This window comes from Rutidosis leptorrhynchoides, chromosome 8, assembly GCF_046630445.1.
Source record: "Rutidosis leptorrhynchoides isolate AG116_Rl617_1_P2 chromosome 8, CSIRO_AGI_Rlap_v1, whole genome shotgun sequence".
NCBI classification, from domain to species: Eukaryota; Viridiplantae; Streptophyta; class Magnoliopsida; order Asterales; family Asteraceae; genus Rutidosis; species Rutidosis leptorrhynchoides.
The window spans coordinates 266,672,844-266,744,932 of NC_092340.1; the positions used below are offsets into that span (position 1 = coordinate 266,672,844).

At 34.0% G+C, this 72,089-nt stretch overlaps 1 protein-coding gene and 1 non-coding gene across 2 annotated transcripts; one reads left to right on the forward strand and one right to left on the reverse strand.

Annotated features, from left to right (window-relative positions):
- The first annotated feature begins 13,486 nt into the window (after positions 1-13,486).
- Positions 13,487-14,255, forward strand: LOC139864199 (uncharacterized). Its single transcript, XM_071852783.1, has 4 exons — positions 13,487-13,630; positions 13,716-13,805; positions 13,901-14,007; positions 14,123-14,255. Exons 1-4 carry the CDS (start codon positions 13,487-13,489, stop codon positions 14,253-14,255), a joined length of 474 nt encoding a protein of 157 aa, XP_071708884.1.
- A 15,156-nt stretch (positions 14,256-29,411) lies between these two features.
- Positions 29,412-29,518, reverse strand: LOC139865326 (small nucleolar RNA R71). The gene has a single exon (XR_011764853.1). It is a non-coding gene; the product is annotated as a small nucleolar RNA R71 (small nucleolar RNA).
- Between the last annotated feature and the right edge of the window lie 42,571 nt (positions 29,519-72,089).

Genomic DNA, 72,089 nt, shown 5'->3' on the forward strand with positions numbered 1-72,089 from the left:
GCTAATATGAAGAAAAAGCTTTTATAAATGAGTTCATATTATGCTACTAAATACTATTAACTACTCTTAATATTCTGTATGATTAACTTGTTCCATTTAACTATTTTGAAGGAAATGGCACCGACTACTCGACACACCGTGAATATGAATGCAGAGGAATTCCGTACTTTTCTAGCTTCAAACATAGCCGCAGTACAGGCTGCGCTACATACCAACAATAACCTTGGATCTAGCAGTACAGGAAATCGTGTAGGATGCACCTACAAAGAATTCACTGCCTGCAAACCTTTGGAATTTGATGGAACCGAAGGACCGATCGGATTGAAACGGTGGACCGAGAAGGTTGAATCGGTGTTTGCCATAAGTAAGTGTACTGAAGAGGACAAAGTGAAGTACGCTACGCATACCTTCACAGGTTCTGCGTTAACATGGTGGAATACCTATCTAGAGCAAGTGGGACAAGATGATGCGTATGCACTACCGTGGTCAGCATTCAAGCACTTGATGAACGAGAAGTACCGTCCCAGAACCGAGGTCAATAAGCTCAAGACAGAACTTAGAGGGTTACGAACCCAAGGATTTGATATTACCACGTACGAAAGACGATTCACAGAATTGTGCCTATTGTGTCCGGGAGCATTCGAAGATGAGGAAGAGAAGATCGACGCGTTTGTGAAGGGATTACCGGAAAGAATCCAAGAAGATATAAGTTCACACGAGCCCGCCTCCATACAACAGGCATGTAGAATGGCTCACAAACTAGTGAACCAGATTGAAGAAAGAATTAAAGAACAGACTGCTGAAGAGGCCAATGTGAAGCAAGTCAAAAGAAAGTGGGAGGAAAACGGTGATAAGAATCACCAATACAACAACAACAGCAATTACAACAATAATCGCAACAATTATCCCAACAATCGCAACATCAATCGCAACTACAACAAACGGCCCAACAACAACAACAACAACAACAACAGCAACTACAACAATCATCCCAACAACAATAATAACCGCAACAACAACAACAATCAGAAGCAGCTATGCCAAAGGTGTGAAAAGAATCACTCGGGGTTCTGCACCAAATTTTGCAACAAGTGTAAAAGAAATGGTCATAGCGCGGCGAAGTGTGAGGTCTACGGACCAGGGGTTAATAGAACGAAAGGAACAAATGGTGTCGGAACGAGTAATGGCGGAGCAAGTAGTGTCGGAGCAAGTTATGCCAATGTAGTTTGTTATAAATGTGGAAAACCGGGCCACATTATTAGAAATTGCCCGAACCAGGAGAACACGAATGGACAAGGCCGCGGAAGAGTTTTCAATATTAATGCGGCAGAGGCACAGGAAGACCCGGAGCTTGTTACGGGTACGTTTCTTATTGACAATAAATCTGCTTACGTTTTATTTGATTCGGGTGCGGATAGAAGCTATATGAGTAGAGATTTTTGTGCTAAATTAAGTTGTCCATTGACGCCTTTGGATAGTAAATTTTTACTCGAATTAGCAAATGGTAAATTAATTTCAGCAGATAATATATGTCGGAATCGAGAAATTAAACTGGTTAGCGAAACATTTAAGATTGATTTGATACCAGTAGAGTTAGGGAGTTTTGATGTGATAATCGGTATGGACTGGTTGAAAGAAGTGAAAGCGGAGATCGTTTGTTACAAAAATGCAATTCGCATTATACGAGAAAAAGGAAAACCCTTAATGGTGTACGGAGAAAAGGGCAACACGAAGCTACATCTTATTAGTAATTTGAAGGCACAAAAACTAATAAGAAAAGGTTGCTATACTGTTCTAGCACACGTCGAGAAAGTACAAACTGAAGAAAAGAGCATCAATGATGTTCCCGTCGCAAAAGAATTTCCCGATGTATTTCCGAAAGAATTACCGGGATTACCCCCACATCGATCCGTTGAATTTCAAATAGATCTTGTACCAGGAGCTGCACCAATAGCTCGTGCTCCTTACAGACTCGCACCCAGCGAGATGAAAGAACTGCAAAGCCAATTACAAGAACTTTTAGAGCGTGGTTTCATTCGACCAAGCACATCACCATGGGGAGCTCCTGTTTTGTTTGTCAAGAAGAAAGATGGTACATTCAGGTTGTGTATCGACTACCGAGAGTTGAACAAACTTACCATCAAGAACCGCTACCCACTACCGAGTATCGATGACTTATTTGATCAACTACAAGGCTCGTCTGTTTATTCAAAGATTGACTTACGTTCCGGGTATCATCAAATGCGGGTGAAAGAAGATGATATTCCAAAGACTGCTTTCAGAACACGTTACGGTCATTACGAGTTTATGGTCATGCCGTTTGGTTTAACTAATGCACCTGCTGTGTTCATGGACCTTATGAACCGAGTGTGTGGACCATACCTTGACAAGTTTGTCATTGTTTTCATTGATGACATACTTATTTACTCAAAGAATGACCAAGAACACGGTGAACATTTGAGAAAGGTGTTAGAAGTATTGAGGAAGGAAGAATTGTACGCTAAGTTTTCAAAGTGTGCATTTTGGTTGGAAGAAGTTCAATTCCTCGGTCACATAGTGAACAAAGAAGGTATTAAGGTGGATCCGGCAAAGATAGAAACTGTTGAAAAGTGGGAAACCCCGAAAACTCCGAAACACATACGCCAGTTTTTAGGACTAGCTGGTTACTACAGAAGGTTCATCCAAGACTTTTCCAGAATAGCAAAACCCTTGACTGCATTAACGCATAAAGGGAAGAAATTTGAATGGAATGATGAACAAGAGAAAGCGTTTCAGTTATTGAAGAAAAAGCTAACTACGGCACCTATATTGTCATTGCCTGAAGGGAATGATGATTTTGTGATTTATTGTGATGCATCAAAGCAAGGTCTCGGTTGTGTATTAATGCAACGAACGAAGGTGATTGCTTATGCGTCTAGACAATTGATGATTCACGAACAAAATTATACGACGCATGATTTGGAATTAGGCGCGGTTGTTTTTGCATTAAAGACTTGGAGGCACTACTTATATGGGGTCAAAAGTATTATATATACCGACCACAAAAGTCTTCAACACATATTTAATCAGAAACAACTGAATATGAGGCAGCGTAGGTGGATTGAATTATTGAATGATTACGACTTTGAGATTCGTTACCACCCGGGGAAGGCAAATGTGGTAGCCGATGCCTTGAGCAGGAAGGACAGAGAACCCATTCGAGTAAAATCTATGAATATAATGATTCATAATAACATTACTACTCAAATAAAGGAGGCGCAACAAGGAGTTTTAAAAGAGGGAAATTTAAAGGATGAAATACCCAAAGGATCGGAGAAGCATCTTAATATTCGGGAAGACGGAACCCGGTATAGGGCTGAAAGGATTTGGGTACCAAAATTTGGAGATATGAGAGAAATGGTACTTAGAGAAGCTCATAAAACCAGATACTCAATACATCCTGGAACGGGGAAGATGTACAAGGATCTCAAGAAACATTTTTGGTGGCCGGGTATGAAAGCCGATGTTGCTAAATACGTAGGAGAATGTTTGACGTGTTCTAAGGTCAAAGCTGAGCATCAGAAACCATCAGGTCTACTTCAACAACCCGAAATCCCGGAATGGAAATGGGAAAACATTACCATGGATTTCATCACTAAATTGCCAAGGACTGCAAGTGGTTTTGATACTATTTGGGTAATAGTTGATCGTCTCACCAAATCAGCACACTTCCTACCAATAAGAGAAGATGACAAGATGGAGAAGTTAGCACGACTGTATTTGAAGGAAGTCGTCTCCAGACATGGAATACCAATCTCTATTATCTCTGATAGGGATGGCAGATTTATTTCAAGATTCTGGCAGACATTACAGCAAGCATTAGGAACTCGTCTAGACATGAGTACTGCCTATCATCCACAAACTGATGGGCAGAGTGAAAGGACGATACAAACGCTTGAAGACATGCTACGAGCATGTGTTATTGATTTCGGAAACAGGTGGGATCGACATCTACCGTTAGCAGAATTTTCCTACAACAACAGCTACCATTCAAGCATTGAGATGGCGCCGTTTGAAGCACTTTATGGTAGAAAGTGCAGGTCTCCGATTTGTTGGAGTGAAGTGGGGGATAGACAGATTACGGGTCCGGAGATTATACAAGAAACTACCGAGAAGATCATCCAAATTCAACAACGGTTGAAAACCGCCCAAAGTCGACAAAAGAGCTACGCTGACATTAAAAGAAAAGATATAGAATTTGAAATTGGAGAGATGGTCATGCTTAAAGTTGCACCTTGGAAAGGCGTTGTTCGATTTGGTAAACGAGGGAAATTAAATCCAAGGTATATTGGACCATTCAAGATTATTGATCGTGTCGGAACAGTAGCTTACCGACTAGAATTACCTCAACAACTCGCGGCTGTACATAACACTTTCCACGTCTCGAATTTGAAGAAATGTTTTGCTAAAGAAGATCTCACTATTCCGTTAGATGAAATCCAAATCAACGAAAAACTTCAATTCATCGAAGAACCCGTCGAAATAATGGATCGTGAGGTTAAAAGACTTAAGCAAAACAAGATACCAATTGTTAAGGTTCGATGGAATGCTCGTAGAGGACCCGAGTTCACCTGGGAGCGTGAAGATCAGATGAAGAAGAAATACCCGCATCTATTTCCAGAAGATTCGTCAACACCTTCAACAGCTTAAAATTTCGGGACGAAATTTATTTAACGGGTAGGTACTGTAGTGACCCGAACTTTTCCATGTTTATATATATTAACTGAGATTGATATTTATATGATTAAATGTTTCCAACATGTTAAGCAATCAAACTTGTTAAGACTTGATTAATTGAAATATGTTTCATATAGACAATTGACCACCCAAGTTGACCGGTGATTCACGAACGTTAAAACTTGTAAAAACTATATGATGACATATATGGATATATATATAGTTAACATGATACTATGATAAGTAAACATATCATTAAGTATATTAACAATGAACTACATATGTAAAAACAAGACTACTAACTTAATGATTTTTAAACGAGACATATATGTAACGATTATCGTTGTAAAGACATTTAATGTATATATATCATATTAAGAGATATTCATACATGATAATATCATGATAATATAATAATTTAAAATCTCATTTGATATTATAAACATTGGGTTAACAACATTTAACAAGATCGTTAACCTAAAGGTTTCAAAACAACACTTACATGTAACGACTAACGATGACTTAACGACTCAGTTAAAATGTATATACATGTAGTGTTTTAATATGTATTTATACACTTTTGAAAGACTTCAATACACTTATCAAAATACTTCTACTTAACAAAAATGCTTACAATTACATCCTCGTTCAGTTTCATCAACAATTCTACTCGTATGCACCCGTATTCGTACTCGTACAATACACAGCTTTTAGATGTATGTACTATTGGTATATACACTCCAATGATCAGCTCTTAGCAGCCCATGTGAGTCACCTAACACATGTGGGAACCATCATTTGGCAACTAGCATGAAATATCTCATAAAATTACAAAAATATGAGTAATCATTCATGACTTATTTACATGAAAACAAAATTACATATCCTTTATATCTAATCCATACACCAACGACCAAAAACACCTAAAAACACTTTCATTCTTCAATTTTCTTCATCTAATTGATCTCTCTCAAGTTCTATCTTCAAGTTCTAAGTGTTCTTCATAAATTCCAAAAGTTCTAGTTTCATAAAATCAAGAATACTTTCAAGTTTGCTAGCTCACTTCCAATCTTGTAAGGTGATCATCCAACCTCAAGAAATCTTTGTTTCTTACAGTAGGTTATCATTCTAATACAAGGTAATAATCATATTCAAACTTTGGTTCAATTTCTATAACTATAACAATCTTATTTCAAGTGATGATCTTACTTGAACTTGTTTTCGTGTCATGATTCTGCTTCAAGAACTTCGAGCCATCCAAGGATCCATTGAAGCTAGATCCATTTTTCTCTTTTCCAGTAGGTTTATCCAAGGAAATTAAGGTAGTAATGATGTTCATAACATCATTCGATTCATACATATAAAGCTATCTTATTCGAAGGTTTAAACTTGTAATCACTAGAACATAGTTTAGTTAATTCTAAACTTGTTCGCAAACAAAAGTTAATCCTTCTAACTTGACTTTTAAAATCAACTAAACACATGTTCTATATCTATATGATATGCTAACTTAATGATTTAAAACCTGGAAACACGAAAAATACCGTAAAACCGGATTTACGCCGTCGTAGTAACACCGCGGGCTGTTTTGGGTTAGTTAATTAAAAACTATGATAAAATTTGATTTAAAAGTTGTTATTCTGAGAAAATGATTTTTATTATGAACATGAAACTATATCCAAAAATTATGGTTAAACTCAAAGTGGAAGTATGTTTTCTAAAATGGTCATCTAGACGTCGTTCTTTCGACTGAAATGACTACCTTTACAAAAACGACTTGTAACTTATTTTTCCGACTATAAACCTATACTTTTTCTGTTTAGATTCATAAAATAGAGTTCAATATGAAACCATAGCAATTTGATTCACTCAAAACGGATTTAAAATGAAGAAGTTATGGGTAAAACAAGATTGGATAATTTTTCTCATTTTAGCTACGTGAAAATTGGTAACAAATCTATTCCAACCATAACTTAATCAACTTGTATTGTATATTATGTAATCTTGAGATACCATAGACACGTATACAATGTTTCGACCTATCATGTCGACACATCTATATATATTTCGGAACAACCATAGACACTCTATATGTGAATGTTGGAGTTAGCTATACAGGGTTGAGGTTGATTCCAAAATATATATAGTTTGAGTTGTGATCAATACTGATATACGTATACACTGGGTCGTGGATTGATTCAAGATAATATTTATCGATTTATTTCTGTACATCTAACTGTGGACAACTAGTTATAGGTTACTAACGAGGACAGCTGACTTAATAAACTTAAAACATCAAAATATATTAAAAGTGTTGTAAATATATTTTGAACATACTTTAATATATATGTATATATTGTTATAGGTTCGTGAATCAACAGTGGCCAAGTCTTACTTCCCGACGAAGTAAAAATCTGTGAAAGTGAGTTATAGTCCCACTTTTAAAATCTAATATTTTTGGGATGAGAATACATGCAGGTTTTATAAATGATTTACAAAATAGACACAAGTACGTGAAACTACATTCTATGGTTGAATTATCGAAAACGAATATGCCCCTTTTTATTAAGTCTGGTAATCTAAGAATTAGGGAACAGACACCCTAATTGACGCGAATCCTAAAGATAGATCTATTGGGCCTAACAAACCCCATCCAAAGTACCGGATGCTTTAGTACTTCGAAATTTATATCATATCCGAAGGGTGTCCCGGAATGATGGGGATATTCTTATATATGCATCTTGTTATTGTCGGTTACCAGGTGTTCACCATATGAATGATTTTTATCTCTATGTATGGGATGTGTATTGAAATATGAAATCTTGTGGTCTATTATTATGATTTGATATATATAGGTTAAACCTATAACTCACCAACATTTTTGTTGACGTTTTAAGCATGTTTATTCTCAGGTGATTATTAAGAGCTTTCGCTGTCGTATACTTAAATAAGGACGAGATTTGGAGTCCATGCTTGTATGATATTGTGTAAAAACTGCATTCAAGAAACTTATTTTGTTGTAACATATTTGTATTGTAAACCATTATGTAATGGTCGTGTGTAAACAGGATATTTTAGATTATCATTATTTGATAATCTACGTAAAGCTTTTTAAACCTTTATTGATGAAATAAAGGTTATGGTTTGTTTTAAAATGAATGCAGTCTTTGAAAAACGTCTCATATAGAGGTCAAAACCTCGCAACGAAATCAATTAATATGGAACGTTTTTAATCAATAAGAACGGGACATTTCAAAAGTGGTCAACTAAAGTCAAATATCTCAGTAGGTCATGCAATTATGGTTAACATGTCAAACCTAAGTCAAGTAACACGTTACAGTTCATAGTTTAGCAATTTGCACATTTCCAGTTTATCGCATGCCTTTAAAAATACGTACATCGTAGAAAGATACAACTATAACTCATAGCACATAATTCATAAAATCATGGAAAACTCCAAATCACAACTAGAATCAAAATATATTCAAAAAATTCTAACCCAACCCTCATACGATGTCTAAAAGTTGGATATCAGAAGAGGTCTAGTTATGGTTTATTAAATCAGTTTCTGCCCGCGCGTCAATTTTAGATCATTTCTCAAAAAATATATAAAATAGATTTTGACGAATGGCCAATTGGAGTTATCTCAAAACATCCCAAAGTTTTATTTATAAAATAATCAAAGACATCTCTTTAGCCAATTTTTACAGTTTAATCAATCATTATAGACCTTCCAGTTTTATTCAACAAACAGGCATGTCATTTGACTAAGCCTTTATCTCTTGGCAATACACGTTTTCAGAAGTTAGCATAGAAATGAAATACATCAAGTAACATATAAGCTAACATATTCCAGAAGATGAAAGCCTCACTCAATTTATAGTTCACTCTAGACATTTTCTTTCACATTCGAAAACAGTTGCAGCTCTCTTTAAAACACGAATCTTCGTTTTGACGCACCGAGAGCATCACAAAAGCTTTTTGACCCAAATATTAAGTCTAAAATGCATGATTTTTCACAAGGATTACAGTAGTACACTTTTCATTAGCCAAATCATAAAGTACACAACTCAGAAAATTCGGATTACATGTGAAACCCTAAAGAAACTTTGATTAATCATATCTTGAGCATACGATAATGAAATCATGTGAAATCAAAGTCCAAATTTATTAATTTTTCAAGATCTATCCATTTAGATATAATACAAAATCAGTATTTGATCAGATCCATAGCAAACAAATTCGTGATTCATAGCAACGACAACAATCGAGCAATTTAACGACTAACGACAACTCTAATCGCATGTAATTGAGCACTAGACATCAATACACTATGTAATTGACATAAAAACTGATCTAATAAAATTAAGGTTAGTGTTTATACCTTAAAACACAAATCAATTGGTACTAGCGTGTAGAGGACGATTAAAGGAAGCACTTTCGTGTTGAAGGTTCAAGCAAACAAGCAATTTTTGAAGGTGATTGATGGAGATGAAGATGGCAACATGTTTTAGGGGTTTGGAGTTGCTTCTTGGTTGTGGTTTTGGGGAGAGGGAATAATAGAAGCCTTTTGCTTGATTAAATTAGGTTTAGGGATAAGTTAGGGCCTAATTTACATGGACTCAAATAACAACTAGCCCAAAATAAATCAAAGAAGGTCCTTCCCTTGTAAATTTTGACCAAGGGCTATAAAAGGGAGTTATTGGGCTCACCAATGTTGCTAGATAAATTTCGTAAGTGTACCGACTAAGTGTCGTTAGCCGAAAACGCAAACCGGATCGATAAACGTTAATTTATCGCGTTCTTAATCTATATAAATTCTAATAAATTGGAAGTATGTTTAAAACATAATAATTATATATAATAATCATTAAAATCAAATTATATTATCCTTTGGCTTGCTAGTTTGCTAAGTGTGGTCCGTTTCTAGTTGCCGTTAACCGTACCGGGTTCCCGGAACGTTAACTGATCGTTAAAACGCATCCCACCAAGTTTAATTTATTAAATATATAATAAATTAAACATGTTTTCTTAAAGTTAATAATTATTTTATCGTTTAACTGAGTTCTGTAAACTGAAAAGCTTTCTAGGCGATTATCTTAATCGTGTCGTTTTCTAGGTATTTCGTTATTCGAAACAAGTTCATCAATTAATATAACCATATTAATTCAAGTAATCCACTAGGATAAAGTATGCATTTAATTCTGTTAAATACAAAAAGTCTAAGTAAACACCGTTAAATACTTAACGGACAAGTAACGATAGTAAACGGAAAAAGTCGGGTTGTTACACTTATCGCTACTAAGCACTACTCGTTACTTCTAGAATCTCTACGATTTACTATTACTTACTATGCAACACTACACATTGCTAGTATATTTTTTAGTAGTTAATTTCATTGACATTAACTGGGTGTGTATTATGTTTTGAAGATCATGCCTCCCAAGGAGTCTACAGCCGCCCAAATCTAAAGACATGTAAGTGAAGGAATTATGGCAGAAAGGGCTGAGATGGAATGAAACTTCAACAACAATCGCAACAACAACAATCAGCATAACAACAATAACTGCGACAATGACAATACTGGCAACAACAACAACAACCGAGGTGGATGCTCCTATAAAGTATTCATGAGTTGCAATCCACGAAATTTTAGTGGAACTGAAGGTGCAGTTGGACTCACAAGGTGGTTTGAGAAACTTAAGGCAGTGTTTCACATCTCTGGATGCAGGGATACTGATAGGGTTAAATTTGCTACATGCATGCTATCTGATTGCGCACTTACATGGTGGAACTCATATGCTAAATCCGCGAGTCTTGATCAGGCTTTTGAATCAACTTGGGAGAATCTAAAGCCAAGGATGATTGAGGAGTATTATCCTCACAATGAGATCAAGATTTTAGAAAAAGAATTCCGTGAATTGAAGCTAGTTGGTACTGACTTGACCAACTACAACAAGAAATTTTTAGAGCTAGCGTTAATGTGTTCCGGTATGGTGACACTCGAGAATCTGAAGGTTGAACAATGAGCTAGCGTTAATGTGTTCCGGTATGGTGACACTCGAGAATCTGAAGGTTGAACAATGTATGGATGGTTTGGCTGGGCTAATTCAGCGAGGTCTAACTACTTTAAAGCCCAAGACTGTTCAGAAGGCTATTGATATGGCTAATTTTCTAACTGATTAAGTTGCTAGTGGGAGTAAGTCTGTTGTGACTACTGAGACTAAAACTGGTGATAGTAAGAGAAAGTAGAACAACGGTCACAACAAGAGTTCTAATCAACAATCCTATAAGAAGCAAGATACTTCCAAGAGCAATATTGGAGTCACTACTGCTGCTAGGTTAGGGTATAAGGGAAAACAACCGTTATGTCAGAGGTGTAACCGACGTCACTCAGGTACCTGTACTGCAGTTATCTGTGACAATTTCAAGAAGATTGGCCACCTGGCCAAGGATTGAAGGAGTAATACCAAGAATGGTTATGGCTGTGGGCAGCCGGGTCATTTTAAGAAGGATTGCCCAAAGAACAACAACAATGCTGAACCTGCGAGGGGCAGGGCTTTCAACATAAAATTTATTGAAGCTTGTGATGATCCGAAGCTAGTCACGTGTACGTTCTTACTCAATGATCATAATGTTTATGTACTGTTTGACACTGGTGCTGATAGAAGCTTTATATCTAGAGATTTCTTTCACAATCTTAATAACCCTATATCTTCCTTAGACATTGTGTACTCCATAGAACTAGGGAATGGTAACTTGATGAGGGCTGATAAGATTTATCGTGGTTGAAATTTGGTGGGTAACACTTTTGCTATAGATGTGATACCTATTAAACTAGGAAGTTTTGACCTTGTGGTTGGAATGGACTGGTTATCCGATAACAAAGCTGAGGTTGTTTGCAACCAGAAGGCTATACGATTCCTCTTGCCGAAGGCAAATCTATGATATTGTACGGAGAGAAGAACAGTACACCGTTGAGTTTCATTAACTACTTGAAGGTCCAGAAGTACATAAGAGGAGGTTGTCTTGCAATTCTGGCACATGTGAGCAAAGTTAAATAAGAAATTAAGAGACTCGAAGATGTCTTGATTGTTAGAGATTTTCTCGATGTCTTTCCGGAAGAGTTATCTGGTCTTCCACCTTACCGTGAAGTCGAATTTCAGATTGATTTGGTGCCAGGAGCTGCACTAGTTGCACACGTACCTTACAGACTCGCATCTCTAGAACTACAAGAGTTGTCCAGTCAATTACAGGAACTTTAGGACAAGGGTTTTATCCGACCAAGTTCTTCACCTTGGGGAGCTCTGGTCTTGTGTGTGAAAAAGAAGGATGGATCTATGAGACTTTGCATCGACTACAGAGAGTTGAACAAGTTATCTATAAAGAATAGATATCCACTTCCAAGGATCGATGATTTGTTTGATCAGTTACAAGGATTCAGCTGTTACTCAAAGATTGACCTGAGATCAGGTTATCAGCAGTTGAGAGTAGTGTTGTAAAAAACGGAAAAAACAGGGGTGTAGACGGGGGTGTAGACGGATTTTGGAGTGCCCCGTCCCGTTTATACATAAAATGTTTGAAAAAATGGAAATCGGCCAAAAAACGGTCAAAATACGGTCAAACACGGTCCGAGACGGGAAAAAACGGGTTTTTCTAATTTTTTTCAAGTTTTTTTTTTTTTTTTTTTTTTAATATTAAACGTTTTGCTATTACTTAGGGTTTCTTTTTTTATGTTTGAAATGTTGAAGTATTTAAACATGTGTGAAATGCTTATGTTTGGAATAATGTAATGTACAATATATATATAATATATAACATTTTTATTTAAAAGTCAACGTTAGTCAACATCCGTCTAGACCTCCGTCTCGACCCCATATCGACAGTCTCGACCCTTTTAGGACCCGACCATCTCGACCCCGTCTCGCGTCTTTTGCAACCTTGGTTGAGAGTGAAGGATGTTGATATACTCAAAACGGTGTTTGGAACACGCTATGGGCATTATGAGGTTACTGTGATGCCATTTGGTTTGACGAACGCACTGGTAGTGTTCATGGATCTCGTGAACCATGTGTGTAATCCATACCTTGATAAATTTGTTATTATATTGATTGATGATATTTTGGTGTATTCGAGGAACAACATATGTGTTTGGTTTTGAAAATGCTCAAAGATGATTAGTTGTACGCGAAGTTTTCTAAGTGTGACTTTTGGTTATAGGAAGTCCAATTTTTGGGGCATATTGTAGGTATCAATGGTATTCAAGTTGATCTTACAATGATAGAGACAGTCAAAAACTGGGAAACCTCTAAGTCGCCAACACATATCTGGAAATTTCTTGGTCTAGCCGGTTACTACAGACGATTTATTGAAGGTTTTTCTACTATTGCTCGACCGTTAACAACGTTGACTCACAAGGGTAAGAAATATGAATGGACCAAGCAACATGAGTTTGTGTTTTAGATGTTGAAGCAGATGCTGACTACTGCTCCAACTCTATCTTTACCTGAGGGAAACGAAGATTTCGTGATATATTGTGATGCTTCACGACAAGGGTTTGGTTGCGTGCTAATGAAACGAAACAAAGTAATTGCTTACGGCTCTAGACAATTAAAGATTCACGAGCAATACTATACGACACATGATCTAGAACTTGGTGTTTTGGTTTTTGCACTAAAAAATGTAGAGACACTACTTTTATGGTACTAAGTGTATAATCTACACCGACCATAAGAGTTTACAACATAGTTTTGATCAGAAACAACTCAACATGAGGCAGAGATGTTGGGTTGAGCTATTGAATGACTACGATTATGAAATTCTCTACTATCCTGGTAAGGCGAATATTTTAGATGGTGCTTTAAGTAGGAAAGAGAGAGTTAAGTCTCTCACGGTTAGAGCACTGAATATGACTGTATGTACGAATCGTACTTCTCAGATACGTGATGCACAACTTGAAGCCATGAACGCCCGAGAACATTGTCACTGAGTCTATCAAGGGATTAGATAAACAACTCATCACAAGAGATGATGGAACTCTGTACTTTGTTAATAGAATATGGGTACCTAAATTTGGTAGATTAGGGGAGGTTGTGCTAGATGAGGCGCACAAATCAAGATATTCGATTCACACTGGTTCTGACAAGATGTACCAAGATCTTAAGGCATTGTATCTAATCTGAAGGTTGACATTGCTACTTATGTTGGTAAGTGCCTGACATGTGCTAAAGTCAAGGTTGAACATCAAAGACTGTCAGGGCTACTGACACAATCTAAAATTCCTCAATGGAAGTGGGAATGCTTTGCCATGGATTTCATCACTAATCTACCAAAAACTGTGGGAGGTTATGACACCATCTGAGTTGTTGTAGATTGCTCACTAAATCTACTCATTTTCTTCTGTCAGAGAAAAGGACAAGATGGAGAAGCTTGCACAAATTTATCTGAAGGAAGTGATTTCTCGACACAGTGTTCCTGTATCCATTATTTCTGACAGTGATAGCCGGTTTACTTCTCGATCTTGGCAGACATTGCAATAGGCAATGGGAACTCATCTCGACATGAGTACAACATATCATCCACAAACATATGGTCAGAGTGAACGGACCATCCAGAGTTTAGAAGACATGTTGAGAGCATGTGTGATTGACTTTGGAAATGGATGTGATAAACATCTACCATTGGTAGAGTTCTCGTATAACAACAGCTATCATACGAGTATAAAAGCTGCACCTTTTGAAGCATTATATTGAAGGAAGTGTAGATCTCCCGTATGCTGGAGTGAACTGGGGGATAGTCAATTGACAGGTCCGGAAATTATTCAAGAAACCACAGAGAAAATTGTTCATATTCAAGAGAGGTTAATAATAGCTCAAAGTCGTCAAAAGAGCTATGCCGACATCAGAAGATGACCTCTAGAGTTTCATATTGGCGACAGAGTCATGCTAAAGGTATCACCCAGGAAGGGTGTGGTACGTTTCGAAAAGCGAGGTAAACTGAGTCCAAGATATGTTGAACCATTTATGAAAACTAAAAAGGTTGAACCCATAGCTTATCGACTAAAGCTACTACAAGAGCTCAGTGAAATTCACGATACGTTTCATGTGTCAAACCTGAAGAAATGTCTAGCAGACGAGAACTTGATATTTCCTTTGCAGGAGATTGGTATCGATAGTAAACTTCATTTTATGGAAAAACATGTTGAGATCATAGACCGTGAGGTCAAGCGTTTAAAGCAGAGCAACATACCTATCGTGAGAGTTTGGTGGAATGCCCATAAAGGACCAGAGTTCACGTGGGAACGTGAAGACCAGATGAGACAGAAGTATCCGCAACTGTTTCTCGACTAAACGACTTCAGCGGACGTGCACTAAAATTTCGGGATGAAATTTTTCATTAACGGGTAGGTAATGTAACAACCCTACTTTTTCGTTACTTCTAATTAACTTTCTGTTAGTTAATCTTAACGGTGTTTACTTGAGTTTTATGTGTTAAACATAATAAATTCATACTTAATACTTCGAGGGTTACTATAATTAATACGATTAAATATTAATTAATTAACTTATTTCAGATATTGAAATACGAATAAAATGATACAGTTTTGATCATCGCAAAAGATGTTTTTCAAATTAACGAAACACTAGGAGTAAATATTAATAATTATTTAATAATTATTAACTTAGTAAAATGTAATTAGGATTGAATAAGATAAACTATGCATGCACAATTTTAATCATAACCTAATCACAAGAAAAGAGGTAGTTGACTTCTTCTGCCCCTCCTCTTAGTTCGTCGATCACCTCCTCCACCCTAACACCATCAATTTCTAAAAATTACCTCAAGCTTCTTTGATCAAAGTTGTTTCTTGCATCTTACTCTACGCGTTGGTATAAGCAATTTGAATATTTGAGATATAAAACACGAAACACTAATTTTTAAAGTTCATATTTTTGATAATTACATAGATTATTAGTGTCTATTGCTCAAGTCTATGTGTTTATGCTTATTTGTATTCGTTAGATTGCTCGATTGCTATGTTTATAGTTAATCCTGAATTTAAATCTTGACCTAACAAAAACTTGGAGTTAGAATTTTTTAAGTATTATTACATATTTGAAAATCATTCGAAAAACTATTAATTTTAGGCTCAAGAATCATGAATTTTTGTTATGGTATGCTTACGTTTTGACTAGTTGAATATTCGACATGTTTATTGCATAAATCTGAAATCTGGGCGAATTTTGTTATGATATGGAACATGTATGCATTACCATTAGATAGGTATTGAAAAATTTCACAATTTAGACTAAGATATCACTTGGATTGAATTCTTAAAACTCGTTTTATGTTCAATTGATTATTTGTGACAACGGTTGTCGTTTGTGACTTTAAACGGACTTGTATGATTAAATGCTTTATTTTTTTGGAATATATGCTTATGGAATCTGAAAAATGTATGATTAGTACTTAACTTTTCATGTAGATATTGCATGCTAATTGTTCTTAGATGTTGAGATATATGCATCCGAAAATGACCACCTAAATATGGCCGAATCTGTCTCATGTGCACATAGAATGGCCTACATGAAATAGGAGTTGTTTTGAGAATTTCCTCCTGATATTTAATATTTGTATATTAAGAAGAAAATTACATTTGTATTTCATCATGTGAAACCTTATGCATTGTGTGCTATATAGGTCGTAAAACGATATGTCTAGAATCTGTTTAAATCAGAATACCAGATTTTCGGTGCAAAATTGTACAAATTGGCTAAACCAAAAGCTTAGATCTTATTACCACTTAAACTTTGAGAAGTTTTTGATCATAACCCACTGGCCATGTGAGATGGCCCCGTCAATATACTTAACGGCTCCGTCACTTGGTCCCACAGCTTGATCGAACTTTAAATGAATTTAATAAACAACATTGCATTCTTTTATTCAAAAGTTTCCTAAAAAGGAAATTTACCAAAATATGTAGTTTAAGCAAACCCAATATATTAAATAACCAAAGTTGACATAAAACATTGTCAACCAAACACCCACAAGTTTAAATATCTAAAAAGAGAATGCAAGTTTAATGTTTCATAAATTGTTTAACAAAATCTGCCCATATGCATGCAGACACTTCTAACACAGCGGAAGCACCAAACAAATCAAGTACCTGTGAAAACATGCGAGTAAATTGTCAATAAAAAAGTTGAGTGAATAATAGGTTTAAATAAACAAATAAACTTTAGACCATAAGATTTAAAATGTTAGAAAACATAAAACATTATTCCATTATCAATAAGCCACCTGGTAACCACTTAACCATTTATTTATCCTTTCCAAACACAATATATATATACACCGAACAAGTGTATCTTCAAATAATTACGAAGTACTAACACATTCCGATTATAAATTGCTAGCGCGACTAGCTCAAAATGGGGTTGTCAAACCTGATAGATCTATCCATAGGATTCGCGTTCACCAGTAGAAACCAGTGATTACAGTTACCAGACTAGGGAATATTTTTGTTCAACTCATAATGAATAATTTAAATTTAATTGCCACTTGTGTCTAAACGTAAAACAAAATGCATGTAATCACATCCCAAAAAAATACTTTAAAAAGTATGAAAAACGGGACTATAACTCACCTTAACGTAAACGAAGCAACAACACTGAAATGCGAACGGCAAATGGAGTAAAGTGATCAAGAATGATCACGACACCAACCTATAAATAAAGCAGGTCAATATAAATAACTAACTTAGGTTAAGTCTTAGTACGATAGCTATAGTACTTGTTGCAAGTAGACATAGGACAACACTTAATATGCTTCGGTTTGATAAAGGCAGCGTACGGACACACACTTTCTATTTTTAGAAAGTTTCTATTTTAGGAAAATTTCTATTTTTGGAAGGTTTATATTTTAGGAAGGTTTCTATTTTAGGAAAGTTTCCATTTTTGAAAAGTTTTCAAATTTAGAAAGTTTCCATATTTAGAAAGTTTCTATTTTTAGAAAGTTTTTAAGTTATGAAAGTTTCTTTAATTAGAAAGTCAACAAAAGTCAACTGAAATTCAAAGTCAACCGAAAGTCAACTCAAAAGTCAACCTTAGTCAAACATAGTCAACATTAATTTTAAAAGTATAAGTTATAATAATAATATAAGTTATAATGTTATTTTAAGTCATATACGTATAATTATGTCATATCATCTAATTAAATTAAGATGAATTATTAAAGTTAACATAAGTTTAAATGATATAATTAATATAACATAAGTATTTAATTAATTAATTAAATATTAGTCATAACATAAGTATTATTAATTAATAATAAATTTTTAATCATATCATAAGTATTATTAATTAATAATGAATTATTAATCATATCATAAGTATTTAATTATAATTATTAAACCATAAGTATTTAATAATTAAATTATAATTAAATAATAACTAAGCCTTATAATAATTAAATAATTATTTAATCTATATTATAAGTCATATAATAATAATCTCATAACATAAGTTTAATACTTATCATAAGTATCTTTCATTAATAATAAAAGTATTATTAATCATAAGTTTAATTAAATCATAAAGTAATTAATAAATGATATAATAAATATATATATCATAAGTCTTAAATTAAAATAATTACTTTTTATATCATAAGTAATTTATTAATAATGAAAATCATTATTTATATCATAAGTCTTATTTAATAACCATACGTTTTAATTAAAAGTTCATCGTATCATAACTTGAGCCTCGGGAATCGGTTTTTCGGCGAGTCTTATATATATCTTCGCCTAACCAACCCACCCGACACATTAGTGTACTCAAGAACATCCCAAGAACAGCCACCAAGTCATGACCATCAGCCCTAATTCAACTTGGAGCTTTAATCCGTTCAAAAACATGTTTTAGTCATAACGGGTGATCCGTGGCTCGAATTTCGATGACCCGAACATGAATGTTCATCCAATCATCAATCCTAACACTAGTACACCCTAGAGACTCTAAAAATGGTCACAAAGTCTGACCAAACCTGAACACATTTGTTTTTACATTTTAATTTCAATAAAACACCATTTTAATCATAACTTATGTTCCGGGAATCTAAATGACATGAATCCGGAGTCTAAAATTAATTTCTCGATGAGAGGAACACATATAAACACTTTAATTTAACTTTTATTTAAGTTATGTTTACAGAAAATATCAAACAAACCACTATCCCAAAACAATCACACCGAAAACATATATAATCGAGCATTTCTATGCGTACTATCAATAATACAATAGCATATAATCATCATACTATCATAATAACATGAAAATACAGAAAAAAGTGAAAAATCAAAAATCTGGGGTTAGGGTTTATACCCTAATCGAGAATGAAAGATATGAGCGTGTAGAGGAGAGCGAGAAGAACACGATTATGCGAATGATTTGATGATCCAAGCTTTTAAGGGAGTGGGGTGGGCCCCACTTAGCCCAAATCGTTAAATTTTAATTATCTTGTGGCCCGAACAAATACCCGATTAAATATTCGGAGAGATAACAAATACGCGCAAAAAATATATATAAACACTATATATAAATATATGACACTAAAATATCATATTTAAAATAATTAGGATTTAAAAATCCCAAAAGCTTGACCGTTGGTTTGAAAACCGAAAAGATTTGCCGGATAGAAATCCACGACACGTAGAAACGTACAATTTAAAATATGAATACAAATATTCACATAACACATAATAATTAATATATTATTACTAAAATAATAATATAGGTCATAGAAATGACGTGACACGAATAACAATTAACGGGCGTTAAATAATAAACGGTAAAAGATAACGGAAAAAGTAGGGTAGTGACAGTACCTTCCCGTTACGAAAATTTTGTCCCGAAATTTAAGAAGGTGCAGGGGTTTACTCGGCATCTGGGAACAAATGCGGGTACTAACTCATACAATAGGAATTCTACTCTGCTTGAGAGTCTTAACTTCTCGATCCATAATCTTAACAGGTTCCTCAATAAAATGGAGTTGTTTATCAACATGCAGCTCCTCAAGAGGAATGGTCTCATCGACCTCGGCCAAACACTTCTTCAAATTCAATACATGAAAAACGTCATGAACAGCAATGAGTTCTTGTGGCAATTTCAAACGATAAGCCACGGGTCCAACTCTCTCAATAATCTCAAACAGTCCAACAATACGAGGATTTAACTTTCCCTTTTACCAAAACGTACCACACCTTTCCAAGGTGATACCTTTAACATAACACGGTCACCGACCTGAAATTCTAAATCTTTCCTTCTCTTATCGGCATAACTCTTTTGCCGACTTCTGGTGGTTCTCAATCTTTCTTTAATCTGTACGATCTTCTTGGTAGTCTCATGAATAATTTCTGGGCCTGTGAGTTGAGCATCCCCAACCTCATTCCAATAGATAGGAGACCTACACTTTCTACCATACAGCGCTTCAAACGGCGCGACTTTAATACTTGCATGATAACTGTTATTATAAGAAAATTTAGCTAGCGGCAAATATCTATCCCACCCATTACCAAAATCAATAACGTACGCTCGCAACATGTCTTCTAACGTTTGAATGGTCCTTTCACTCTGACCATCCATCTGCGGATGATAAACGGTCCTCATATCCAACTTAGTTCCCAAAGCTTCCTGTAAAGATTGCCAAAACCTTGATATAAATCGACTGTCCCGGTCTAAAATAATAGATACAGGAACACCATGCCTAGAAACAATCTCCTTCAAATACAAACGAGTAAGCTTCTCCATCGAATCTGTTTTCTTAATCGGCAAGAAATGAGCTGACTTTGTGAGTCGGTCAACAATCACCCAAATGGTATCATAACCACCCACAGTTCTCGGTAACTTCGTAATAAAATACATTGTAATACCCTCCCACTTCCACTCGGGAATGTGAGGTTGCACCAAAAGTCCAGACGGTTTCTGATGTTCAGCTTTAACCTTAGCACAGGTCAAACACTTAGCCACATAAGTAGCCACATTAGTTTTCAAATTAGGCCACCAATATAGCTCCTTAAGATCATGATACATCTTTCCTGAACCAGGATGAATAGAGTACCTAGACTTATGAGCCTCATCTAAAACAAGTTGTCGCAGATCACCAAACTTCGGAACCCAAAGACGTCCCACAAAATATCTAGTACCATCTATTCGTACCTCAAACTTCTTGTTCATCCTTCCACTCATACTTCTTCCCCTTGTGCGTTAAAGCAGTCAGAGGTTTTGCTATACGAGAGAAATCTTGAATGAACCTTCTGTAGTAACCTGCCAACCCTAGAAACTGACGAATCTGAGTAGGAGTCTTCGGAATTTCCCACTTCTCAATTGCCTCAATCTTGGCAGGATCAACTTGTATTCCTTGTTTACTAACAATATGCCCAAGGAATTGAACTTCTCTTAACCAAAAAGCACACTTAGAGAACTTAGCGTACAACTCTTCTTTCCTCAACAGATCAAGCACCAACTTCAAATGTTCTTCGTGCTCTTCATCACTCTTGGAATAAATAAGGATGTCGTCGATGAATACAATAACGAATTTGTCCAGATATGGTCTACACACACACTGTTCATGAGGTCTATGAACACAGCAGGTGCATTTGTCAATCCGAATGGCATAACAAGGAATTCGTAGTGACCATAACGGGTGCGAAAAGCGGTTTTCAGAACATCAGATTCTTTAACACGCAGTTGATGATAACCGGAACGAAGATCGATCTTAGAATAAACAGACGAACCTTGAAGCTGATCGAACAGATCATCGATTCTAGGAAGAGGGTAATGGTTTTTAACTGTAAGCTTGTTCAATTCACGATAATCAATACATAAACGAAACGAACCATCTTTCTTCTTAACAAACAGAACAGGAGCTCCCCAAGGGGATGAACTGGGATGAATAAAACTCTTGTCTAACAACTTACAGAGTTGACTTGACAATTCTTGAAGTTCGGAAGGTGCAAGTTTGTAAGGAGCACGTGCTACAGGAGCAGTGTAACGACCTTGGAATTTCCAACGTTTATTTATTAATAATTATTATTATTAATACGTGTGATAAAACGAATGTATGTCATTACATTTACATGTTGCCATGATTGCCCGAACTTGACTTTTAAGTGCCCGAAACGTCTTTGTGACACATGAAACTTGCACGAATAATATTTTCAAGTATTATTTACATTCATGATTAGTTTTACTAATCATTTTAATTAACTAAAGTTGTTAGTTAGTTACTTGGACTTTAATTGGGTTTACTTGTTATGTTTAGAAATTGGGCTTGTTTTAAGTTAATGGACACTTGACTTTGGGCTTACAAGCCCACCCTACATTATTAATGGACCCTTTAGCCCACTCTTTCAAGTGTAAGTATCATTTAGAACATGGAACTAGCTAGTTAAGAGATATAGAATCTAGTTGCTCATTATCCCCATGTGAACACCCATTTTACCCAACTTTTGTAAACTTTTCATGCTAATAACCAAAGAGCAACTCCCCCCTCCCACCTTGCTGCAGAAACCGTGTCCTTAGGGCCACCATATGGAGGTTTTGATTTCATTTTTACATTACTACTTCATCACTTGTTACTCTCTCAAACACACACACAAAAATACTTCCAAGTTTACTCTCTTTTCTCTCTTGCTTTTCTCTCAAATCTAGTAAGTAGCAAGATAACTTTTCTCTCCTTTTTACTTCTAAAAACCAAAACCTACATCTTCATCATCGTCATTCTTTTATTTAAATGTTACTTGTCTTTGATTACTAGTTATTTAAATCATGTTGTTGTTACTTACTTTCATGTTACAAGAATAAACTCACTAGTTTGATTCTTCATTTTTATCTTGTTATAACAAGAACAACAAGAACATAATCTATCTAGTTATGTTCTACCTTACTTGTTTCAAAAGATTATAAAGTTCATGGTTGAAAGACATACTTGAAGTTCATGAAGTAAACTTTAAAGCTTACTTTCTAAAGATCAAACTTTGGTTTGAATCTTTAAAGTATGAACAACCATGAATAATTTACTTGTTTACTTAGTTTACTTCTTCTTGCACTTTACTTTCATGTAATTAGTTTAAATGGTCAAGTACTACAAGTTAGTCTTGATCTCATTAATCTTGAACTTAAAGTTAACTTTGAAAGTTCAAGAACACACAAATAAGTTTTCTTTAGATATAACTTTGGATCTAGACTTTTGAGTCTTGGATCTTCAAGATCAAACTAAGAACTATGTTCTACTACTTATGATCTTGATTAGTTAGTTTACTTCAAGTTTGTAACTTGTTATTAGCTTTAAAGTCCATGTATGTGTTAGATCTAAGACTTTGATGCAACTTTGGTTCATCAAACTTCATACAACTCTTAAGTGAGTTGTGCTTCATGTCTTAGACTTGCACATGGGTTATGATGGTCAAGACTTGGTTAAGATGATGTAAATACATCAATGAGTTGTACACTTGAAGCTATATGCATCAAGGATGAGAACCATGATGAACATCAAGCACCAAGACCACCGGAACCCTTTTAAACTCACTGTTCTGTCCAAAAGCTACTGGTCTGGTGATTCTGTAACAGACCAGTAGACCTGGGCTGTTTTAACCTTGGTTTTTAGATAGATCTTTTCGAGTAGATAACTTTTCATATAGGACTCGTCTTAATCCGAGTTACGGTTTAGGATTTATGGCCCTCCGATCGTTACTATGTCCTTTAACGTTGTGCAGAAATTTCTGACCTACTCGCACTTAGACCGTCGCCACGGTCAAACGAAGACGATTTTGCTTCAGTAAATTTTACCACACTTAAGGGACTCATATACGGAGCCATGGACACTGGTCTCACCTTAATTCAGTAAGGGTAGAGGCCGTGGTGACTGATCGAAGTCAGCATTTGTTTTAAACTACTTTCATAAACGAAACCTACTTTACGTCTTTTGTTTGATGATGAATGATGATGAACTTTATGACCTTAAATACATACTTTTAAACCTATTAAGACGATTTACTTACTTAGTACTATTTGACTTAGGTTGAGGACCTTCGGACCGATTACTTGCACACCTTTTCCGAACCAACTTTACGACTACATTATCATTGTGAGTTATAGCATTCCCTTTTTTACTTTAACTTATTTTGGGAACTGAGAATACATGCGGATTTTATGTTTTACATACTAGGCACGAGTACTTAAACTTATATATGTGTGGGTTATACAACGGCATAAACATTCCCTTTAGCTCGGTAACGTTTAGTCATTGGTTTTTGAACCGGTGAACGCGAATCTTAGATATGGATCCATAGGGTTTGACATCCCCACTTGGGCTAGTAGCGCTAGCATTTAACAAGTGTTTAATACTTCGTATACATACGCACTTGCCAAGTGTAATTTTAGGGGGTATAAACGTTAAGTTAGTTACCAAGTGCCCACGGTTAACATATACTTTATCATACTGTTTTGAAACGCTCTTTGTAGCACTGAAATCTCGTGGCCTACCTTACTTACTGTTATACTTAAACTATAGCTCACCAACCTTTGTGTTGACGTTTTTAAGCATGTTTTTCTCAGGTGCTTGAGGTTAGCTTCCGCTGTGTACTAGTCGTGCTGTAGACACCCGCTGCTTAGAGTTTTCGTCGCATGAACTACTTTATCTTGCATTCATACTTTATTACTTTTGAACTATGACTTGTAACGACTATTGTGGTCACATACACTTATTATTTGCTTCTACTTAGTGAAGCATGCTTTTGAAATGTAAAACATTTGATGTCGGTTATGACATCACCTTTTTATCGTGAATGCAACTTCTTTAATTACAGCATATAGTACTTAACCTTGTAATGATCCTGTTGTTGATGATTCGTACACGATGGTTTTGTACGGGGCATCACAAGCAGCACCGGGAACAAGATCGATTTGAAATTCCACTTCGCGTTGCAGCGAAAGGCCAGGTAAATCTTCGGGAAATACCTCGGGAAAATCTCTAACAATATGAACATCACCAATGCTCTTCTCTTCTCTATCAGAATCAACAACATGAGCTAGAATAGCATAACAGCCTTTGAAAAGATGTTTATGAACTTTTAAACAGCTAATAAGGTTTAACTGTCTGCATTTCTTATCCCCAACAACCATCAGCGGCTCTCCAACCACATTAGTAATACGAATAGCTTTCTCATAACACACAATCTCAGCACGATTCGCAGACAACCAATCCATACCAATAACAATGTCAAAACTGCCTAGGTCAATCGGTATCAAATCTACCTCAAAATCTCTACCAGCTAGATTAATGTTACATTTATGATACACAGTCTTAGCAGTAAGCACTTTACCATTAGCTACCTCTACAACATAAGTTCTATTTAAAGGAGTTAACGGTGTTTCAATTTTTGGACTAAATTTACTCGACACAAAACTCAAATCAGCCCCTGAATCAAATAGCACATAAATTGATAAATCGTTGACCGAGAACGTACCCGTAACAAGTTTTGGATCTTCCTCAGCATCCCTGGCATTAATATTGAATGCTCTTTCACGTGAATTCTCAGTAGTCTTCTTGTTGGGGCAGGCATCACGGAAATGCACCGGCTTACCACATTCATAACAAACTCTCAGATTTCCATCATTTCATGGCTTCCCATTACCATTATGATAATGCTAAAAATGAACACATATTTCATAGCATTATCCTTCAAGAAAGACAAGCTTTTAGTTGCAATTGTTCTATTTTCAAGTAATATTCATTTAAATAATAAAAGGTGAAGACAAAAGACAGATTTGACGATTTTAAGACGCAAACGACCAAAATGCTAAAAAGTACAAAGTACAATCTAAGTGGTTCAATTTATTGATGAGAAACGTCTAAAAGTTACAAGAGTACGAGCTGCGAAACACAAAGTACAAGATATTAAATTATACGAAAAGGCGTTCGAAAATCCGGAACCGAGACATGAACCAACTATCAACGCGTGACGTAACGGACCTAAAATTAAAAGTCAACTATGCACAAGAATATAATATAATATATATATATATATAATTATATAAAATTATATATATTATATAATAAATAAATTAAGAGCCGCCCACGTTTTGGACACAATTGGAGCTGGACAGCCTGTCCATGCGATCGCATGGCTAGGAGCCTTATAACCCATGCGATCGCATGGCCTAAAAAGTGAGGCCAAGTCCTATAAATTGCAACGTTTTCTACCGAATTGTGTACACCTTCATCTATCATCAATCTCACTCTCTCTAAATATATATTTATATTTATTTTATAATTATAATTTTAATATTAAGTTAATAATAATAAGGTTATAGTAGCGAATATTTTAAGTTTGTAAGTCGAAACTCTGTCCGTGTAACACTACGTGATTAATACTCATTGTAAGTTATGTTCATCCTTTTCAAAATAAATGTCTCGTAGCTAAGTTATTATTATGCTTATTTAAGCTGAAGTAATCGTGATGTTGAACTAAATATTAAGACTGGGTTATTGGGTTTTGGGCCATAATTGAGGTTTGGACAAAAGACCGACACTTATGGAAATTGGACTATGGGCTATTAATGGGCTTTATATTTATTTAACTGAATGATAGTTTGTTAATTTAATATAGAGATTTACAATTTGACATATTTATAAATAACCACATACACTCGATCGGATACGATGGGCGGGATATTTATAAATACTGATAATTGTTCATTTGACCGGACACGGGGATGGATTAATAGTCAATGGACTCATTAAAACAGGGGTGAATTACATACAAGGAAAATTGGTGTAATTGTTAATAAAGTATTAAAACCTTGGATTACACACAGTCGATAACCTGGTGTAATCATTAACAATGTATTATAACCTTATTACAGTTTAAGTCCCCAATTAGTTGGAATATTTGACTTCGGGTATAAGGGTAATTTGACGAGGACACTCGCATTTTATATTTATGACCGATGGACTATTATGGACAAAAACCAGATGAACATATCGAATAATCCAGGACAAAGGACAATTAACCCATGGTAATAAAAAATCAACATGTCAAACATCATGATTACGGAAGTTTAAATAAGCATAATTCCTTTATTTTATATCTAATCGCACTTTTATTTATCGTCATTTTATTTATCCTACTTTAAATTATTGCACTTTTAATTATCGTACTTTTATTTTATCGCACTTTTATTTATCGTCATTTACTTTACACTTTAAATTAAGTTATTATTTTGCATTAGGACTTAAAATCGACAAACCGGTCATTAAACGGTAAAATCTCCCCTTTTATAATAATAATACTACTTATATATATATATATATATATATATATATATATATATATATATATATATATATACAAATATAGATTAAAATAAATATAGCGTTAAACTCAGCTAGATCCCTGTGGAATGAACCGGACTTACTAAAAACTACACTACTCTACGATTAGGTACACTGCCTATAAATGTTGTAGCAAGGTTTAGGTATATCCATTCAATAAATAAATAAATAACTTGTGTAAAATTGTAGCGTATTTAATAGTATTTCGTAGTAAAATATAATCTATTTCGTACTACACCTCACACACATCAAGTATTTTTGACGCCGCTGCCGGGGACCCGAAAGCGAACACTATATATAAAATGAAAAAAATATATTTAGTTTCTAAGCTATTTTTGTAAAAATATATTTATATAAGTTTTAAATATTAAAAACAAAAATATAAAAAAAAATGTATATATATATATATATATATATATATATATATATATATATATATATATATATATATATCTATTTAAGTGTTTAAATAAAAAGAAAATATATTTTTTATATAAAGTATAAAAGTATTTTTTTAGTTCTTAAAAATATAAGTTTATTTTAATAAATATTACTTATATTTAATTTTGTAAACATTATAAAAAAAATACACGTTGAACCTGTCGATTTTGAACCTGCATGTGAACTGAACCTGAACCCCATACGACCGCAGGAGATTGACCCTTTAACCCCATGCGACCGCATGGACTAGACTGGCACGCCTGAAACCTTGGACGTACGGATTAGGGTTTGTGTTTTATTATTATTATTATTAATTAATTAAGATTAGGGTTTTAATTTAATATAATTAGTTTAAGTGTAGTTTTAATTAATTATAAGTTTTAATTAGTTATATTAATTTATAAATTAATAATTTTATAAAATAATAATAATATTTTTATAAAATTTGTATTTTTATCAATTTAGTTTCTTTTTATATTTATATCGTCTTTATTCGTTTAATTCGTAAATTGTATATTTTTCGTTCGTAACTAGTTTTAAACTTAGTTTTTGCCGTAGTAATTTTATATTTCTAGATTTTTAGGATTTGCCGTAAAATCCCTTAAGTGCTTTTTCTTTAGATTAAGATTTAGGCGCTTTAGAATTTTACGACGTCGCTTATCGCTTTAGTTTTAAATAGATTTTAGTGCCTAATTATGTTATAGCCGGTTTGGATATAGAGTTCCTTTTAAGTTTTAATACTTTTAGACGCAGTTTTAATATTTAGTTTTTAGACTTTTAATTCGGCGCTTTACTTTCTTATTTTTATTTTTCGACTGTTTGTTTTTCGACGTTTGTTTTTCGACGCTTATTTCTCGACGCGCTTTTTTTTTCTTTTTCATTTCTACGCTCTAGTTTTTAGGACATAGAATTTTCAAAGTTTTCTTTAAATTTCAACGAAAAATTATTTTAAGCGGTTAAATTGATAGACATCCATAATTTTCTGATTCGTAGTAATATTTAGATTTGTTATTGGCGAGTTGTGGGCTTCCGATTTAAAGGGTCCTGGCTACCTGCTGCATCTATTGGTTATTCGAAACGTGGGCAAAATCAGAAAAGTCTATTAATTTGATAACTTATATAATTTTTATCTTTATAACCAATAGGATATTCAGTGAATGCACCGAGCAAAACGTTCACCAGCTTTCATACGTTCACCACATGTAACTCGATCAAGACATCTAGCCAATATTGTCGCTGTTGATTTTTCTTTAGAATAATCATCTAGTCGACCAAGTACTCCAATTTAAATTTCTGATAATCCATTTTTTGAACCCGACCTCACAATTGAGAACCCGGAGGATATTCAAGGACAATTCAGAGATCCTGAACCACTACTCATTCCTCCGGAACCACCAATCATTCAACCAGAGATTGTCGAGGAAGAAACCATTAAATCAGAATCTTCTAGTGATTCAGATTCAACAAATTCAATCATGAAAAATCAGGAACCTCTAAGTATGGAAGATCGAATGAGAGCTACACGCATTGGCCAAGGTCATGCAATTACTCAACCAGACATTAATGCGCCAGATTATGAAATCAAAGGACAAATCCTACACATGGTAACTAATCAATGCCAATTTAGTGGTACACCAAAAGAAGATCCAAACGAACATCTTCGAACTTTTAATAGGATCTATACTCTATTCAAAATGAGAGAAGTTGAGGATGAACAGATCTATGTCATGTTATTTCCTTGTACTTTAAAGGGAGAAGCCAAGGATTGGTTAGAATCGTTACCTGAAGGAGCGATTGACACATGGGATATTTTAGTTAAGAAATTTCTTAAAAGATTCTTTTCGGCATCTAAAGCCGTGAGACTTCAAGGAGAAATTGTTACGTTCACACAAAAGCCAAATGAAACTCTATATGAAGCATGGACAAGATTCGGAAAGTTGTTGAGAGGATGTCCTCAACATGGCTTAGACACTTATCAAATAGTGCAAATATTCTACCAAAGATGCGATGTTGCTACACGAAAAGACATCGACACAGCAGCTGGTGGTTCCATTATGAAGAAAACCGCAACTGAAGCTCACAAAATTATTGATAACACAGCATCCCACTCACATGAGTGGCATTAGGAAAAAGATATTTTTCGTTCATCTAAAGCGGCTAGAGCAGATTCTAGCCATGACTCCGATTCCATTTCCGCAAAGTTAGATGCTTTCGAGAGACGAATGGAAAAGATGACTAAAGATATTCACGCAATACGAATTAGTTGTGAGCAGTGTGGAGGACCACATTTGACAAAAGATTGTCTCAGTATTGAACAAACAATAGAACAAAGAGAGAGTGTTTCATACATGAACCAAAGGCCTGGAAATAATTATCAGAATAATTATCAACCGCCAAGACCAGCAAAGACCTATTTTTCCAAATAAACCACCACAAACCGATGATAAAAAGCCAAATTTAGAAGATATGATATCGAAGCTAGTTGAATCTCAAACTCAATTTTTCATATCTCAGAAACAAACTAATGAACAAAATGCTCAAGCATTTAGAAATAACAAGCTTCAATCCAAAATCTGGAACAAGAAGTAAGTAACCTAGCAAGGTTGATAGGTGAAAGAAAACTGGGGAGTCTACCTAGCGATACAAATGCTAACCCCCAAAATGAAACAGCTAAAGCCATTACCACAAGAAGTGGTATTACACTCAAACCACCAGAAATACCTGTAATTTTCGATGAATCTATTCCTACTACACAAGCACCACAGCCTGAGCAAGATAAGGAAAAAAACCGGTAGTTGAAAAGGTTAATGAAGATAACACAGTTAAAGCTAAACCTTATGTTAAACCATACCAACCACTGCTTCCTTACCCGAGTAAAATGAGAAAAGAAAGACTTGAAGCCGAGCAATCCAAATTCTTGGATATGTTTAAACAAATAAATGTCAATCTTCCTTTCATTGATGTGATTTCAGGAATGCCAAGATATGCTAAATTCTTGAAAGATCTAATCACGAATAGAAGAAAAATGGAAGAACTCTCGGCTGTTACAATGAATGCTAATTGTTCTGTAGTGCTGCTGAATAAGCTACCAAAAAAATTATCAGATCCAGGAAGTTTCACAATTCCATGTTTTCTGGGTAGTCTTAGTTCAATAGAAGCATTGGCAGACTTAGGTGCTAGTATAAATTTAATGCCATATTCATTATACGCTAAACTAGACCTTGGAGAATTGAAACCAACACGAATAAGCATACAACTAGCCGATCGATCAGTAAAATATCCTAGAGGGATAATGAAGAACATGCTAGTTAAATTTGGTACTTTAGTATTCCTAGTAGACTTTGTTATTCTGGACATGGAAGAAGATTCTCGAGTTCCTCTTATATTAGGAAGACCATTCTTAAACACAACTAAAGCAATAATAGACGTGTTCGGTAAGAAACTGACCCTAAGTATAGAGGACGAGAGTGTTACCTTTTCTGTTGATAGAGCCATGCAACAATTGCAATCCACAGATGATACATGTTATTATGTTCAAACCATAGATTCACAAGAAGAATTGTTACAAGAATTTCTAGAATTACAAGGAACAAGAGAATGTTCTTTAGGAGAAGGAACTAAACCAATTGATGAAGCTGAAATGTTAGCCACACTCATGGCTAATGATTATGAACCAATAACAGAAGAACTTCAAATGCTAAAAGAGGAAGACATATATCGATACAAATCATCGATAGAAGAATCACCGATATTAGAGTTAAAGCCACTTCCAACCCATTTGGAATACGCTTATTTACATGGTGAATCTGAATTACCTGTAATAATCTCGTCTTCTCTTACGAAAAATGGAAAATCTCAACTCATTTCTATGCTAAAAGCTCATAAACCAGCTATTGCATGGAAGATTCATGACATTAAAGGCATAAGTCCTTCGTATTACACACATAAAATCCTTATGGAAGAGGGTCATAAAACCTATGTGCAACGCCAACGAAGACTAAATCCTTATATGCAAGATGTTGTTAAGAAAGAAATTATTAAACTGCTAGGCAGGTTTAATTTATCCAATCTCTAATAGTCCATGGGTAATCCCAATTCAATGCGTACCAAAAAAGGGTGGCATCACTGTCATCACAAATGAAAAAGATGAGCTTATTCCTACTAGGACTGTAACAGGATGGCGTGTTTGTATTGATTATAGAAAATTAAATGATGCCACCAGAAAAGATCACTTTCCCTTACCTTTCATTGATCAACTGTTGGAAAGGTTAGCCAGAAATAGTTACTGTTGTTTTCTTGACGGTTTCTCTGGATACTTTCAAATTCCAATCGCACCCGAGGACCAAGAGAAAATCACATTCACGTTCCCTTATGGTACTTTTTCTTACAAATGCATGCCATTTGGACTTTGCAACGCCCCTGCAACCTTTCAAAGGTGTATGATGGTGATTTTTCACGATATGATAGAAGAATGCATGGAAGTTTTCATGGATGAATTTTCAGTCTTCGGTGATACTTTTGAAACATGTCTAGTTAATCTTGAACGAATGCTTATTAGATGTGAGCATTAAATGTAGTACTTAATTGGGAGAAATGCCATTTCATGGTTAAAGAAGGCATCTTTCTTGGGCATAAAATTTCAAAGGAATGAATTGAAGTAGATAGAGCTAAAGTAGATGTAATTGCTAAACTTCTACATCCCACCAATGTTAGAGGAGTTAGGAGTTTTCTAGGGCATGCCTGTTTTTACCGACGTTTCATAAAAGATTTTCCTAAAATTGCCACTCCTTTGAATAAACTCCTTGAAAAGGATGCTCCATTCATCTTTTTAGATGAATGCAATCAAATCTTTTAATATTCTTAAAAAAAACTCACTAATGCGCCGATCATGATAACTCCAAATTGGAATCTACCAATTGAACTCATGTGCGATGCAAATGATTTTGCAATGGGAGCCGTTTTAGGACAAAGGATTGAAAAACGATTTCAACCTATCTATTACGCTAGTAAGACGTTACAATGAGCACAAACGAATTACACAACTACTGAAAAAGAACTCCTTGCTATTGTCTTTGCTTTTGACAAATTTCGTTCATATCTCGTTCTAGCAAAAACGGTGGTGTATACCGACCATTCTGCTCTTAGATACCTATTTTCAAAACAAGATGCCGAACCACGATTAATCCGTTGGATCTTACTCTTACAAGAGTTCGATATTGTAATCCGAGACAAAAAGGGAGTAGAAAATCTCGCCGCTGATCATCTTTCTCATCTTGAAAATCCCGAATTAGAAGTTCTAAATGAATCGGCTATACAAGATAACTTTCCTGATGAATATCTCTTGAAGATCGATTATAATGAAATTCCATGGTTTGCAGACTATGCAAACTACTTAGTATGTGGATTCCTTGAAAAAGGGTTGTCATACCAAAAACGAAAGAAATTTTTTAGTGATATAAAACACTATTTTTGGGAAGATCCACATTTGTTTAAAAGTTGTCCCGATGGAATAATACGCCGATGTATATTCGGAGATGAAGCTAGTCAAATCTTAAACCATTGTCACACAAGACCAACAAGAGGGCATTATGGGCCTCAACTCATAGCAAGAAAAGTTTATGACGCTGGATTCTATTGGCCTATAATTTTCAAAGACACACACCTTCTTTGTAAATCCTGTGATGCTTGTCAAAGGGCCGAAAAAATAAGTCATCGTGATGAAATACCACAAAATGTCATTCAAGTATGTGAAGAATTTGACGTTTGGGGTATTGACTTTATGGGTCCATTTCCAAAATCTCATAATAATCTCTACATTCTCGTTGCCATTGATTATGTATCTAAATGGGCGGAAGCACAAGCTCTCCCAACTAACGATGCACGAGTTGTAGTCAACTTCTTAAAACATCTTTTTGCAAGGTTCGGAATACCGAAAGCTTTTATAAGTGATCGGGGAACTCATTTCTGTAATAATCAACTTGAGAAAGTTCTCAAAAGATATGGAGTAACTCATAAAATCTCAACTCTTATCATCCACAAACAAGTGGACAAGTTGAAAATACCAACCGAGCTTTAAAACGTATTCTAGAGAAAACTGTAGGATCAAATCCGAAGGAATGGTCCATGAAATTGGAGGATGCACTCTGGGCTTTTAGAATAGCCTATAAAACTCCAATTGGCACCACACCTTTGAAACTCGTTTACGGAAAATCATTTCATCTTCCAGTAGAAATTGAGCACAAAGCATTTTGGGTTTTGAAGACTTGTAATCTTGATTTACATGAGGCCAAACGTCTATGGTTAAGTCAACTAAATGAATTAGAAGAATTAAGACATGATGTATATGAGAATTCGTTAATCTATAAGGAAAGAATGAAGAAATGGCATGATAAAAGAATCAGAAGTTCAAAAGAATTTAAGGAAGGAGACATAGTTCTTCTTTTCAATTCACGATTCAAGCTATTTACTGGAAAATTGAAATCAAGATGGTCTGGACCATTCGTAGTCAAAAGAGTTTTCCCATACGGAACAATAGAGTTGATAAATTCAAATGGGATTGAATTTAAAGTAAATGGTCACAGAGTTAAACATTACATAGATAATCCAATGGAAGTTGAAGATGAAGTTAATCACAATTTCAACACCACAGCTAACTAAGTATGGGGAGATTCAAATGTTTTAAGAAATAATATAATGTTGTCTAGAGTTAGATTTTCTGTTTTCATGTAGTTCTCGAAAATGGAATCCAAATGGTCTTTCCGTAGCAGACCCTAAAGAACTTGTTTTCTCCCTCCATTCTGAATTTTTATTTCTTTTAGGTTTTACGAGATGAAGAATTACTTTGATTTGAACCATGGTCTACTATTACACGCTATGATTACTAAACGTAATAATAACACTTTCCTGAGTGAACTGGTATCATTCATAAGAGGCAAAATGGACGAAGTAAGGAAAGAACTCAGGAAGAATCATAATAAGATACATTTTGGTTAAGAAAAATCAAAATCCGCAACAAAAAGAAGAGCACGACACCTTGAAAGATGTCATAAATGCGGAAAATGGTCACACGAAGGGGAATGTTCGAACAATCAGACACATTCCAATACTGAGTTCGTTACTTTATGCAGAGAAGGGCCGTTCATATGTTTAGAAGAAAAGTTATTGAAAATTCGAGGTTACGCTTATGTAGCAATGGAAAACCAAATCGAACGACTCTCCTATGAGTCGGTTAAAGCAAGTCACTGAGAATTCTATCTCACAGGTAAGTATGTACAGTTTTTATTTTTATTTTTATTGCTTTTAACCTTTTGATAATAAACGCTGAATCGTTCGCTATAAAGTATTAAATTGATATTCAATAAAATTATGTATAATAAACTGAAATTATTGATATCATACAAAAATTTAATGCATCACTGCGAAATTTATCGTTTATTCATAAGGTATAAATATCTTTAATCAATCAATTCAAAATATTTCAGAAATTCGTCAGGAGTAAAACTAGGTAGTATAGCCGAAATTACTTTACCCAAAAGAGGGACGTATATTTTTGTTAATATTTGATTGATTTAAGTGGGATAAAAGACCAAAAAGATTTTTATTTTATTTTTACCCTGTTTTTAAAATTAATATATAACTATATTATTTTTAAATATAAATTTGTATATAAATATTAATAATATTTATATGAAATTTTATGCATTTTAAATTTAAGTTTGGTGTGAATTTAAAAACAAAAATGTACTTTATTTCATTAAGTTAAAAAAAATTGATTTCTAAAATTCTTCGTGAGTTAAAGACTAGGTCGTTGAACCGAAATTGCTTTACCTGAGGGCGGGATGAGAAATTTTGTTATCATTATTTTTAATTTTATTAATCTAAAGTATGCCAATTTTGTTATCATTATTTTGCTTTTAAAACAATCGCTTTGAAATGGAAAATTTTAAATTTTGTAGAAGGACGAACTAGGTAAACGTACCGAAATGACCTCATTCTAATTATCAAGGAAAACAAAATTTTAAAATTAATCAATTTTTGTTTACAAGTTAAAGGTTTTTATATAAAAAAAAAATATACCACACCCCATGCGATCGCATGGGGTTTGCACTTGGAACCCAGGCGATCGCATGGGGACCAAATGTTGGTCAGGAACAAAAAGAGCAGCTCGCTGCTTCTGCCTCTCACAATACCACACACATACACGAACACCACTCCCAAACTTGAAATGTCCCGTTCTTATTGATTAAAAACGTTCCATATTAATTGATTTCGTTGCGAGGTTTTGACCTCTATATGAGACGTTTTTCAAAGACTGCATTCATTTTTAAAACAAACCATAACCTTTATTTCATAAATAAAGGTTTAAAAAGCTTTATGTAGATTATCAAATAATGATAATCTAAAATATCCTGTTTACACACGACCATTACATAATGGTTTACAAAACAAATATGTTACATCGAAATCAGTTTCTTGAATGCAGTTTTTACACAATATCATACAAACATCGACTCCAAATCTTGTCCTTATTTTAGTATGCAACAGCGGAAGCTCTTAGTATTCACCTGAGAATAAACATGCTTTAAACGTCAACAAAAATGTTGGTGAGTTATAGGTTTAACCTATATATATCAAATCGTAACAATAGACCACAAGATTTCATATTTCAATACACATCCCATACATAGAGATAAAAATCATTCATATGGTGAACACCTAGTAACCGACATTAACAAGATGCATATATAAGAATATCCCCATCATTCCGGGACACCCTTCGGATATGATATAAATTTCGAAGTACTAAAGCATCCGGTACTTTGGATGGGATTTGTTAGGCCCAATAGATCTATCTTTAGGATTCGCGTCAATTAGGGTGTCTGTTCCCTAATTCTTAGATTACCAGACTTAATAAAAAGGGGCATATTCGATTTCGATAATTCAACCATAGAATGTAGTTTCATGTACTTGTGTCTATTTTGTAAATCATTTATAAAACCTGCATGTATTCTCATCCCAAAAATATTAGATTTTAAAAGTGGGACTATAACTCACTTTCACAGATTTTTACTTCGTCGGGAAGTAAGAGTTGGCTACTGGTTGATTCACGAACCTATAATAATATATACATATATATCAAAGTATGTTCAAAATATATTTACAACACTTTTAATATATTTTGATGTTTTAAGTTTATTAAGTCAGCTGTCCTCGTTAGTAACCCACAACTAGTTGTCCACAGTTAGATGTACAGAAATAAATCGATAAATATTATCTTGAATCAATACACGACCCAGTGTATACGTATCTCAGTATTGATCACAACTCAAACTATATATATTTTGGAATCAACCTCAATCCTGTATAGCTAACTCCAACATTCACATATAGAGTGTCTATGGTTGTTCCGAAATATATATAGATGTGTCGACATGATAGGTCGAAACATTGTATACGTGTCTATGGTATCTCAAGATTACATAATATACAATACAAGTTGATTAAGTTATGGTTGGAATAGATTTGTTACCAATTTTCACGTAGCTAAAATGAGAAAAATTATAAAATCTTGTTTTACCCATAACTTCTTCATTTTAAATCCGTTTTGAGTGAATCAAATTGCTATGGTTTCATATTGAACTCTATTTTATGAATCTAAACAGAAAAAGTATAGGTTTATAGTCGGAAAAATAAGTTACAAGTCATTTTTGTAAAGGTAGTCATTTCAGTCGAAAGAACGACGTCTAGATGACCATTTTAGAAAACATACTTCCACTTTGAGTTTAACCATAATTTTTGGATATAGTTTCATGTTCATAATAAAAATCATTTTCTCAGAATAACAACTTTTAAATCAAAGTTTATCATAGTTTTTAATTAACTAACCCAAAACAGCCCGCGGTGTTACTAAGACGGCGTAAATCCGGTTTTACGGTGTTTTTCGTGTTTCCAGGTTTTAAATAATTAAGTTAGCATATCATATAGATATAGAAAATATGTTTAGTTGATTTTAAAAGTCAAGTTAGAAGGATTAACTTTTATTTGCGAACAAGTTTAGAATTAACTAAACTATGTTATAGTGATTACAAGTTTAAACCTTCGAATAAGATAGCTTTATATGTATGAATCGAATGATGTTATGAACATCATTACTACCTCAAGTTCCTTGGATAAACCTACTAGAAATGAGAAAAATAGATCTAGCTTCAAAGGATCCTTGGATGGCTTGAAAGTTCTTGAAGCAGAATCATGACACGAAAACAATTTCAAGTAAGATTTCCACTCGAAATAAGATTGTTATAGTTATAGAAATTGAATTAAAGTTTGAATATGATTATTACCTTGTATTAGAAAGATAACCTACTGTAAGTAACAAAGGTTTCTTGATCTTGGATGATTACTTGGAATGGATTTAGAAAACTTGGAAGTAAACTTGCAATATTGTAAGTATTCTTGATTTTATGAAACTAGAACTTTTGGAATTTATAAAGAACACTTAGAACTTGAAGATAGAACTTGAGAGAGATCAATTAGATGAAGAAAATTGAAGAATTAAAGTGTTTGTAGGTGTTTTTGGTCGTTGGTGTATGGATTAGATATAAAGGATATGTAATTTTGTTTTCATGTAAATAAGTCATGAATGATTACTCATATTTTTGTAATTTTATGAGATATTTCATGCTAGTTGCCAAATGATGGTTCCCACATGTGTTAGGTGACTCACATGGGTTGCTAAGAGATGATCATTGGAGTTTATATACCAATAGTACATACATCTAAAAGCTGTGTATTGTACGAGTACGAATACGAGTGCATACGAGTAGAATTGTTGATGAAACTGAATGAGGATGTAATTTTAAGAATTTTTGTTAAGTAGAAGTATTTTGATAAGTGTCTTGAAGTCTTTCAAAAGTGTATGAATGCATATTAAAACACTACATGTATATACATTTTAACTGAGTCGTTAAGTCATCGTTAGTCGTTACATGTAAGTGTTGTTTTGAAACCTTTAGGTTAACGATCTTGTTAAATGTTGTTAACCCAATGTTTATAATATCAAAAGAGATTTTAAATTATTATATTATCATGATATTATGATGTACGAATATCTCTTAATATGATATATATACATTAAATGTCGTTACAACGATAATCGTTACATATATGTCTCGTTTCAAAATCATTAAGTTAGTAGTCTTGTTTTTACATATGTAGTTCATTGTTAATATACTTAATATGTTTACTTATCATAATATCATATTAACTATATATATAACCATATATATGTCATCATATAGTTTTTACAAGTTTTAACGTTCGTGAATCACCGGTCAACTTGGGTGGTCAATTGTCTATATGAAACCTATTTCAATTAATCAAGTCTTAACAAGTTTGATTGCTTAACATGTTGGAAACACTTAATCATGTAAATAACAATTTCATTTAATATATATATATATATATATATATATATATATATATATATATATATATATATAAACATGGAAAAGTTTGGGTCACTACAGTACCTACCCGTTAAATAAATTTCGTCCCGAAATTTTAAGCAGTTGGAGGTGTTGACGTATCTTCTGGAAATAAATGCGGTTATTCCTTCTTCATCTGATCTTCACGCTCCCAGGTGAACTCGGGTCCTCTACGAGCATTCTATCGAACCTTAACAATCGGTATCTTGTTTTGTTTAAGTCTCTTAACCTCACGATCCAAATTCAACGGAATAGTGAGATCTTCTTTAGCAAAACATTTCTTTAAATTTGAGACGTGGAAAGTGTTATGTACAGCCATGAGTTGTTGAGGTAGCTCCAGTTGGTAAGCTACTGGTCCGACACGATCTATAATTTTGAATGGTCCAATGTACCTTGGATTTAGTTTCCCCCGTTTACCAAATCGAACAACGCCTTTCCAAGGTGAAACCTTAAGCATGACCATTTCTCCAATTTCAAACTCTATATCTTTTCTTTTACTGTCCGCGTAGCTCTTTTGTCGACTCTGGGCGGTTTTCAATCTTTGTTGAATTTGGATGATTTTCTCGGTAGTTTCTTGTATTATCTCCGGACCCGTAATCTGTCTATCCCCCACTTCACTCCAAAAAATTAGAGACCTGCACTTTCTACCATAAAGTGCTTCAAACGGCGCCATCTCAATGCTTGAATGGTAGTTGTTGTTGTAGGAAAATTCTGCTAACGGTAGATGTCGATCCCAACTGTTTCCATAAGCTCGTAGCATGTCTTCAAGCGTTTGTATCGTCCTTTCGCTCTGCCCATCAGTTTGTGGATGATAGGTAGTACTCATGTCTAGACGAGTTCCCAATGCTTGCTGTAATGTCTGCCAGAATCTTGAAATAAATCTGCCATCCCTATCAGAGATAATAGAGATTGGTATTCCATGTCTGGAGACGACTTCCTTCAAATACAGTCATGCTAACTTTTCCATCTTGTCATCTTCTCTTATTGGCAGGAAGTGTGCTGATTTGGTGAGACGATCAACTATTACCCAAATAGTATCAAAACCACTTGCAGTCCTTGGCAATTTAGTGATGAAATCCATGGTAATGTTTTCCCATTTCCATTCCGAGATTTCGGGTTGTTGAAGTAGACCTGATGGTTTCTGATGCTCAGCTTTGACCTTAGAACACGTCAAACATTCTCCTACGTATTTAGAAACATCGGCTTTCATACCCGGCCACCAAAAATGTTTCTTGAGATCCTTGTACATCTTCCCCGTTCCAGGATGTATTGAGTATCTGGTTTTATGAGCTTCTCTAAGTACCATTTCTCTCATATCTCCAAATTTTGGTACCCAAATCCTTTCAGCCCTATACCGGGTTCCATCTTCCTGAATATTAAGATGCTTCTCCGATCCTTTGGGTATATCATCCTTTAAATTTTCCTCTTTTAAAACTCCTTGTTGCGCCTCCTTTATTTGAGTAGTAAGGTTATTGTGAATCATTATATTCATAGATTTTACTCGAATGAGTTCTCTGTCCTTCCTGCTCAAGGCGTCGGCTACCACATTTGCCTTCCCCGGGTGGTAACGAATCTCAAAGTCGTAATCATTCAACAATTCAATCCACCTACGCTGCCTCATATTCAGTTGTTTCTGATTAAATATGTGTTGAAGATTTTGTGGTCGGTATATATAATACTTTTGAACCCATATAAGTAGTGCCTCCAAGTCTTTAATGCAACCTAATTCCAAATCATGCATCGTATAATTTTGTTCGTGAATCTTCAATTGTTTAGACGCATAAGCAATCACCTTCGTTCGTTGCATTAATACACAACCGAGACCTTGCTTTGATGCGTCACAATAAATCACAAAATCATCATTCCCTTCAGGCAATGAGAATATAGGTGCCGTAGTTAGCTTTTTCTTCAATAATTGAAACGCCTTCTCTTGTTCATCCTTCCATTCAAATTTCTTCCCTTTATGCGTTAATGCAGTCAAGGGTTTTGCTATTTTGGAGAAATCTTGGATGAATCTTCTGTAGTAACCAGCCAATCCTAAAAATTGACGTATATGCTTTGGAGTTTTTGGGGTTTCCCACTTTTGAACGGTTTCGATCTTTGCCGGGTCCACCTGGATACCTTCTTTGTTTACTATGTGACCGAGAAATTGAACTTCTTCCAACCAAAATGCACACTTTGAAAACTTAGCGTACAGTTTTTCTTTCCTCAATACTTCTAGCACTTTTCTCAAATGTTCTTCGTGCTCTTGATCATTCTTTGAGTAAATAAGTATGTCATCGATGAAAACAATGACAAACTTGTCAAGATATGGCCCACACACTCAGTTCATAAGGTCCATGAACACAGCTGGTTCGTTAGTCAATCCAAACGGCATAACCATAAACTCGTAATGACCATAACGCGTCCTAAAAGCAGTTTTTGGAATATCATCCTCCTTTACTCGCATTTGATGATATCCAGAACGTAAATCGATCTTCGAATAAACCGACGAGCCTTGTTGTGACGATCGCTCCAAATCCATATGGAGGAACACGTCATTCATCGTTTTCATTGCGAGGTATTTGACCTCTATATGATACGTTTTGTAAACATTGCATTCTTTTGAAAAGGCGCACCATCAATGAATATTTAAATCAAAGGTTCTCGACATCTGATGATTTCTATATATAGACAATCACCGTAAATAATAGTTTACAATAGTAATTCCGTTGACAATGCAGTCAAAATAAGATACATGGTGATGATTTTGTGAATGCAACGTTTTCTTGAATAAAGCATGCAAGACTCCATGCACATAGCTTGTATAACATGTAAGCAAATAGCGGAAGACTTCTAGGGAACCTGAGAATAAACATGCTAACAAGTGTCAACACAAAGGTTGGTGAGTTCATAGTTTTAGTGTTTTGCATAATCTGTATATAAAAGTGGATCACAAGATTTCAGTTGTTTCATCCAGAAACGTTTATCAAAATATTCTACAAGATTGAGCACCCTGATAACTAAACTTAACGTATATATAATTTGTACCCTTTGTATAATCATCTTAATAATACACGCAAACCAACGTGTACGCTTCTCAAATAGCATACGTCCGTTAAAAGGCTAGTGCTCTAGCTCGGACGGGGATATCAAGCCCTATGGATCCATATACTACTACTCGCGCCCACCTGTTCTTATAACAGGCAGTTACTAGTTACCAAAACTAAGGGATTTTCGGTTCAAACTCAGTGTAGAATTTAATATGTACTTGTATCCATTGTGTTTAAAATAAAGTGCATGTATTCTCAGCCCAAAACTATAGATTGTAAAAGCAATTAAAAAGGGAGCAAATGAAACTCACGCATATAAATATTGTAAATCAGTTTATAAAGCATTTGCATGTATTCTCAGCCCAAAAATGTAGAGAGTAAAAGGGATCATATGAAACTCACCTTAGCAGCATATAAAGTTGTTCACCAAAATGTGACCGAAACTCGGATTACCAATTAATCGTAGATCTCAACGTATCAGTATTGAGATTCAATATTGTAGGAAAGTACGTAGATGTAACGGAGATGATAAACACTAGGTTAGATTCATAAATATACCCCCGAACATTACCCATAACCTCCTTGGCAATAACCCATAATATTCTTAGCTCTATCCCGCTTGAAAACCATTTTGAAAATAACCCACTCATGACCTCGTCATAGTATTTTATGTATAATACATAATTAATAATACTAATAATAATAAGATTAATAATAATATTAATCTTAATAATATAAATAATAATAATAATAATAATAATAATAATAATAATAATAATAAAATAAATTAAATAAATATTACGGAGTAATAATACTAGAGAAAGAGATATATATTCAATTGAGCCAAAAACTGCGCAATTTATAGAACTTTTTCTGAAAAAGTACCCCATGCGATCGCATGGGATTTGTGCTTCAAGGCCATGCGATCGCATGGCCCTCTGATCCAGCTCACAAACTTTTAACTTTTTGTTTGTCGACATAATTTTATATAATATATATAATATATTTAATTTATATAATTAATTATATATTATATTAAATTCACATGCATAGTTGACTTGTAATTTTTGTTCCGATAAGTCGTACGTCATCACTCGACTTATGTCCCGGTTCCGGTTTTTCAAATGTCCTTTCGTACGCTGAGAAAACTTGTATTTTACATTTCGTGTCACGTACCTTTGTCAAAATATAGCCTTAAATTATCCCTAAACTATACCACTTATAGTATATCCACTCATAGTATATCTTAAACTTTCGAGTATTTTGATCATTTACTTCTATAAATCATCGTCTCGCTATTTGTTAATATATATATAATAACAATTCGTTTTTATGACCAAGTTAATATTATATTTTATCGTATTGTTAAATATATATTTTCAAAATTAATAAACACGTTTTAAAATACATATCGCAAGTTATTCATATATCTAATTCTAACAGTTGATATTACTTATTATTGTATGTGTTCAAATTACGTTATTTAAACAAACACTTTACCATTTATTCCGAATACCGTTAAGAATGAATGATTTCCCAAATCAACGTGGACCTTACAACAGAGACCCGTAATAATATCATAATCCTTAAGGGACTCAATAATTATCTTTTAATTCAATCGTTTGGCATAATGTTTTAACTCTGTATCTAAATATATCAATCAGATAATCAAACCAATAAGTTTAATGCACAGTATCATATACTCAACACTTTGTTACGTTTTCAAGTTATGGTATATATATGTATCTACTTACATATAATTGTTCGTGAATCATTGAGAACAATCGAAAGGTAATTGAATAGTTCAAAAATTTTGAGATTCAACTTTACAGACTTTGCTTATCGTGTCGGAAACGTTAAAGATTATGTTTAAATTTGGTCAGAAATTTTCGGGTCATCACAGTACCTACCCGTTAAAGAAATTTCGTCCCGAAATTTGAGTGAGGTCGTCATGGCTGACAATAAAAATGTTTTCATGACGAATATGAGTTGGTAAATAGAATTTTATCACCATTGAATAATACGGATAAAACAATCCGATTATTCGAAGCGTATGAGAGAAGTTATCGTAATAGAGTGAAATGGAGAATAGAGATTCGTCTTATCTCTTGATGTAGTATCGATTGATTTCCGGAATTTAAGGAATAGAAAATCTTCATAATTTAAATAAGATTTAATTCTTCGAAATTTAAGGAAATTAGGATTTCCTTTGATTAAATGCGTAATCTGCCTCGATTGCTATGTCTAATATTTTGCTATAAATTAAGCTCTTCCGTTTCATTTATTTTCACCACTCCTATAATCTTCTTTCTTATTTCATACTTACAAAAGATTTGTGAAAATGCTTCATCCAGTTCTGATTCTTGATATTTTCTTGGCTATCATATCATTCATTCTTCTTTTTCATCTGTGATGTTTTGTGAGGTGTATACGAAATAGTTTATATTTTACTAGGAAAAACTATTAAATACGATACAATTTTACACAAGATATTTATTTATTTATAGAATGGATATACTTAAACCTTGCTACAACACTTATAGGCAGTGTACCTAATCGTAAAGTAGTGTAGTTTTTAGTAAGTCCGGTTCGTTCCACAGGGAAATCTTTAAACAAAGCTCAACGCTATATTAGTTTACTTTTATAAAAATACAAATATATATATAAGTAATATTATTATTATAAAAGGGGGTTTTTACCGTTTAATGACCGGTTTGTCGATTTTAAAACTTTAGTCGCAGTTAAAACCTAATGTAAAATATTAAATAAATAAAAGACTTAAATTAAAGCGTAAAGTAAATAACAATAATGAAATTGCGAATAATAAAAGTGCGATAAAATAAACTTGCGATAATTAAAGAGTACGATAATTAAAAGTGCGATAAAATAAATTAACAATAAAAATGCAATAATTAGAAGTGCAATTAAATATAAAATAAAGGAAATTAAATATGAAATAAAAGAATTATGCTTATTTAAACTTCCGTAATCATGATGTTTGACGTGTTGATTTTAGTTTCATGCCCATGGGTTAATTGTCCTTTGTCCTGGATTATTTAATCTGTCCGTCTGGTTTTTGTCCATAACAGTCCATCAGTCATAAATATAAAGTGCGAGTGTCCTCGTCAAATTATTATTATACCCGAAGTTAAATATTCCAACTAATTGGGGATTCGAATTGTAACAAGGTTTTAATACTTTGTTTAATGAATACACCAGGTTATCGACTGCGTGTAAACCAAGGTTTTACTACTTTGTTAACAATTACACCAATTACCCTTGAATGTAATTTCACCCCTGTTTTAATTATTCTAGTGGCTATTAATCCATTCCCGTGTCCGGTTAAATGAACGATTATTCGTACATATAAATACCCCGCCCATCGTGTCCGATTGAGTGTATATGGTAATTTATAGGGACGCCCAATTGTAAATCTTTATATTAACATTAACAAACTTTCATTTAGTTAAACAAATATAAAGCCCATTAATAGCCCATAGTCTAATTTCCACAAGTGTCGTTCTTTTGTCCAAACCCCAATTATAGTACAAAGCCCAATTACCCAATTTTAGTAATTAGCCCAACATCATGATTACTTCGTTTTAAATAAGCATAATAATAACTTAGCTACGAGACATTAATATAAAAAGGTTGAACATAACTTACAATGATTAAAAATAGCGTAGCGTTACACGGACAGAATTTCGACTTACACCCTTACAACATTCGCTAACATACCCTTATTATTAGAATTATAATTAAAATTAAAATTAAAATATAAATTATATATATTTTACGTATATATGAGAGAAGAGAGATTGATGGATTTTTGGTTCACCAAAACTCGATTTTATAGGAGATGTGGCCTGACTTTTCATGCCATGCGATCGCATGGACTTTCTTCTTCCTGGCCATGCGATCGCATGGCCAGCTGGGAGAGTTCACATGTTGCTTGTTTCCTTGTGCCGACGTTTTATAAATAATATAATATATTAAATAATTATAAGAATTATTTAAATATTATATTATATTTATGTGCATAGTTGACTTGTAATTTTTAGTCCGTTGCGTCAAGCATTGAGAGTTGACTCCGGTCCCGGTTCCGGATTTTCGAACGTCCTTGCGTACAATTTTATATTTTGTACTTTGCGTTTTGAATCTTGCACTCTTGTAATTTCGAGACGTTTCTTATCAATAATTGGAACCTCTTTGATTGTCTTTTGTACTTTTGAGCTTTTTGGTCGTTTGCGTCTTCAATTCGTCGAATCTGTCTTTTGTCTTCACCTTTTATTATTTAAACGAATATCACTTGTAAATAGAATAATTTGCAACTAAAAGCTTGTCTTTCTTGAGGAATAATGCTATGAAATATATGTTCGTTTTTAGCATTATCAAATATTCCCACACTTGAGCGTTGCTTGTCCTCAAGCAATATCGTCTTGAAATACTAGAATCACTTCTTTATTCTTCACACTTTGTACATCAGTGATTTTCTATACGGTGGTATAAACAATGGTAGTAACGATATGGTTTACAGTCCCACATGACTATAAAAATTTAGATCCATTAAGGAAATTGGATCTTTATGAAAACATTTGATCTTTTGAAAATTAAATCTAGTTTTTACCCTAGATAAGTTTTCCGGAATAACCCTTTACCGGTGTTTGCAAAATATTTTTGTGGGTTTGGTGGGTTTCAGATTTGAAAATTTTAGCTCAAAACTTGCGGTTTTGTGTCACCCACTTGCTAACCTTGTATTTGGAAAGCAACACGTCCAGTTTACTTGTCCTGTATATTACCTTTCGGTAAACTACCGTCCGGTTGAAAAGGAAAGCGTTGAACAAGCAACTGTTAAGGCAATGTCCCCTGACATGCTTTTAATTATGGTCTATAACGTGTCGGACGCAATTACTATCCTTGGTAGGAGCAATAGTAAAGCTTACCCTTATGATTTTTCGGTATGGCACAAGGTCCTGTCTTTGACCACTATGCAACCACCGTTCTTACGGTTGACACCCGATTTAGTTCAGGTGACCTAATGAATTCCAGGTGAATTCCTAGGATTTCACGTTCAATGGTAATGAACGCATTAAAAATAGGGTTTTCAGAAAACAAATCGGTTTGTAATTTTGATCAAAATATTTTCTCGTTCAAGCTCGAGTTTAGATATCATTGAATTCCATGAGTTTGAATTCTCAATCTTTAAGGTCAATCTCTAGGATTGAGTAATATCAGTCTTAAAAGATGATTTTTAATCTTTAAGGAGATTATCCTTTCTGGGGATCTGATTCATTAGTCTTATCCAGCTAATTTGCATGGTGCCCCCCCCATTTTACAAGATAAATCCTTCTCATGGTTAGGATAAATCTGACCACTTGGCGACCCTGTTTAATGCTGAGGTCCGTGGATTTCCTGCTGATTTTAGTGATGACTTTTCTAGATTTTTCGTCAACCTACAGCTGGTCTGGACGACAACTTCATGACCTAAATCAAGAAGCGCGTTTCTTTTTTCGGAAGACTTTACTTCCTTTTAATGATGGAATTGATTCATCGTGTAGATCCATCTTTTCTTTTCTTTCATTAGGTAAAACAGTTTAGTTTAGTCCGAAGCAAAAGTATTTTCAGTTATTTGTTACAGATATATGTGACATATGTTTAAGATAACTTGGTAAATTTTCCCACACTTGGCTTTTATTTTCCTTTTTTATCGTCCTCTATTCCATTTTAAATGAATTTCAACATTTTGGTTTGTTTCTCAATTTATGTCCTTTCCGAGGTAACAATAATTTCGGTGTTAACACCTAGTTTTATCGTTCATAAATATGTATAAACATGATTTTGAGTTCATTTAATTGAAAATTTTGAAAAATTTTACTAGAATTGGGTAGTCAGTATATAAGACTAGGGCTGTTCTTTATTATCAGAGAGCACTAGATTCTAATACAACTACTACGTTACTAGTATTTTTTAATGGTTACCAAGTGTATAAAGTAAAAATTTTTTTAAAATCCGAAAGAATTTAACCTCTTCCCACACTTAAGATCTTGCAATGCCCTCATTTGCAAGAAATCAGTAACAATTTAAATTATTGAGGGTGATTTGTGTGAAAATGATTAAATTTTACCAAAGTTTTCAAATATATTGGCGTTTGTTTGCTGAATGATAAATGGTGCACATCATTTGTTCATTCCGTCTGTTGTGACATCACATTTATTTGTCATCTTGTCGTCAAAATTAGTAGCTTTTTCTGAACTTAATGCCAGTCTTTGAAAATGCGCTGTTTTACCCTGTTTTGAACAATCTACAATATACATACATACAAGTATAATCGTGCATGGCAATTTGAAATGGGACTTAATATCCCACTTTCAAATTCTAAATATGAAATATTAGTACACAATAATAATAAAATAACAAAAATTACACAAATTTATCCAATAACATAAGTTTAAACATGAAAAAGTCAAAAGATAAAAACATAAAAATCATAAAAATAACCAATTGGAACTAAATCAGTCTGGATAGGGGTTCCAGTTCATCTCATCGGGTGGGTTCCATTGTTGGTTATAGGTGTTCTGATAGGCTTGGTTATAGTCATACCGGTTAAAGGGTGGTCGGATATCGGGGCTATGTGGCGGAAAATGAGCAGGTCGAGTAGGTACATAGTTATTTGGTACCTGATATGATAGCTGGCTCATGATTTGGTGCTGATGAACTAACCAGCTATCGTGTTGGCATCGCCTATAATCCTCGTATACTCGCTCGGAGTTCCACTGCTCATACATACTATGTCTTGCCGCGTTCGTCATTGCTTCCTCATCTATACGAACGTGGACGTCAAGAATAGCATCTCGAAAGACATCCCTAATGTCTTCCGCCTCCTCCATTTCCTCGTCTGAGCCTCTCTCTACCTGAGGATGAGATCCCTCATAGGGTACTGCCTGGTTACGTCTACTTTTCAATACCTTAGCACCCACATAAACTTTCAATCCTAAGGGCTCAACCTGTTCTCTACAAATCTGTAATGGACCCCCTTGGTTCCTATCAACACCTAAATACTCTCCAATGAGAGTAACAAAAATACCTCCTCCTATTATACTCCCATCCTGCATTCCCTCTACCATTTTAGATAAATAAAAAGCAACACAGTAAGGGATATTGACAAAGCTTCTAGGATCCCGAATACACTTTAGGTAGAATAAATCATATAAGGTAATTTTTTCTTTATTATGACCTCTTTGTGTAATCGAGTTGGCCAAAAATCTATGAATAATACGAAGCTCGGCTCTGTCAATATGTGTATAGGAGTGTCCTCCTTCTCGTGTAAAAACATCAAAATGTGACATACGCCTCCAAATGGCGTCAGCGTCAAAGTTACTATCTACCCGTTCACCATAATGAATCAAGTTTGTACAATCGGGTAATAGCAACTCACCAGGAGTATAAATCTGTAAGGCCCTGGCCATGTCCAGCATGGACATTCTGTACATCCTACCGCCAAGGATAAACCTAAGAAATCTTCTATCATCTATTCTAACTATATTTGTATCAAGTGATACAGTACTCATCAACTCAACACACCATTCCTTATATACAGGTCTACGAATGGTGAAAAGACGTTCCCAATCTGTAAAAGAAGAACTGCCATACCTTTGAACTAAAAGCTGTCTAACACGGTCAGCTAGATGGACCGTTTCCAAAGGGGCCCAATCAATTACCCTTGGCACCTCTACATTTTTTGTTACCAATTTGAATTTGTTCCTTTGATATGTCTCGTAATCTCTCCATCTTCTATCAAATCTCAGATTAGGATGTAGAGTGTGCTCAGGAATCGTTGGGAATTCTACTGGCGGCCTCATTGGGAATACTATGAATTCATCAACAAACTGTACCGGATCATAATAAGGTATGTGCTGATCAGGCTGTTGTTGTTCCTGTTGTGGTTCTTGTTCGTGTTGCATTTCTGGTTCTGGTTCTGGTGCTGGTGCTGGTCGTCTAGATGATGATGCTCCTGAACCTCCAGTATCGGCTCTCTGTAAAACACATTAAACACAAAAATTGTGCATCCAAATATGCATTAGTGTTAGCAAAATAACAACTTAAAACAATCACTATAACATGTTAAATCAAAATTAAACTTATACACATTTTCACAATTTTTCACAATTCTACACTTTTCAAATAAGCACATATGAAAATGTATACAAAATTCATAAGCATTTAACTCAAATAACATGTCAAAATATTCATTACTAACAATTTAACAAGTCTCAAATGGCAAATATATCAAATTAATCAAGTTCATGAATTTTGGACTTAAAAAGTCCACTTTAATCTCTAAAAATCATGTTTAGGATCATTGTTTTGATCATTTAACTATCTAAACATGTTACACTACTCAATTTGGCAATAATTCATGACAAAAATCGGCCATAACCTGTTTATATCAAAAAGCCCCATATTGCTCAAGAACACAAACCCTAGATTTCTAAAAATTTTGAAGTTTTTGGCTTCAAATCATGTTAAATAGCATCAATCTAGGTTATACATGCATAAAATACTAACAATTTAACACTAATTACACTAGAAATTAACAAAATTTCATTAGGTAAAATAATTGGTAATTATCACAAAAACTAGGAATTTATAGAGTTTAGGAGTGTAATTTTTACCAATTTGCTGAAGAATGAGAATCTAGGCATGATTAGAGCAAGAAAAATGACGAATTACGGTGGAAAAATGGCGAAAATTGGTGAATTTTTGGGTGAGTTTCGGGTGTATGTGTGTGTTTTGTGTGAAGAACAGACCCTCTGCTGTATTTGTTCCTGACCAGCATTTGGTCCCCATGCGATCGCATGGGTTCCAAGTGCAAACCCCATGCGATCGCATGGGGTGCCGGCTACAGTGTTTTCAGCTTTTTTTTTTTTTTTATAAAACCTTATACTTTATAAAACTTATAATTATTTAAATTTTAAAAATTTGGTTTCCTTTAGGAGCGAGGGCGTTTCGGATCGTTGTCCTAGTCTGTCCCTCGACAAAATTTTAAAATTTGTCAAATCAAAGCGCTGTTTTTAAAAGTAAAGATTTTTGGGTTTTTAATGTTTTTGGCATACTTTAATTCAATAAGATTAAAAATAATGATAATAAAAGTTCTCGTCCCTCCCTTGGGTAAAGCAATTTCGGTTCAAAGACCTAGTATTCAACTTACGACGAATTTTAAAAATCATATTTTTAACTTAATGAGATAAAGTAAATTTTTGTTTTTAAATTCACACAACATAAAATTCAAAATTAATATTAAAAATTCACACCAAACTTAAAATTTGAAATGCATAAAATTAAAAATTCATATTTTTTTTTTAAAAATTAAAAATTCACACCAATCTTAATTTAAAAATTCATATTATAAATTCATACCAATCTTATATTAATTTTTCAAATATTTACAATTTTTAAATATATTGTTTTCACAAAGTTTACAATATTAATTTAAGATTTATATTAATTTTAAAAACATGGTAAAAATAAAATTAAAAATCTTTTTGTCTTTTTATCCCACTTTAATCTATCAAATATTATCAAAAATATGCGCCCCTCTTTTCGGTAAAGTAATTTCGGTTCCAAGACCTAATTTAACTCATGACGAATTTTTGAAATATTTTGGGTTGATTGATTAAAGATATTTATACCTTAAGAATAAACGGTAAATTTCGCAGTGATGTAATAAATTTTTGAATGATATCAATAATTTCGGTCGCCAAACCTAATTTTATTTAATACCAATTTAATACTTTTTAGCGAACAAATTAGCGTTTATTATCAAAAGGTTAAAAATAAAAATAAAAATAAAAACTGTACAGACATACCTGTGAAATAGATTTCTTAGTTATATGATCTATTCCATTCATAAGATAGTCGGTTTAATTGGTTTTCCATAGCTACATAAGCGTAACCTCGAGCATTTAGTGTCTTTTCTTCTAAACATATGAACGGTCCGTCTCTGCATAAAGTAACAAATTCGGTATTTGAATAGGTTTGATTATTTGAACATTTACCTCCATGTGACCATTTTCCGCATTTGTGACATCTTTCTAGGTGTCGTGCTCTTCTTTTCGCTGCGGATTTTGATTTTCCTTTACCAAATTGTAACTTATTATCTTCGCATCTGGATTCTTTTCTAACTCCGTCCATTCTTTCTCTGATTACTGATACTATTTCACTCGGGAGTATGTCATTATTACGTTTAGTGATCAAAGCGTGTAGCATTAGACCATGGTTTAGTTCACAGGCAGTCTTCATTTTGTAAAAACCTAAAAAAAATAAAAATTCAGAATGGGGGGAGAAGACTAGTTCTTTAGGGTCTGCTAGGGAAAGACCATTCGGGTTCCATTTTCGAGAACTACACGAAAACAGACAATCTAACTCTAACAGAAATACATATTATCCTTTAAAGACTTGATTCTCCCCACACTTAGTTAGCTGTGGTGTCGAAATTGTGATTAACTTCGTTGTCGACTTCCATCGGACCATGTATGTAATGTTTAACTCTGTGACCATTAACTTTAAATTCAATCCCATTTGAATTTATCAATTCTATCGTTCCGTATGGGAAAACTCTTTTGACTATGAATGGTCCAGACCATCTTGATTTCAATTTTCCAGGAAATAGCTTGAATCGTGAATTGAAAAGAAGAACTATGTCTCCTTCTTTAAATTCTTTTGAACTTCTGATTTTTTTATCATGCCATTTCTTCGTTCTTTCCTTATAGATTAACGAATTTTCGTATGCTTCATGTCTTAATTCTTCTAATTCGTTTAGTTGACTTAATCGTAGACGTCCGGCTTCATGTAAATCAAGATTACATGTTTTCAAAGCCCAAAATGCTTTGTGTTCAATTTCTACTGGAAGATGACATGCTTTTCCATAAACAAGTCTAAAAGGTGTGGTTCCAATTGGAGTTTTGTAGGCTGTTCTAAAAGCCCAGAGTGCATCCTCCAATTTAATGGACCATTCCTTCGGATTTGATCCTACGGTTTTCTCTAGAATACGTTTTAAAGCTCGGTTGGTATTTTCAACTTGTCCACTTGTTTGTGGATGATATGCGGTGGAGATTTTATGAGTTACTCCATATCTTTTAAGAACTTTCTCAAGTTGATTATTACAGAAATGAGTACCCCGATCACTTATTAAAGCTTTCGGTGTTCCAAACCTTGCAAAAAGACGTTTTAAAAAGTTGACTACAACTCGTGCATCGTTAGTTGGGAGAGCTTGTGCTTCCGCCCATTTAGATACATAATCAATGGCTACGAGTATATATAGATTATTATTAGATTTTGGAAATGGACCCATAAAGTCAATACCCCAAATGTCAAATACTTCACATACTTGGATGACATTTTGTGGCATTTCATCACGTTGACTTATTTTTCCGGCCCTTTGACATGCATCACAGGATTTGCAAAGAAGGTGTGCGTCTTTGTAAATTGTAGGCCAATAGAATCCAGCTTCATAAACTTTTCTTGCTGTTAGTTGAGGCCCATAATGCCCTCCTGTTGGTCCTGTGTGACAATGGTTTAATATTTTACTAGCTTCATCTCCAAATACACATCGGCGTATTATTCCATCGGGACAACTTTTAAACAAATGTGGATCTTCCCAGAAATAGTTTTTTATATCACTGAAGAATTTCTTCCGTTTTTGGTATGATAATCCTTTTTCAAGGAATCCACAAACTAAGTAGTTTGCATAGTCTGCAAACCATGAGATTTCTTTATAATTTATCTTCAATAGATATTCATCAGGAAAGTTGTCTTGTATGGCTGATTCATTTAGAACTTCTAATTCGGGATTTTCAAGACGAGAAAGATGATCAGCGGCGAGATTTTCTGCTCCTCTTTTATCTCGGATTTCAATATCAAACTCTTGTAAGAGTAAGATCCAACGTATTAATCTTGGTTTAGCATCTTGTTTTGAAAATAGGTATCTAAGAGCAGAATGGTCGGTATAGACCACCGTTTTTGCTAGAACGAGATATGATCGAAATTTGTCAAAAGCAAAGACAATAGCAAGGAGTTCTTTTTCAGTAGTTGTATAGTTTGTTTGTGCTCCTTGTAACGTCTTACTAGCATAATATATAGGTTGAAATCGTTTTTCAATCCTTTGTCCTAAAACGGCTCCCATTGCAAAATCACTTGCATCGCACATTAGTTCAAATGGTAGATTCCAATTTGGTGTTATCATGATTGGTGCATTAGTGAGTTTCTCTTTAAGAATATTAAAAGATTTGATACACTCATCTGAAAAGATGAATGGCGCATCCTTTTCTAGGAGTTTATTCATAGGAGTGGCAATTTTAGAAAAATCTTTTATGAAACGTCGGTAAAAACCGGCATGCCCTAGAAAACTCCTAACTCCTCTAACATTTGTGGGATGTGGAAGTTTAGCAATTACATCTACTTTAGCTCTATCCACTTCAATTCCTTCTTTTGAAATTTTATGTCCAAGAACGATGCCTTCTTTAACCATGAAATGGCATTTCTCCCAATTAAGTACTAGATTTGATTTTTCGCATCTAATTAACATTCGTTCCAGATTAACTAGACATGATTTAAATGTATCACCGAAGACTGAAAAGTCATCCATGAATACTTCCATGCATTCTTCTATCATGTCGTGAAAAATCGCCATCATACACCTTTGAAAGGTTGCAGGGGCGTTACAAAGTCCAAATGGCATGCGTTTGTAAGCAAAAGTACCATAAGGGCACGTGAATGTGGTTTTCTCTTGGTCCTCGGGTGCTATTGGAATTTGAAAATATCCGGAAAATCCATCTAGAAAACAATAGTAACTATTTCCGGCTAATCTTTCCAACATTTGATCTATGAAAGGTAAGGGAAAGTGATCTTTTCTGGTGGCGTCATTTAATTTTCTATAATCAATACATACACGCCATCCTGTTACAGTCCTAGTAGGAATAAGCTCATTTTTCTCATTTGTAATGACAGTCATGCCACCCTTCTTAGGCACGCATTGAACTGGGCTTACCCATGGACTATCAGAGATTGGATAAATTAAACCTGCATCTAGCAGTTTAATAATCTCTTTCTTAACTACATCTTGCATATTAGGATTTAGTCTTCGTTGGCGTTGCACATACGTTTTATGATCTTCTTCCATAAGGATTTTATGTGTGCAATACGAAGGACTTATTCCTTTAATATCATGAATCTTCCATGCAATGGCTGGTTTATGAGCTTTCAACACAGAAATGAGTTATGATTTCTCATTTTCAGTAAGAGAAGATGATATTATTACAGGTAATTCAGATTTACCATGTAAATAAGCGTATTCCAAATGGTTTGGAAGTGGCTTTAACTCTAATTTCGGAGGTTCTTCTATCGATGATTTATACCGATATCTGTCTTCTTCTTTTAGCATTTGAATTTCTTCTGTTGTTGGTTCATATCCATTAGCTATAAGTGTAGCTAACATTTCAGCTTCATCAATTGGTTCATTACCTTCTCCTAAAGAACATTCTCCTGTTCCTTGTAATTCTGAAAATTCTTCTAATAATTCTGCATGTGCATCTATAGTTTGAATATAATAACATGTATCATCTGCAGATTGTGGTTGTTGCATTGCTCTATCAACTGAAAAGGTAACACTCTCATCCTCTATACTTAGGGTCAGTTTCTTACCGAACACGTCTATCATTGCTTTAGCCGTGTTTAAGAATGGTCTTCCTAATATGAGAGGAACTTGAGAATCTTCTTCCATGTCCAAAACAACAAAATCTACTGGAAATACTAAAGTACCAACTTTAACTAGCATGTTCTCCATTATCCCTCTAGGATATTTTATTGATCTATCGGCTAGTTGTATGCTTATTCTTGTTGGTTTCAATTCTCCAAGGTCTAGTTTAGTGTATAGTGAATACGGCATTAGATTTATACTAGCACCTAAGTCTGCCAATGCTTCTATTGAACTAAGACTACCCAAAAAACATGGAATTGTGAAACTTCCTGGATCAGATAGTTTTTCTGGTATCTTATTCAACAGCACTGCTGAACAATTAGCATTCATAGTAACAGCCGAGAGTTCTTCCATTTTCTTTCTATTTGAGATTAGATCTTTCAAGAATTTAGCATATCTAGGCATTCCTGAAATCACATCAATGAAAGGAAGATTTACATTTATCTGTTTAAACATATCCAAAAATTTGGATTGCTCGGCTTCAAGTTTCTCTTTCTTCATTTTACTCGGGTAAGGAAGTGGTGGTTGGTATGGTTTAACATAAGGTTTATCCTTAACTGTGTTATCTTCATTAACTTTTTCAACTACCGGTTCTTTTTCCTTATCTTGATCAGGTTGTGGTTCTTGTGGAGTAGGAATAGTTTCATCAGAAGTTACAGGTATTTCAGGTGGTTTAAGTGTTGTACCACTTCTTGTGGTAATGGCTTTAGCTGTTTCATTCCGGGGGTTAGCGTTTGTATCACTAGGTAGACTTCCCGGTTTTCTTTCACCTATTAACCTTGCTAGGTTACTTACTTCTTGTTCCAGATTTTGAATAGAAGCTTGTTGATTTCTAAATGCTTGAGCATTTTGTTCATTGGTTTGTTTCTGAGATGTGAAAAACTGTGTTTGAGTTTCAACTAGCTTCGTCATCATATCTTCTAAATTCGGCTTTTTATCATCGGTTTGTTGTGGTGGTTTGTTTTGAAAATTCGGTCTTTGCTGGTTGTAAGTATTATTGGATACTTGTTGATTGCTAGGACCTTGTTGGTTGTTGTATGGAATATTTCGGTTATAATTCTGGTTTTGATTGTAAATCGGTCTTGGCGGTTGATAATTACTCTGATAATTATTTCCAGGCCTTTGGTTTATGTATGAAATATTCTCTCTTTGTTCCATTGTTAATTCAATACTGAGACAATCTTTTGTCAAATGTGGTCCTCCACACTGCTCACAACTAATTCGTATTGAGTGAATATCTTTAGTCATCTTTTCCATTCGTCTCTCCACAGCATCTATCTTTGCGGAAATGGAATCTAAGTCATGGCTAGAATCGGCTCTAGCTGCTTTAGATGATCTAATGATATCTTTTTCTTGGTGCCACTCATGTGAGTGGGAAGCAGTGTTATCAATAATTTTGTAAGCATCAGTTTCGGTTTTCTTCATAATAGAACCACCAGCTGCTATATCTATGTCTTTCCTTGTAGTGATGTCGCATCCTTGGTAGAATATTTGTACTATTTGACAGGTGTCTAAACCATGTTGCGGACATCCTCTTAACAACTTTCCATATCTTGTCCACGCCTCATATAGAGTTTCATTTGGTTTCTGCGTGAACGTAACAATTTCTGCTTGAAGTCTTACGGCTTTAGATGCAGGAAAGAATTGTTTAAGAAATTTGTCAACTAAAACATCCCATGTATCAATCGCCCCTTCAGGTAACGATTCCAATCAATCTTTGGCTTCTCCCTTTAAAGTCCAGGGAAATAACATGAGATATATCTGTTCATCCTCCACTTCTCGGATTTTAAATAGTGTGCAGATCCTATTAAAGGTACGTAGATGTTCATTTGGATCTTCCTTCGGCGCACCACTAAATTGGCATTGATTAGTCACCATATGTAGAATTTGTCCTTTGATTTCATAATCTGGCGCATTAATGTCAGGATGAGTAATTGCGTGACCTTGGCCAGTGCGTTTAGCTCTCATTCGGTCTTCCATACTTAGAGGTTCCAGATTCCCCATAATTGAATTTGTTGAATCGGTATCACTAGATGATTCTGATTTAATGGTTCGTTCCTCAACAATCTCTGTTTGAATGATTGGTGGCTCCGGAGGAAAGTTTAATGGTTCAGGATCTACGAACCGTTCCTGAATATTCTCCGGATTCTCAATTGTGAGGTCGGGTTCAAAAAATGGATTATCGGAAATTTGAACTGAAGTACTTGGTCTACTGGATGACGATTCTAAAGAAAAATTAACGGCGGTTATATTTGCTAAATGTCTTGATCTAGTTACAGGTGGTGAACGTACAAAAGGTGGTGAACGTCTTGCTCGGTGCATTCACTGAATATCCTATTAGTTTTAAAAAGGAAAGAAAAATTATAATAAGTTATCCAATCAATAGACTTTTCTGATTTTGCCCACGTTTCGAATAGCCAAAAGATGCAGCAGAGGGGCAGGATTCGTTTGGTCTCAATATAATTGAGGACTGTTTGGCTCCAATAACCCGGTCCACGTACAAATCCAACTATTACTACGAACCAGAAAATTTTGATGTCTATTAATTTAACCACTTAAAATAAATTTTCGTAATTTTAAGAAATTTAGATAAGAAGTAGAATAAAAATCTATGTCCTAAAACTAGAATAGCGAGAAATAAGAAAGAAAAAGAGCTCGTCGAAAAAGGTCGAAAAAGAAAAATGGTTGAAAAATAAAAGGTGACGGAAAAAATAAAAGAAACTTATAAAACTTAAAAATACTTTACTAACCTAACCTTATTACTACAACTAACTTAAAATTATAATCGCAAATTGAAATTACTAATTGGAATGATAATTGATACATAGTAAAAGGTCGTCTAAAAATATTAAAGCTTACAAGAAAAACTAAATCCCAAATGGAAATAACTTAAAAAGAAACTAAAACTTAAAAAGGCGTCGCAAAATTCTAAAGCACCTAAATCTTAGTCTAAAGAAAAAGCACTTAAGGAATTCTACGGCAAAGCCTAAAAATCTAGGAGTAAAAATAACTATAGCAAAAACTAAGTTTAAAATTAAATATGAGCTAAAAATACAAAAGTTATGCTACAACGATTAAAAAGGGACAAAATATAAAAATATACAAAAAGTTGTAAAAAGTACAATTTTTATAAAAATATTATTTTTATATTATTTATTTAATAAAACTACTAATTTTACAATTTAAATAAACTAATTAAACTAAAAATACAAATTAATAATAAAAACTAAATTAATATATATTATATATAACCCTAATTAGGGTTTTAATATTATAATTATTATTATTATCAGTAATTAATGCAGGCAGGCTGCAGTCTGGCGTGTCAGATGGGCTCATGCGATCGCATGAGTCCTCAGTTGCCCAGCCATGCGATCGCATGGGCTAGGGTTTCGGGCCAAAAGCTGGGCTGCTACAGTGTTCGGGCCGAATTAATATATATTTATTTATTTTATTTTTTTCTGTTTTAATAAAATTATGTAATATATTTATATAAATTAAATAAAACTTATATTTTTATAAAATAAAGATAAAGAAACTTTTATATAACTTACAAACTCTAAAAAAAAATATTTATATTTTTGTTTTTATTTTTATATTTTCGAATATTTAAAACGTATTTCTACAAAACGTACTAAAAAATAAAATTTTTTTTTTTTTTTTTATGTGTGTGGCGTTTCGCTTCGGCGTTTCCCCGGCAGCGGCGCCAAAAATACTTGATGTTTTGCGAGGTGTATACGAAATAGTTTATATTTTACTAGGAAAAACTATTAAATACGATACAATTTTACACAAGATATTTATTTATTTATAGAATGGATATACTTAAACCTTGCTACAACACTTATAGGCAGTGTACCTAATCGTAAAGTAGTGTAGTTTTTAGTAAGTCCGGTTCGTTCCACAGGGAAATCTTTAAACAAAGCTCAACGCTATATTAGTTTACTTTTATAAAAATACAAATATATATATAAGTAATATTATTATTATAAAAAGGGGGTTTTTACCGTTTAATGACCGGTTTGTCGATTTTAAAACTTTAGTCGCAGTTAAAACCTAATGTAAAATATTAAATAAATAAAAGACTTAAATTAAAGCGTAAAGTAAATAACAATAATGAAATTGCGAATAATAAAAGTGCGATAAAATAAACTTGCGATAATTAAAGAGTACGATAATTAAAAGTGCGATAAAATAAATTAACAATAAAAATGCGATAATTAGAAGTGCAATTAAATATAAAATAAAGGAAATTAAATATGAAATAAAAGAATTATGCTTATTTAAACTTCCGTAATCATGATGTTTGACGTGTTGATTTTAGTTTTATGCCCATGGGTTAATTGTCCTTTGTCCTGGATTATTTAATCTGTCCGTCTGGTTTTTGTCCATAACAGTCCATCAGTCATAAATATAAAGTGCGAGTGTCCTCGTCAAATTATTATTATACCCGAAGTTAAATATTCCAACTAATTGGGGATTCGAATTGTAACAAGGTTTTAATACTTTGTTTAATGAATACACCAGGTTATCGACTGCGTGTAAACCAAGGTTTTACTACTTTGTTAACAATTACACCAATTACCCTTGAATGTACTTTCACCCCTGTTTTAATTATTCTAGTGGCTATTAATCCATTCCCGTGTCCGGTTAAATGAACGATTATTCGTACATATAAATACCCCGCCCATCGTGTCCGATTGAGTGTATATGGTAATTTATAGGGACGCCCAATTGTAAATCTTTATATTAACATTAACAAACTTTCATTTAGTTAAACAAATATAAAGCCCATTAATAGCCCATAGTCTAATTTCCACAAGTGTCGTTCTTTTGTCCAAACCCCAATTATAGTACAAAGCCCAATTACCCAATTTTAGTAATTAGCCCAACATCATGATTACTTCGTTTTAAATAAGCATAATAATAACTTAGCTACGAGACATTAATATAAAAAGGTTGAACATAACTTACAATGATTAAAAATAGCGTAGCGTTACACGGACAGAATTTCGACTTACACCCTTACAACATTCGCTAACATACCCTTATTATTAGAATTATAATTAAAATTAAAATTAAAATATAAATTATATATATTTTACGTATATATGAGAGAAGAGAGATTGATGGATTTTTGGTTCACCAAAACTCGATTTTATAGGAGATGTGGCCTGACTTTTCATGCCATGCGATCGCATGGACTTTCTTCTTCCTGGCCATGCGATCGCATGGCCAGCTGGGAGAGTTCACATGTTGCTTGTTTCCTTGTGCCGACGTTTTATAAATAATATAATATATTAAATAATTATAAGAATTATTTAAATATTATATTATATTTATGTGCATAGTTAACTTGTAATTTTTAGTCCGTTGCGTCGAGCATTGAGAGTTGACTCCGGTCCTGGTTCCGGATTTTCGAACGTCCTTGCGTACAATTTTATATTTTGTACTTTGCGTTTTGAATCTTGCACTCTTGTAATTTCGAGACTTTTCTTATCAATAATTGGAACCTCTTTGATTGTCTTTTGTACTTTTGAGCTTTTTGGTCGTTTGCGTCTTCAATTCGTCGAATCTGTCTTTTGTCTTCACCTTTTATTATTTAAACGAATATCACTTGTAAATAGAATAATTTGCAACTAAAAGCTTGTCTTTCTTGAGGAATAATGCTATGAAATATATGTTCGTTTTTAGCATTATCAATCTGCCACCAGAGGAGGTTATTTTCTTCTACTATTACCTTGGGGTTATATTGTTTTTCATTCTCCCGTGTCTTTATATTGCTATACGCATTGATATACACGGTTTGTAATTTCGGGGTTGTTTTCGGGCTTTATATTTTCCATTATATTTCGGAGCTTCATGCTTTCGTTTTCTCTTCCCGACTTTAAGTCAAGCGAATAATGGTCCAGAATTCGTAGGTATGAAGTTTCAGATGAACATAACTAATGTTCTAAGAAAGAAATGGTAATAGCACAATCTGACTTGTCAAATTACCAGAATACCTAAAAAAAACCGAATCATTAAGAAAATATTTTCTTGATATTTTTAGAGATTATATAGAATGAAAGAGTTATGTAACATGGTTCATGATGAGGGTATGATATGTGAACCTTTATCATGTTCCATTAGAAACTCAGCATGACTTACTGTAATATAATTACGTTGATCAAGTGTCATTATATTATATTAACTCATGCTTCAATTCCCAACATTACTTCAAAACATCTATTTTTCGAATTTTTCAGATTTTAGAAACTAAAATAGTTTCTTTTATGATGTAACACAGATAGCACGAAGAGATGAATGATTTTAGATAAGAATGGTTATAAAAAATATCTTCAGAAATATGGAGGATATTTATAATGGAAGATACGATGATATCATAGAATATTCAAGATAAGATGATGATGAAGAATATTGTCCGCAAAGGTTTTAGAGTAAGGAGCAAGGTATTTGCTAAGGATTTCAGCAGACACTGAATCATTTGTATTCTTTGAAGGTAGATTTCGTTTATGTGATTTGTCCACAGCCTCCTTCATGGTCTGCTCAATCCGTTTTCCAGTTCCAAACCTTCTCTTTTTCTCAGCTTTACCACCATACTATTCTTTATCATCAAACTTTTGACTGTTAAGATCGTTTACAGTTTTTGCTATTTCATCAGCATTTTTCCAAAATTCGGAGAACTAGTTTCGTAGTTTGGGGTGTTTTTCAGAAACTTCACATTCGAAGTATGTAAGTCTATAAGATATACATTATATGTATATATATAACTGTTGGCGTAGAATTGCTGCAAAATTCGAAATACTGATTGCTAATTCTCGGTAGTTGGTATATCAATTATTGTTACAAGATGTAGGTGAGTACATGATGGGGTTTCAATGAGTATAATGATTTTTTGGAAGGTCAAAGATCAATGAAGTTGTTGGTAAATTTACTGCTAATGTGGTGGAACATGAAAGGTTCCCCAGTAACAAAAACGTATATACCAAAGTTACAAGTCTGAAAGGTCGTCGTTGACTGGTTGAACGGTTGATAATACTGGATACTTTTGGAAAGGAATTGCAAGGTTATTTTCAGTAATAACAATGCTAAAGGATCTTTCACATTTTTGAAGTCAAAGTATAGCTTTGAAAGATGTAGAGATCTAAGAATGATGTCACCCGTTAAATCTTGACTTGGATTCTGATCCGTCAATATCAGAATATGTAATTGAATTTGTATGGAAACGATTGTATATCGCTGTGAGCATAGTTAATAATTTTTGAATCAAAGTTGAAGAATGTACAGTGTAACATATTAATTGTGAACTTAAATATTTCCCGGGAATTACCTACCCGTTAAAGATTTCACAAGTAATATTTTGTACAAAAGAATTTTTATTACCGTCTTTATGAAAATATATGTATGTATATTTTCTTCAGATGTAATACAGATTTGATGAGTTAATATCATATTAAGCTCATTTGATTTTTGACTTGAATTAGAAATGAATAAAACATTAAAGATTTAATAATCTTTACGGAGTATTTCACTAATTTAATCAATACTCAGTTTTATTGATATTTTCTCAGTGAATCATGTTGGTACTCATGGAACTCTTTCTAACTTCGCAAGGTACGAATGATGTTTTCTAGAAAGTTTCAAATACATCGAAGATGAAAGTATAAAATCAACCATATAATTGAATAATATACTTAGTTTATTATGAAATGGAATTCATTGAGTTGGAAACAGAGATTGTAGTTAACGATGGTTAAGTCATTAACGAAATATGTACATCATAGCATATTAGTAATATGAATTAACCGAGTAGTACCTACCAGTTAAGATTCACACGTAATAACTTGGTACGAAAAGATTTATTTTGATTTCAAAATTCATATATATTAAATATACATAAAATTTCTTCAGGGGAAATGAGTTAATACTTCATCGGTTATTGTTGCTGGTATTTCTTGGTAACTACGGTGCGTATGACATTGATGCTCGTGGAACAGATTGTGAAGTTGAGGTTTGCGATGCGGATGTTGTTAGTGGTGGTAATGGTACTATTGGTGTTGTTGTCGATGGTACTGTTGATGCCGGTGATGCTACTGGTGCTTGTAACCTTTGCACCATATTCTCCAAAGCCACTACCCGAGCGCAAAGCTCGTTGACTTCTTCTACTACACCAGGATGATTGGCGGTTCGGACGAGCGGATGAATAAGATCCAGAATTTGAGAGAGTATATGATCATGACGAGATATTCTGGAGATGAGAGAGAAAATGGTATTACGAACAGGTTCGTCGGTAAGTGCTTCAGGTTCTTCGCCAAGAGGGCAATGTGGTGGATGGAAGGGATCACCTTCTTCTTGTCTCCAATAATTTAGTAGGCTACGAACCCATCCCCAATTCATCCAGAATAGATGATGGCTAATTGGTTGATCCATTCCAGTTACACTTTCTTCAGAGTTCAGGAGAATATCCATATCGGAATAGCTGTCGGAATTTAAGGAATTTAAACTAGATACGGGATCCATCTTGTATAATTAGATAGATGATTTTTGATATGAAATAGATTACAGAATTTAGTTTGGTATTCTTCAATACATAATTTACATATGTATATATAATACCAAATTCCATAAATTACGGAGAAATTTTCGGAAGATGTCAGGAAAAGTTTACAGTAACAGATACGCTAAGATATGAATTTTTGTCTATACACTATTTATGCAATCAATGCAGTAAAACGTGTCTAGACTTAAGAATGATAAGCATATAATTTTCGACAAGAAATGATAAGCAAAACTTTTAACATGCAGACACGGTCGAAGTCCAGACTTACTAATGCATCTTAACAACTATCAGTTAGACACATTCATGCATGACCTGGTTCGCTAGGACCAACGCTCTGATACCAACTGTGACGATCGCTCCAAATCCATATGGAGGAACACGTCATTCATCGTTTTCATTGCGAGGTATTTGACCTCTATATGATACGTTTTGTAAACATTGCATTCTTTTGAAAAGGCACACCATCAATGAATATTTAAATCAAAGGTTCTTGACATCTGATGATTTCTATATATAGACAATCACCGTAAATAATAGTTTACAATAGTAATTCCGTTGACAATGCAGTCAAAATAAGATACATGGTGATGATTTTGTGAATGCAACATTTTCTTGAATAAAGCATGCAAGACTCCATGCACATAGCTTGTATAACATGTAAGCAAACAGCGGAAGACTTCTAGGGAACCTGAGAATAAACATGCTAACAAGTGTCAACACAAAGGTTGGTGAGTTCATAGTTTTAGTGTTTTGCATAATCTGTATATAAAAGTGGATCACAAGATTTCAGTTGTTTCATCCAGAAACGTTTATCAAAATATTCTACAAGATTGAGCACCCTGATAACTAAACTTAACATATATATAATTTGTACCCTTTGTATAATCATCTTAATAATACACGCAAACCAACGTGTACGCTTCTCAAATAGCATACGTCCGTTAAAAGGCTAGTGCTCTAGCTCGGACGGGGATATCAAGCCCTATGGATCCATATACTACTACTCGCGCCCACCTGTTCTTATAACTGGCAGTTACTAGTTACCAAAACTAAGGGATTTTCGGTTCAAACTCAGTGTAGAATTTAATATGTACTTGTATCCATTGTGTTTAAAATAAAGTGCATGTATTCTCAGCCCAAAACTATAGATTGTAAAAGCAATTAAAAAGGGAGCAAATGAAACTCACGCATATAAATATTGTAAATCAGTTTATAAAGCATTTGCATGTATTCTCAGCCCAAAAATGTAGAGAGTAAAAGGGATCATATGAAACTCACCTTAGCAGCATATAAAGTTGTTTACCAAAATGTGACCGGAACTCGGATTACCAATTAATCGTAGATCTCAACGTATCAGTATTGAGATTCAATATTGTAGGAAAGTACGTAGACGTAACGGAGATGATAAACACTAGGTTTGATTCATAAATATACCCCCGAACATTACCCATAACCTCCTTGGCAATAACCCATAATTTCCTTAGCTCTATCCCGCTTGAAAACCATTTTGAAAATAACCCACTCATGACCTCGTCATAGTATTTTATGTATAATACATAATTAATAATACTAATAATAATAAGATTAATAATAATATTAATCTTAATAATATAAATAATAATAATAATAATAATAATAATAATAATAATAATAATAATAATAATAATAATAATAATAATAATAATAATAATAATAATAAAAAAATAAATTAAATAAATATTACGGAGTAATAATACTAGAGAAAGAGATATATATTCAATTGAGCCAAAAACTGCACAATTTATAGAACTTTTTCTGAAAAAGTACCCCATGCGATCGCATGGGATTTGTGCTTCAAGGCTATGCGATCGCATGGCCCTCTGATCCAGCTCACAAACTTTTAACTTTTTGTTTGTCGACATAATTTTATATAATATATATAATATATTTAATTTATATAATTAATTATATATTATATTAAATTCACATGCATAGTTGACTTGTAATTTTTGTTCCGATAAGTCGTACGTCATCACTCGACTTATGTCCCGGTTCCGGTTTTTCAAATGTCCTTTCGTACGCTGAGAAAACTTGTATTTTACATTTCGTGTCACGTACCTTTGTCAAAATATAGCCTTAAATTATCCCTAAACTATACCACTCATAGTATATCTTAAACTTTCGAGTATTTTGATCATTTACTTCTATAAATTATCATCTCGCTATTTGTTAATATATATATAATAACAATTCGTTTTTATGACCAAGTTAATATTATATTTTATCGTATTGTTAAATATATATTTTCAATATTAATAAACACGTTTTAAAATACATATCGCAAGTTATTCATATATCTAATTCCAACAGTTGATATTCCTTATTATTGTATGTGTCCAAATTACGTTATTTAAACAAACACTTTACCATTTATTCCGAATACCGTTAAGAATGAATGATTTCCCAAATCAACGTGGACCTTACAACAGAGACCCGTAATAATATCATAATCCTTAAGGGACTCAATAATTATCTTTTAATTCAATCGTTTGGCATAATGTTTTAACTCTGTATCTAAATATATCAATCAGATAATCAAACCAATAAGTTTAATGCACAGTATCATATACTCAACACTTTGTTACGTTTTCAAGTTATGGTATATATATGTATCTACTTACATATAATTGTTCGTGAATCGTTGAGAACAATCGAAAGGTAATTGAATAGTTCAAAAATTTTGAGATTCAACTTTACAGACTTTGCTTATCGTGTCGGAAACGTTAAAGATTAAGTTTAAATTTGGTCAAAAATTTTCGGGTCATCACACTTGTAGTTGATCAAATAAGTCATCAATTCTCGGCAGTGGATAACAGTTTTTGATGGTAAGTTTGTTCAACTCTCTGTAGTCAATACACAACCTAAATGTACCATCCTTCTTCTTGACAAACAAAACAGGAGCTCCCTATGGTGATGTGCTTGGTCAAATGAAACCACGTTCTAATAATTCTTGCAGTTGGCTTTGCAGTTCTTTCATCTCGCTGGGTGCGAGTCTATAAGGAGCACGAGCTATTGGTGCAGCTCCTGGTACAAGATCTATTTGAAATTCAACGGATCGATGTGGGGGTAATCCCGGTAATTCTTTCAAAAATACATCGGGAAATTCTTTTGCTACAGGAACATCATTGATGCTCTTTTCTTCAGTTTGTACTTTCTCGACGTGTGCTAGAATAGCATAGCAACCTTTTCTTATTAGTTTTTGTGCCTTCAAATTACTAATAAGATGTAGCTTCGTGTTGCCCTTTTCTCCGTACACCATTAAGGGTTCTCCTTCTTCTCGTACAATGCGAATTGCATTTTTATAACATACGATCTCTGCTTTCACCTTCTTCAGCCAGTCCATGCCAACTATTACATCAAAACTCCCTAACTCTACTGGTATCAAATCAATCTTAAATATTTCGCTACCCAGTTTAATTTCTCGATTCCGGCATATATTATCTGCTGAAATTAATTTACCGTTTGCTAATTCGAGTAAAAATTTACTATCCAACGGCGTCAATGGACAACTTAATTTAGCACAAAAATCTCTACTCATATAGCTTCTATCCGCACCCGAATCAAATAAAACGTAAGCAGATTTATTGTCAATATGAAACGTACCCGTAACAAGCTCCGGGTCTTCCTGTGCCTCTGCCGCATTAATATTGAAAACTCTTCCGCGGCCTTGTCCATTCGTGTTCTCATGGTTCGGGCAATTTCTAATAATGTGGCCCGGTTTACCACATTTATAACAAACTACATTGGCATAACTTGCTCTGACACTACTTGCTCCACCATTACTCGTTCCGACACCATTTGTTCCTTTCGTTCTGTTAACCCCTGGTCCGTAGACCTCACACTTCTCCGCGCTATGACCATTTCTTTTACACTTGTTGCAAAATTTGGTGCAGAACCCCGAGTGATACTTTTCACACCTTTGGCATAGCTGCTTCTGTTGTTGTTGCGGTTATTAATGTTGTTGGGATGATTGTTGTAGTTGCTGTTGTTGTTGTTATTGTTGTTGTTGTTGTTGTTGTTGTTGTTGTTGTTGTTGTTGTTGTTGTTGTTGTTGTTGTTGTTGTTGTTGTTGTTGTTGTTGTTGTTGTTGTTGCTGTTGTTGTTGTTGTTGTTGTTGTTGTTGGGCCGTTTGTTGTAGTTGCAATTGATGTTGCGATTGTTGGGATAGTTGTTGCGATTATTGTTGTAATTGCTGTTGTTGTTGTATTGGTGATTCTTATCACCGTTTTCCTCCCACTTTCTTTTGACTTGCTTCACATTGGCCTCTTCAGCAGTCTGTTCTTTAATTCTTTCTTCAATCTGGTTCACTAGTTTGTGAGCCATTCTACCTGCCTGTGGTATGGAGACGGGCTCGTGTGAACTTATCTTGGATTCTTTCCGGTAATCCTTTCACAAACGCGTCGATCTTCTTTTCCTCATCTTCGAACGCTCCCGGACACAATAGGCACAATTCTGTGAATCGTCTTTCGTACGTGGTAATATCAAATCCTTGGGTTCGTAACCCTCTAAGTTCTGTCTTGAGCTTATTGACCTCGGTTCTGGGACGGTACTTCTCGTTCATCAAGTGCTTGAATGCTGACCACGGTAGTGCGTACGCATCATCTTGTCCCACTTGCTCTAGATAGGTATTCCACCATGTTAATGCAGAACCTGTGAAGGTATGCGTAGCGTACTTCACTTTCTCCTCTTCAGTACACTTACTTATGGCAAACACCAATTCGACCTTGTTTCAATCCGATCGGTCCTTCGGTTCCATCAAATTCCAAAGGTTTGCAGACAGTGAATTCTTTGTAGGTGCATCCTACATGATTTCCTGTACTGCTAGATCCAAGGTTATTGTTGGTATGTAGCGCAGCCTGTACTGCAGCTATGTTTGAAGCAAGAAAGGCACAAAATTCCTCTTCACTCATATTCAAGGTGTGTCGATTAGTCGGTGCCATTTCCTTCAAAATAGTCAAATGAAACGAGTTAATCATATAGAATATCAAGAGTAGTCAATAGTATTTCGTAGCGTAATATGAACTTATTTATAAAAGCTTTTTCTTCATATTAGCATTTTATAAGTTTAAATTCGGGTAGTACCTACCCGTTAAGTTCATACTTAGTAGCTAATATACAATTCAACTACTACAATTCTATATGAAAAACTGATTATAATAATATTTCGCGTTCAAACTTTTACACAATATTTTACAAACTTACAATACCGCTTATTTTACATATAGCATGAAATATAGTACACAATAAATTTGATACAAGATAGTTGTGAAGATAATTCTAGCTAGTACACAAGTCGTTCAGCAAAGGCAATAAAGACACGTAATTCATACGTCCAGAAACAAGTCATGCATTCTGGTTTTACTAGGACTACTTCCCATCCTTGGTCTTGTGGAACATAACCGTTATGGCCGTTGATAAGACAGCGTGTTGTAACGTCGTCAAAGGGACGAGGGTTACGTAATATCCAACAGTCCCTTAACAATCTAAAAACCTCATTTCTAACCCCAATTACCGACTCCGTCACTTGTGGGAACGTTTTGTTTAATAGTTGTAGCCCGATGTTCTTGTTCTCACTTTGGTGAGAAGCGAACATTACTAATCCGTAAGCATAACATGCTTCTTTATGTTGCATGTTAGCCGCTTTTTCTAAATCACGAAGTCCTATATTCGGATATATTGAGTCAAAATAATTTCTTAACCCGTTGTGTAAAATAGCATTTGGGTTCCCCGCAATATATGCGTCAAAGTAAACACACCGTAACTTATGGATTTTCCAATGTGATATCCCCCATCTTTTGAACGAAAGCCTTTTATAAACCAAGGAATTCTTGGAACGTTCTTCAAATGTCTTACAAACTGATCTCGCCTTAAATAGTTATGCCGAGGAATTCTGACCGACTCTAGACAAGATTTCATCAATCATGTCTCCGAGTAGGTCTATTAAAATATTGGGTTGTCTATCCATTTTGTGTTTTTATACTGTAAAATAGACAAGAGTTAGATTCATAAAAAAAATACTTATTAATACAATCAATTTTTACATATATCATAAAGCATAAGCACACTATATTACATATATTACACCACACGAATACAACTATCTTATTCCGACTCGCTCGTTTCTTCTTCTTCGGTTTTGGTTCATTTTGCCAAGTTTCAAGGGATATATGATGTTCCCCTAATAGGAGCCGTCGTTTTCCACATTGGTTTAGAAAAACCTGGTGGTTTAGAGGTTCCCGGGTTATTGTCACAACTTAAGAAATACGGGTGTTGACGATACATATAAAGTTCATCGGGTTTGGAATCAAATTTCTCTATTTTTATGCCCTTTCCCTTATTATTTTCTTTTGCCTTTTTAAATTCAGTTGGGGTAATTTCTATAACATCATCGGAATTCTCGTCGGAATCCGATTCATCGGAGAATTGGTAATCCTCCCAATATTTTGCTTCCTTGGCGGAAACACCATTGACCATAATTAACCTTGTTCGGTTGGTTGAGGATTTTCTTTTACTTAACCGTTTTATTATTTCCCCCACCGGTTCTATTTCCTCCTCCGGTTCCTCCTCTTCCGGTTCTGATTCTTCTTCCGGTTCTGATTCTTCTTCCGGTTCTTCTTTGGGAACTTGTGAATCAGTCCAACATATATTCGACTCTTCGTTATTATTAGGTGAGTCAATGGGATTTGTGCTAGAGGTAGACATCTATCACACAATATCAAACATGTTAAGAGATTAATATATCACATAATATATACATGTTAATAATATATAGTTTCCAACAAAAATGTTAAGCAATCATTTTTAAAGAAAACACGTCGAAGTCCAGACTCACTAATGCATCCTAACAAACTCGATAAGACACACTAATGTAAATTTTCTGGTTCTCTAAGAAAAACGCTCGAATACCAACTGAAATGTCCCGTTCTTATTGATTAAAAACGTTCCATATTAATTGATTTCGTTGCGAGGTTTTGACCTCTATATGAGACGTTTTTCAAAGACTGCATTCATTTTTAAAACAAACCATAACCTTTATTTCATAAATAAAGGTTTAAAAAGCTTTACGTAGATTATCAAATAATGATAATCTAAAATATCCTGTTTACACACGACCATTACATAATGGTTTACAATACAAATATGTTACATCGAAATCAGTTTCTTGAATGCAGTTTTTACACAATATCATACAAACATGGACTCCAAATCTTGTCCTTATTTTAGTATGCAACAGCAGAAGCTCTTAGTATTCACCTGAGAATAAACATGCTTTAAACGTCAACAAAAATGTTGGTGAGTTATAGGTTTACCCTATATATATCAAATCGTAACAATAGACCACAAGATTTCATATTTCAATACACATCCCATACATAGAGATAAAAATCATTCATATGGTGAACTCCTGGTAACCGACATTAACAAGATGCATATATAAGAATATCCCCATCATTCCGGGACACCCTTCGGATATGATATAAATTTCGATGTACTAAAGCATCCGGTACTTTGGATGGGGTTTGTTAGGCCCAATAGATCTATCTTTAGAATTCGCGTCAATTAGGGTGTCTGTTCCCTAATTCTTAGATTACCAGACTTAATAAAAAGGGGCATATTCGATTTCGATAATTCAACCATAGAATGTAGTTTCACGTACTTGTGTCTAT

What these genes read in the sequence shown, in the direction of transcription:
- LOC139864199 (XM_071852783.1), top strand. Translation starts at nt 13,487, where the DNA reads ATGAGGCAGAGATGTTGGGTTGAGCTATTGAATGACTACGATTATGAA. An exon ending in TTAGAGCACTGAATATGACT is followed by an intron (nt 13,631 to 13,715) that starts GTATGTACGAAT and finishes GAGTCTATCAAG; the next exon opens with GGATTAGATAAACAACTCAT. An exon ending in AATTTGGTAGATTAGGGGAG is followed by an intron (nt 13,806 to 13,900) that starts GTTGTGCTAGAT and finishes TCTAATCTGAAG; the next exon opens with GTTGACATTGCTACTTATGT.